Source organism: Humulus lupulus, chromosome 8 (assembly GCF_963169125.1).
Source record: "Humulus lupulus chromosome 8, drHumLupu1.1, whole genome shotgun sequence".
In the NCBI taxonomy this organism is placed as follows: Eukaryota; Viridiplantae; Streptophyta; class Magnoliopsida; order Rosales; family Cannabaceae; genus Humulus; species Humulus lupulus.
Genome location: NC_084800.1, coordinates 57,245,973 through 57,318,061, shown reverse-complemented (window position 1 = coordinate 57,318,061; position 72,089 = coordinate 57,245,973). Strand labels below are relative to the sequence as shown.

General features: G+C 36.3%; 5 protein-coding genes across 5 annotated transcripts; all 5 read right to left on the bottom strand.

The window, feature by feature from the left end:
• Positions 1–31,955: 31,955 nt before the first annotated feature.
• LOC133797359 (E3 ubiquitin-protein ligase RSL1-like) lies at positions 31,956–34,551 on the bottom strand. The gene is made up of 2 exons (XM_062235238.1): positions 33,443–34,551; positions 31,956–32,215 (listed from the first exon to the last, which is right to left on the bottom strand). The coding sequence occupies exons 1-2, from the start codon at positions 34,387–34,389 to the stop codon at positions 32,134–32,136; spliced, it is 1,029 nt and encodes a 342-aa protein (XP_062091222.1). The 5' UTR covers positions 34,390–34,551; the 3' UTR covers positions 31,956–32,133.
• Positions 34,552–34,888: 337 nt separating this feature from the next.
• On the bottom strand, positions 34,889–37,997 carry LOC133797357 (uncharacterized). Its single transcript, XM_062235237.1, has 5 exons — positions 37,836–37,997; positions 36,520–37,431; positions 36,035–36,235; positions 35,655–35,850; positions 34,889–35,420 (listed from the first exon to the last, which is right to left on the bottom strand). The coding sequence occupies exons 2-5, from the start codon at positions 37,381–37,383 to the stop codon at positions 35,236–35,238; spliced, it is 1,446 nt and encodes a 481-aa protein (XP_062091221.1). The 5' UTR covers positions 37,384–37,431; positions 37,836–37,997; the 3' UTR covers positions 34,889–35,235.
• Positions 37,998–43,603: 5,606 nt separating this feature from the next.
• Positions 43,604–44,718, bottom strand: LOC133793812 (uncharacterized). Its single transcript, XM_062231084.1, has one exon. It carries the CDS (start codon positions 44,701–44,703, stop codon positions 43,651–43,653), a length of 1,053 nt encoding a protein of 350 aa, XP_062087068.1. The 5' UTR covers positions 44,704–44,718; the 3' UTR covers positions 43,604–43,650.
• A 370-nt stretch (positions 44,719–45,088) lies between these two features.
• On the bottom strand, positions 45,089–46,333 carry LOC133795437 (glutathione S-transferase T3-like). Its single transcript, XM_062232889.1, has 2 exons — positions 45,475–46,333; positions 45,089–45,099 (listed from the first exon to the last, which is right to left on the bottom strand). Exons 1-2 carry the CDS (start codon positions 46,331–46,333, stop codon positions 45,089–45,091), a joined length of 870 nt encoding a protein of 289 aa, XP_062088873.1.
• A 2,829-nt stretch (positions 46,334–49,162) lies between these two features.
• On the bottom strand, positions 49,163–54,397 carry LOC133797356 (suppressor of mec-8 and unc-52 protein homolog 2). The gene is made up of 11 exons (XM_062235236.1): positions 54,177–54,397; positions 53,783–53,926; positions 53,617–53,666; positions 53,277–53,394; positions 51,869–51,917; positions 51,692–51,781; positions 51,455–51,523; positions 51,247–51,370; positions 50,354–50,721; positions 49,801–50,187; positions 49,163–49,559 (listed from the first exon to the last, which is right to left on the bottom strand). The coding sequence occupies exons 1-11, from the start codon at positions 54,221–54,223 to the stop codon at positions 49,287–49,289; spliced, it is 1,719 nt and encodes a 572-aa protein (XP_062091220.1). The 5' UTR covers positions 54,224–54,397; the 3' UTR covers positions 49,163–49,286.
• Positions 54,398–72,089: the final 17,692 nt, after the last annotated feature.

Here is a 72,089-nt window from a genome sequence, read left to right as displayed (position 1 = left end):
AATGGGGATTTGTGATCGTCTGGGACGATGGTATTGTGGTGTATTCTCTGTGGAAATTTGCTAAGGTCAAGGGACACCTTAGAAGGCAGGAGTGTCCTTGGACGGGCATGGTAATATATGTGCTGTGTGGAAAGAGTTTTGAGTTTCTTTTTGCAAATCAGAATCAATTGACAGGTTGTTATGGCACCTCGGTGACACAGAGAAATGATTGATTACGCAACATGTTGGCTAAAAGGATGTGACTGGAACTAGAGTAGTGTTTTGGTGGGCCAAGTGGCCAGTTCTGTGCTTGAGATTACTATCTCAGAGAAGATCAAAAGGAAAGATGACTAAGTGAACCACAGATAGGAAAAGTTGAGTGGAAGTCTTAGCTGGATTAGCTAAGGGTGTTTCAGTGTCAGATATGAATTTATTGAGATATAAGGATCAGATTTGGGGTCTGATGGACACTGGGATTAAATGGGAGATTCCGGATGAATCTCATGTTACTCTTTTATTTTCTTCGTTCAGGCATCATGTCAGTATACCAATATGTGAAAGCTTTATGGTGATGGCCTGAGATGGAGAGGGGCATAATGGAATGCATGATAAAGTTCTCAATCTGTTAGCAGATCCAGACAAGGTGTCAGGAATCAGTAATGTCATTGCAGCCTTTGACTATGTTGTATAATGTAAATAAGAAAGCATCGCGATGGGTTTTGCGGTGAGGCTACCCAGGAGAATGGGTCAGTGTAACGCCCTGGTTACCCCAGAACAGTTACGGTGAACAGTGAACCGGAAATTTGACTCGCTACCCGAGTCCTTTGGTTGAAAACGTGATCTAAGTGTTATTATTGGGTTAAGGTGAAAAACCAGTAAAAAGGAAAGGGTACATTTCATTAAGTAAATAAACTGCTCATGAGCCTTTTAAAATATTTACAAGCTGTTCACAATACAAAAGGGTCGCTACTGTTTCAAATATACAATCCCCGCCGGCCTACGCGGCAAAAATAGGGTAAACCCCTAGTTCCTCTGAGAACTCCTTGACCGTGGCGGTCAAGCGGCCCAATATGTACACCACATCGCCCAAGCTCTCCACTCAGGGTTGGTTAAGCTTCTCCTTTCCTTTACCTACACCACACAGCACCCATGAGCCAAGGCCCAGCAAGAAAACACAATAAAGCATGACATAATATCAACAATGGTCATAATAACCATTCAAGACCAACAGTCCAACACAAATGGGTGACAATAGCAAAAGTCACAAAGATGGGTACAGCTCCCCCTAGCCATGTGATGATAGGGTCACCAGGGCTTAACTGATAAGTAGCTCTTTCATAAGTGTTTGATCAGGACAGGTGCATGGTGATTGGTCACCAACATAACCTTCCTCCCGACTCTAGAGTCGTAACTGTGGACAACATCCCCTAGCCATGTGACAAACAGTCACCGGGGTCATATACCTTGGCTAAGTACATCTGGTCTTAGACCAGGCAAGCGCTTATAAGTTCTTTGACCTTAGGGTCGGTCCCGCATTGTGATGCCCCAAATTTCCTAATAAGGTTTATGACCTTGATTAGGAGGCCGGGAGGGCCATAATTGATTTATTATGCTATTTAATGATAATATGCATGCTTAGGTGTATTAAATATGCATGTGAACCCATTTGTGATTAATTGGGTGATTTTCATATTTTGGCCATTTCGGGCATTTTTGGTATATATGTGAAATGAGTGTGGTGCTTTGTTATTATCTGGTTATGCCAGGGTTACCCAGCACAAGATGATCCTAGGAGGTAAGCTAGTGGGAAAGTCACAACGGGATTTAAGCTTGACTTGGAGTAAGTCAATGGTATTTAGAGCATTACCGGGTTATTGGGTAATGGGAATTAATATTTGGTGATAAATTGGGAGTTAGTAAGATCAGGGGGAAATTCTGGAAGTTTTGACTATAATGTCCCTGGGGGTGTTTTCGGGACCCCGAGCATTAGGTTTTTATTAGAAGCTACTTAAGCTTGAAGTAACCTTTTAAGAAAATAAAAAGAACGTTCTGTACGTTCTCTCTCCCTAAAGTTCCCTTTTCGTTCCCGATCGCATTTTCGAAGGTATCTTGAGTTCTAGGACTCGGAATCAAGCGAGGATCGAGGCATAGCAATCCTAAGGAGAATTAGAAGCTTATTAGCCGGAGGATTTAGTTGGAAACAACTCAATCGGAGGTAATTCAAGTTTAAGTTTTAAGTTTTTGAAAGTTTTTAAGCTTGAATTGGACTTTGTGAATCGTTGAGATTTTAGTTTGTTTGAACCTCGGGTTTTGGTGGTTTTGGACCATTGAGGGTTTGGGAACTTTGATTTGATGATTTGGGAATGTTTAGACATGTTTTTGGGAGGTTTTAAAAGGTTAAAACGAAGGAAAAATGGCTGCCCCGAAGTTGGGCCGCGACCCTGTTCTTGGGCGCCGCGGCCCTTGCTCGATGAAGCAGGTGCCTTCTCTGTCTTGCTGGGCGCCGCGGCCCTTGGGTTGGGCGCCGCGGCGCTTGCTTTTGGTGGTGCTGGGGGCCGCGGCTCAGGGTGCCAGGGTCGCGGCTCAGGCAAGCTTTTGAGCCCGTTTGGGTGTTTTGACCCCGGGAACATGGTTTTAGGCCTCGGGATCATTCCTACTACCCGGATTAGTGAGGATTGATGTCTTGGAGGCTAAGTTTTAGTTCAAGGGTTGGTTTTAGAACTTGAACTCATTGGATCATCATTTGTGGTTGTGACTAGGTTAACACTAGAGGCTTGGATCAGGATCATGCTTGTGGCTCATTTGTTGGTAACCTGTGCTTGGACCAAAGGTAAGAAAGCTGCACCCCATATGTGACATGCATGGCTATGATTGATGCATGTTGGATGTTGAATTTGAACATTGATAGCATAATGAATGCTTGGCAATCTTGCCCATTTGCATATGATTGTTATTGAGGCATGTTGGATGATTAAGTGTGATGCATGTGATGCACGAGAAACATGTGATTAGGGCATGCCATGAATGATGAATATGAGATTGGTCAGAGCTTGAGTCTCTGTGTTTGTGCATGATTATAATTATGCTAGCAACTGTTTAGTAAGCATGCTGAATGCCCTATTCTTGGATAATTGGTATATGATACACATTGGTAGCATTGCTTACTCATGCATGGCACTGACTAATTAGTCAGATTTGGCAAAGGTGCTAGTACCAACTGTGAAGCCGTGACTCACTAGTCAGGTTCGGCAGTGGTGTTGGGCACTGGTCACGCACTGACTAATTAGTCAGGTTTGGCAAAGGTGTTAGCATCAACTGTGAAGCCGTGACTCACTAGTCAGGTTCGGCAGTGGTGCTGGGCACTGGTCACATTGTGCTAACTCACTAGTCATGACAACCCTAGAGTGTAGTGCAAGCTTTGTCGATTGGACCTAATCGACCCTCTGCATCGAATGACTCAAAGAGCATTAATGTAGGACCGACCTCAAGTTCGATGAATATAAACAAGCATTTATCTAGCCAAGGGCTAGCCATGTAGAGCCATTGCGGGAAATGGGCACTGGGCCCCTAGTGACTTGGTTGTCAGTCACTCAGTATGGTTTACTAGAACCTCAAGTGATATGCACTCATCTGATCAGAGCTATGAGCTCTGCATGATCATTTTGATCATCATATGCATGGCTTGGGAACTGAGGCCCCAGTGACTTGCTTGTTGGTCACTTAGCATGGTTTATCGGAACCTATAGTGTTACGACACTCATCTGATTAGGATTGACTTGATAGTCCTCCAATCAGAAGGCCAGGACTTCTTGTCCTGGATACCCCAGCATCTGTTTGAATACATTTGCATGCTGAGTAGAGCTATGAATGCTAGGCATGCCAGATATGACTTGAAATCATGATATGACTGTTTATGAGCATATGAGTTTTCTTGCTGGGCTTCGACTCACGGGTGCTGTGTGGTGCAGGTAAAGGCAAAAGAAAGCTGGACCATCCTTGAGTTGGAGAGCTTAGGTGATGACGTGTACATATGCAGCTGCTCGACCAATACCTGGGCGAGGTTTGAAAGTGGTACTAGGGCTGAACCCTGTTTTGCCGCTTAGAACGGCCTGTTGTAAACACTTTCTTGTAATAAACTCTAAAATTATATTCTTGGGATCCCAATGTATACAGTAAACGTTCTAGTGAAACGTTATATCTTAACCAAAGTTTTTAACCCCTAAACCGCTAATCACACTTAGTTACACGTTTATGGCCAAACAACTCGATTAGCGAGTTTAGCACTGTTTGCAATGTGCACTGTAGCGGTCCCTAGAGTTGGGGCGTTACACGCATTAATGCCATGGAGCTATTCCATGCGTGATCATCGACTTTAGAGTCGGTCCCTGACTAGTCAGTGCCATAGACAGGTAATCGGCGTTCACTAGCATTTAATATGCAATCCATGTCCATAAATATCAACCAACATGCTTCAATAGCAAACCATGCATGTCATATACCTATACAGGGTGCAACTGTGTTCATACACTGTTTTCTTACCTTTGGTTCGAGTGAAAGTTATTATAAAAACGACCCCTAAGAACGATCAATCTTTTAGCTCCTTAGCGGTTACCTAGTCACAACCAAATATAACCTCCATTAGTGAGAATCCACATAAATAGGGTCTTAACCTAAGCACCACTCTCGGGACCTCGAAACATGCCCACACGGTGAGTAGATTCGATCCCGGGCCTTAAGGATTGAAACCCCAAGTCAAAAACCCTTAAAAACACTCAAAACGGGACTTAGAAGGAACAGGGTAGCGCTACAACGCTCAACCCCTAGCGCCCCAGCGCTATACTCAGAACCACCCAAATGCCAAAAAGCCTCCTGAGGAGCGCTGTAGCGCCCTAAGGTGGGCGCTATAGCTACCTCCAGACCCAAACACCCCTGAACCGACCTTCTTCAACTCCTTTGATTCTAACTCGATTTCCAAGCTTCCAAATCCTATTCTTGATGCCAAATGAACCCAAAAACCATCCTAACACACCCCAAACATATCAAGCATGGGAACCCTAGCCAAAACTCCCAACAAAACCAAGAATTCACCCTAGAAATCTCAGCTGCAAAACAGAACCAGAACAAGGCAAACCAGAGAAATCCATGGTTAGAAGCTTACCCAAAGCTCAGCTTATGACGCTCTTCAATGATGGAACACACTCCCAAACTCCCAAGGCTTGCTTCCTAAGCTTGAATCCTCAAAATTGGTTCAAAAACCACAAAGAAAGGTGAAGAGAAGAAGGTACGGGAGAACTCTTAAGCATACTCTGTTTTTCCACTATCTTCTTCAGCTATCAAAGGATATATCTATCCTAGGGGTGAAATGTCCATTTTACCCCTAGGTCAATTAATAGTTTCTAAAGTCTCCCAAGGGCATATTTGGTACTTCCCTCCTATCTCGTTAATCATAATTAACGCTCTCCAATTCCCGCTATTCTCACCAATCTCAAACACCAATAATTCATAACCCGTTACCCTTTAATACCCGGTAACGCTCTAATCATTAAAATCACCCCGAGACTCAATCCAAGCCCCGACACTTACACCTGTTGTGACTAAACCGCTAATCAATATTCTAAGATCGTCTCATGTCGAATAGCTCGAACAAACCCACATTATAATGTGGTCTCAACACATATCATCGACATGCATACAATTATACAATTATACTCTCAGTGAGCCAAATGTCCACCACACCCCTGTAATTAAAATGCGGCCCACATGCATGCATTTAACATCATATTATAATATAATTCACATATACATGCATAACACATTTAATGGCGTAATTAAGCAGTTATGGCCCTCCCGGCCCACTAATCCAGCCATTAATCCATATTAGGGAATCCGGGGCATTACAGTCAGCGTGATTGATTTGGGCTATTGTGGACCAGTGTTGTGAATAAGTTTATTTTTGTCTGTAAGAATGAGTAACACAGTGGACTAGTATTCAGATCTCTATGTGAAAGAGATAGTGTGCCTTCTTGAGAATTAAAGGTCTATCTTATCAGATGAAGACTTTATTGTTACTTCCAGGTTATGGAAGGGTGAAGGGAAGGCGATGAATATATAGATGGAACTCAGTACAGTTCATTGTTCTCAGGTTGATCATAGTCAGAGGGAGAATTTTCCAGAGTTGAAAAGGTACCTTATGAGATAAGGTATGGTAGAACATGTTCGTCACCCATTCATTGGAATGAGATGGGTGAGATGTTATATCTGGATCATGAGATGGTTCAGGGGACCATTGAGATTATTAGAGGTTGGAGCTTGGATGCTCACTTCTCAGAGTAAATAGAAAATAGCTTCTGAATTGAAAAGTAGGAACGTGGCGTTCCAGGTAAGAAGTTGTGTCTTCCTAAAGAATCACCATGGAAAAGGGTGATGAGTAAAGGCAAGTTGAGCCTAGATTACGATGACAGCTTAAGTCCTGAATAGGACTGGTCAGATTACCTTTTGTTGGGCCATAGTTTTGGCTCTGACGGTTGTACATTGTGTTATGTATCTCCATGCAGTGGACATGGGTTGAAAGAACTCATGAGTTGAGTTATGAGAATCTGGGAACTAAAGTTAAGTTATCCTATAAGGAATAGCCAGTTTGGATTGTAACAGAAAGAATAAGGTTCTGAGGAACAAAGTATACCTTGATATAAGGTATGTTGCAGAAATAGTGAGGTCGAGGGAACGACCTGGGAAACTGGAATCAGTTGTGCGAAATTCGTATTCTGGGCGGTTCAGATAAATTTCGAGGACAAAATTTTTGTAAGGAGGGGATAGTTCAGGACTTTGATTAGGAGGCCGGGAGGGCCATAATTGCTTTATTATGCTATTTAATGATAATATGCATGTTTAGGTGTATTAAATATGCATGTGAACCCATTTGTGATTAATTGGGTGATTTTCATATTTTGGCCATTTCGGGCATTTTTGGCATATATGTGAAATGGGCGTGGTGCTTTGTTATTTTATTTGGTTATGCCAGAGTTACCCAGCACAAGATGATCCTAGGAGGTAAGCTAGTAGAGAGTCACAATGGGATTTAAGCTTGACTTGGAGTAAGTCAATGGTATTTAGAGCATTACCTGGTTATTGGGTAATGGGAATTAATATTTGGTGATAAATTGGGAGTTAGTAAGATCAGGGGGAAATTCTGGAAGTTTTGACTATAATGTCCCCGGGTGTGTTTTCGGGACCTCGAGCATTTGGTTTTATTGGAAGCTACTTAAGCTTGAAGTAACCTTTTAAGAAAATAAAAAGAACGTTCTGTACGTTCTCTCTCCCTAAAAGTTCCCTTTTCATCTCCTGGTCGCGTTTTCAAAGATAGCTTGAGTTCTAGGACTCGGAATCAAGCGAGGATCGAGGCATAGCAATCCTAAGGAGAATTAGAAGCTTATTACCCAGAGGATTTAGTTGGGAACAACTCAATCGGAGGTAATTCAAGTTTAAGTTTTAAGTTTTTAAAAGTTTTTAAGCTTGAATTGGACTTTGTGAATCGTTGAGTTTTTAGTTCGTTTGAGCCTTAGGTTTTGGTGGTTTTGGACCATTGGGGAGTTTGGGAACTTTGATTTGATGATTTGGGAATGTTTAGACATGTTTTTGGGAGGTTTTAAAAGGTTAAAAATGAAGGAAAATGGCTGCCCCGAAGTTGGGTCGCGGCCTTGTTCTTGGGCGCCGCGGCCCTTGCTTGATGAAGCTGGTGCAGGAATTTGTTCCTGCTGGGCACCGCGGCCCTATGCATTGGGCACCGCGGCCCTTGCTTCAGAGTTGGCTGGGGGCCGCAGCTCAGGCAAGCTTTTGAGCCCGTTTGGGTGTTTTGACCCCGGGAACATGGTTTTAGGCCTCGGGATCATTCTTACTACTCGGATTAGTGAGGATTGATGTCTTGGAGGCTAAGTTTTAGTTCAAGGATTGGTTTTAGAACTTGAACTCATTGGATCACCATTTGTGGTTGTGACTAGGTTATCACTAGAGGCTTGGAATCAGGATCGTGCTTGTGGCTCATTTGTTGGTAACCTGTGCTTAGACCCAAGGTAAGAAAACTGCACCCCGTGTGTGACATGCATGGCTATTATTGATGCATGTTGGATGTTTAAATGTAAACATTGATAGCATAATGAATGCTTAGCAATCTTGCTCACTTGCATATGATTATTACTGAGGAATGCTGGATGATTAAGTGTGATGCATGTGAAGCACGAGAAACATGCGATTAGGGCATGCCATGAATGATGGATATAAGATTGGTCAGAGCTTGAGTCTCTGTGTTTGTACATGATCATTATTATGCTCGCAATTGTTAAGTAAGCATGCAGAATGCCTCATCTTTGGAAGTGTGACATATGATATATGTTTGGTAGCAATGCTTACTTGTGCATGGTACTGACTCATTAGTCAGAATTGGCAAAGGTGTTAGTATGGTTTAACAGGACCTCAAAGTGATATTCACTCATCTGATCAGAGCTGTGAGCTCTGTATGATCATTTTGATCATCATATGCATGGCTTTGGGTGCTGAGCCCCCCGTAGTGACTTGCTTGTTGGTCACTCAGCATGGTTTACCAGAACCTCAGGTGTTGAGACACTCATCTGATTAGGATTGACTTGATAGTCATCCAATCGGAAGGGCAGGATTTCTTATCCTGGATACCCCAGCATTGTCTGAATTCATTTGCATGCTTGAATAAAGCTATGTTAGCTAGGCATGCCAGATATGATTTGATATCATGATATGACTGTTTATGAGCATATGAGTTTTCTTGCTGGGCTTCGGCTCACGGGTGCTTTGTGGTGCAGGTAAAGGCAAAAGGAAGCTGGACCATCCTTGAGTTGGAGAGCTTAGGTGATGACGTGTACATATGCAGCTACTCGACCAATACTTGGGCGAGGTTTGAAAGAGAAACTAGGGATAAACCCTGTTTTGCTGCTTAGAACGGCCTGTTGTAAACATTTTCTTGTAATAGACTCTGAAATTATATTTTTGGGATCCCAATGTATATAGTAGACGTTCTAATGAAACGTTATACCTTAACCAAAAAATTTAATCCCTAAACCGCTAATCATACTTAGTTACACGTTTATGGCCAAACGACTCGATTAGCGAGTTTAGCACTATTTGCAATGTGTACTGTAGCGGTCCCTGGAGTTGGGGCGTTACAATCCCAGAGTAGACAAAAAAGTTACTCAAACTTGAAGTGGAGAATTGTGGAGTTTCAAGTAGGTGATTATGTGTTTCTCAGAGTTTCTCCTTTGAGAGAAGTGAAACGATTTGGAGTGGAAGGTAAGTTAAGTCCTAAGTTAGTTGGCCCCTTTGAGATTCTGGAACGTGTTGGAGTGGTGGCTTACAGATTAGCTATGCCACCAGCTTTATCAGGGGTTCACAACATGTTTCATGTGTCTATGCTCCGGAAGTATGTATCAGATCCTACACATGTGTTGAGTTATGAAAACCAGGAATTGGATCAAAATTTGTCTTACGAGGAGAGACCGGTTCAGATCCTAGACCGAAATGACAAAGTCTTACAGAACAAGACGATTGCCTTAGTGAAAATGTTGTGGAGAAAAAACAAAGTAGAGGAAGCAACTTGGGAACTTGAGTCAGATGTGCTGGATCGACATCCTGAACTATTCAGGTAAATTTTAATGATGAAATTTCTGCAAGGAGGGGATAGTAGTTGTTTACCGAGTTTTTCGGCAACTAGAATTATAAAAGATAAGAGAGCTTAAAAAGAAAGGATTTAGAGAATGCAAGCAAGGTTTTTACGTGGTTGGGGCGTTAATGAGCCTTAGTCCACGAGTCAGTTGTATTAGAGCTTAGAGAGCTTTTGACAATGGAGTTTTCTGCAAGTTTTTGCAGAGTAATTGCTTACAAGAGAAAATTTTGATCCCCTTCCCCAGTGCACCACTGTTCATATTTATAGGCAAATGAGTGCACTGGGCTTGGGCCGAACTAATCTGGGCCCAATAAGGGTATAAATAGTATTTTCTCTCTAATGGAGGCTTACTACAAAGGATTGTAATATATAAAATACATTAACCAAGGCCCATTGGGCTAGCCCAAGCGTATCCACACTTTAAGACTCCTGACAGAATGTTGCTCCAGTCTGGGTGTCGTGGGCCTTGAGGGAGATTCGGGGGGACAGGATCTGTCAGAGCAGTGGCAGCACTGTTTCCTAGGAACGGTGTACGTTCCATGCGTAACTTCTTGTTCATAGTTGAGGAGACCAACTTCTGTGTTTCTCGGGGACCAGTCAGCTTCAGGGAAGACCAAACTTTCCCTATCCGGACATCTGGTCCGGGTTCATTTACTAATGTCCCGGTTCATTCTCAACAAGGTTTATTCCCAGATTAGTGAGCTTGCCACCTCTATTGGCATCCTGGAGGATATGGGTAGATCCGAACATGGATGTCTGGTCCAGGTTCATTTACTAATGTCCCGGTTCGTTGACGATTGGGCCATCAGGACTTTCTTCTTCCCTGTTCATTGAGCTTAGAATGGGCCTGGATCTCTTTGAGGAAGCCCATGTACCCATCGGGTCATGCCACGTGTCGCGGGGGAAGATAGGGATAACAGTAGTAATGTCCCAAATTTTCTAATAAGGCTTAGTGTCTTGATTAGCGTGCCGAAAGGACAATAAATGATTTACTTGCATTATTAGGTGAATTAATCATGATATATGTGTATCATAATTTGATTGCTTGAGTTATGTTATGATATGACTAGATATGCATGTTTAGGTGGATTAAATATGCATGTGGGCCCGTTCTGGTTAACAATGGGCATATTTGTAATTTTGTCCCGTTAGGGGCATGGATGTAATTATGTGTGTTACAATTGAGACCACATTATTATGTGGGTATATTTGCAATATTGGGCTTGAGGAATAGTCACAACGGGGTCAAATACCCGGCTCGGGGTGAGCCTAAGGGTATTTTGGGAACTTAACGTGTATTCAGGATTTACTGTGTAACAAGTAGTTATTTAGCGGTTATTTGGGTAAGCCGGGATTAATTGGGGATTTATAGGACTACTCGAGGAATTAGCATGAATGTAGAAAATGACGGGTTTGCCCTTGGAGCCATTAAAGAGATAAGAGTTGACCAAGGGGTATTTTGGTTATTTTGGTGCCAAGGGATGGACTTAGTTGTAGAACCTTGAGGAAACAAACAGAAAAGAAAAAAAAAAGAAGGAACTCAGCTCTCTCCCCCCCTCTCTCTCTCTCTCTCTCTCTCTCTCTCTCTCTCTCTCTCTCTCTCTCTCTCTCTCTCTCTCTCTCTCTCTTGTGAACCATGGGAAGCCTTTGAAATTTTGAGGATTTGGCTTAGGCAATTGAAGGCAGTAAGCTAGGATTATTTGGGATTCATCTCAGAGGTCGAATCACTACTGAGGTAAGCTCCTCAATCTGATTTTGTCTGTAAAATTCTCTGAGTAGTTTAGGTTGGACTGAGTTTTGGATGTTAGCTTAGGTTGTTGAGTTAGGGTAGGATTTGTGGTTAGTTTTTGGGGTTATTGTGATGCTTAGGTTGTGTGGAAGAGAATCCAAGACTCAATTCTGGCTATAGGGCATATTTAAGTCGAATTCTGGAGGGTATAGCTCGGGGAAAACACAGGAAAAGCTGGGGAAAAATTGGGTTCGCAAGTTCGCGCAACGGCGTTGTTCTTGAGCACCGCAGTCCGCATGAACTCGGAAGGTCTAAGGGGGGTTTGCTGAACTGCCTTAGCGTCGTGGCGCTGGGCAGGGCGCATCGTAGCACGTGTCCAGGAAAATGCCTAGGTTGCTCTTTGACTTGTAAAGGGCTGCGACGCCTCTGAGGAGGGCCATGGATCAAATAGAAAATATAGGCCAATTAGGGTTTTTAGGTTCGGGAACTCAAACTTAGGGGCTCGAGAAGGGTCCTACTACCAGATTTAGTAGAATTCGAGGCCCCAGGGATTAGAACTAGGTTCGGGAGTCTTTACTTACCTGAGATTAATGGAGAGCTAATCTGATCGGTTGACAGGGATCGTATCTAGGCCGCTTACCCAGGGCTTACGGAACTCAAGGTAAGAAAATTGTCTGTGCGCGTAGAGCAGAGCATGTCCCGATTATCTGTGATTAGTATTATATGTAAATGTCTGTAATTGTTATGTCATATATGTGTTTGTGACTGAGCGGCAAAGGTCGGGATCGGCAAAGGCCATGATCGACAAAGGTCGGAATCGACAATAAGCATGCTGAATGCAGGCCGCCATGGCATGACCATCTAAGGGTGTTGTACTCACCCACTCGGTTAGGACCGTGAACTTGGTGCCTGGTAATGCACCTTGATCGGCTTAGGCTGCTGTGGTGAATTTTTTGTTGTGTTTGTTTAATTATGCACTTATTGAAATGAATTGTTATATGCTATTCTAGTGAAGTTTTCTTGTTGGTCCTTGGCTCACGGGTGCTCTATGGTGCAGGTAAGGGAAAGGGAAAGGTCGACCAAGCATGAGTTGGAGGGCATGGGGCGGTGCGTACATGTTTAGCCTACATGGCCGCCACAATGTAAATGTCTAGTTTTGTCGCCTATGTTGACTGTATAATGACTTTAAAGTTGTAAATATGTTTTAAAAAATATTTTGGGATCCCAATCTAACTCTTTTATGATTTTAATGAATGTCCAAACATTTTATATTTAAGTTTTATTACCACCAGCACCTTTTCTTTGACTGCTCCTTCACTAAGAACCTCCAGCAAGCAGTCAGTTCTTGGTCTGGTTTCCAGGGTTGGCCTCTTACCTTGGAAGCCTGGAAGAGTTGGTGCTCTCATGTTGGTTCTGATCTGCAGCAGCTGGTTTGGAATGCTATTTTTGCTGCAATGATCTACTCGGTCTGGTGTAACAGGAATAGATGTCTATTTGATCTGTGTGGTAGCTCAGTGTTGGTAGTTAGCTCCACCATTAAAACTGATATCAAAGCTAGAGTTAAGACTATTTCTTGTACCAAGGCTAAGAAAAAAGTCAGAGATGTTATTAGCTTTATAAATTCCCTGTAATTCGTGCTTTTGTTGTGTGTTGTAGCTGATTGCTACTGTTAATCTTGTAATTGGTTTGTGCTAGTTGAATATATAGTCCTTCTTTTCCAAAAAAAAAAGTTTTATTAAATAAATATTTACATTAATATTAATCACACTTTTGCGTCTAACACCTCAATTAGCGAGTCAAATACACATTTTAAAATCACATGGTAACGGCTCTAGGGTAGTAAGGCGTTACAGCAAAAAAAGTACAAACTAAGTTTATTCGACGACAAACTAGGTCTAATAGATATAAGACACAAACAATGAGTCTGTTCAATGACAGAGTAGTGAAAAACTACTTACGCAATAAGACTTTCACTAGAATGATAATCTTGTTCCATAAGACTTTACTCCTTTATCATAATTCCATTAGCTTTTCCTTACGCAATAACTCTGCTGAAATCACAGGGTCCCCTTACCTCATCAGTGGTGATTACTGTACATTTCCCGTCTTGCCATTGGCACCAGTATTACTCATAAACCACCACCCATACAAGGGTAAGGCTAACTTGTAGGCATCCGACCTAAACCTTGGTACGATCTCAGAACCCTTATACCTTATTAAATTGGGAGTCAAGACTCCTCTTTCTTTCCCAAAATATTATATTCTTTCTTGTCTACGATATTCGGAGAAATACAAGCCTTCCTTCCTGGAACTTTGTGTTCCCATACTTGAAACTTGCCAAATCTTATGTCCTTTTAGATAGGCAGACACTTCTGCCCTAATAATCCCAATAATTTTATTGGTTTCTCCAAACCAGTACAGATTCACAATTTTCTTTGTCTATCGTTTCATTACCTGGAACAAGTACCTCATGCTCCCTACCTTACTATATCTTATGCCGAGCCACCCTAGCCACTGACCAACATTCACCGTTATGACGATTCAATCAAGGGACTATACTTATCTCAAAGCCACAAACACTTGAACATTCGCAGTGTATTCTTTTAAAATCTGAGTCACTTCTTCAAATTTCCAGTCTATCCGAAGATAACTAATAATTCTAGGTTCAATTTTATTCCTTTCATTTTCTATCTTCTTTCCAGAACTTGGAAAATAAAGGGTCTCAACCCGACATTATCAGATACCATGTTATGTTACCTGTTCACACGAACCAAAGTGTGTTAACTCAATTTGCTGAGTTGAAACTTTTCATGTTCAACCTTCTTACTTGCCGTATAATGTGGTACACTCTTACGATCCACCACTATACCATTTTACCTTTCAATATATAGATTTTAGACTCCAACATCCATTTAAATTTCCCAGTTACTATATGCATCTAGAGTTTCTTCCTCAACATCAAGTTCCATCGAATCACTCGTCCATTCTTCATATTGTAATTCATTAATACTAAATAGTAGGATTCTTAACCATTCCCACTAAACCTCCTCCCTAAACTTCATTGTCCATAGAGTTACATCTGCCGACTATCAACTGCAGATACCATATCAGTCATGATCGTTACCTTGTCTGATCTTACTGTAATCTATGGCGTCTTATTCAACTGGCACATATCTACCCAGCTTATGGGGGATCAAATTCCATATTAATTTTCCTTTATGCAATCAAGGGTTTCTAATATGAATCACCCATTAATTTCCACTAGGTTCTAGCCTGAAAGTTATTCCTCTACCAATGACCACACGCTCAAATCCTTTACGCTATTGCATTGACCTCTATTTTGTAGGTGCCAGCACTACATCTTAACTGTGGTTATCTAGCATCATCGTCACTTTATATTCCATATAGAACATTAGTGTTCTTATTCTTTAATCTACTGCGGGGCACAAATAACCATCCTTTCAGTTTCATGTCTTAAACAAAGACAATATCCTTCACGTTGCCCTTCCATATCCATCCATTGCACACGGGCTCGAACACCATAGGGTGCTGCCAATCCTTATTATTCCTTCTGAAAATCTAATACAAAACATTACATTCAGTCTAACTTTAGGTTCTTCTGTCCTCCCAATCTCGGGTGTAGTTGTTTTCAAAGATACTTCAAGTAGTAGACAACATGTCCATCGATCTCACTATACTTCTCATACTTCTGGCATTCTTCAATAATTTCTTTGTGACTTCTGATTGAATTCCTTCGTACATGATTCTACCACTTCCTATATCGTGACCTTGAATGTCTTTGGAGAAATCGAAGCTTGCATCTTCTGGAGCCTTACCTGAAACCTGCCTCATTAGTCTTAGTATTATCAATGTAGTAATCATTCACATTCTACTTCTAATTGGGTGCAGACCAACACATTTCTAACTAATCTGGATGTGGCCCTTCCAAGTCATTCCTGTATTCTCTGCTTGTCAGACTTACCTGTGTTTTTGAACCATTGGTCAGTTAAGATCCTTCGCTGATAATCTATTATATCCTACTTGGTACAAGTAATAATTCCTTAAATGTCTATTTCCTTGATCCTCAGCTGGTAATAACTAGATCAAAGATCAATTCCTGAGAACATTGTCCTGTCTTGCAACCGGGCAATCAAACTCTTCATCCATAACAGACGATGTCCATGAGTCCCACGATACGATGCTCCATCCAATCCATCCTTAAGTCAAATACTTCTTCAATTGAATCATTAATTCTTTCCGCTAAGCTAATATCATTCTTCATGATGTCCCTGATACTGAGTCTGTCCATACCCAAAGCCTGTAGCATACCCAACAACTCCTTGCGTGCCCATCTGAAACCCTACTGGCCAACCCAGTTTCCATTCAGTCCAACTAATATACTTCAAGTGATATCTCCTGCAATCCATGGTTGTCCTGTAATGCCCCAAATTTCCTAATAAGGTTTAGGACCTTGATTAGGAGGTCGGGAGGGCCATAATTGCTTTATTATGCTATTTAATGATAATATGCATGTTTAGGTGTATTAAATATGCATGTGAACCCATTTGTGATTAATTGGGTGATTTTCATATTTTGGCCATTTCGGGCATTTTTGGCATATATGTGAAATGGGCGTGGTGCTTTGTTATTATTTGGTTATGCCAGGGTTACCCAGCACAAGACGATCCTAAGAGGAAAGCTAGTGGGAAAGTCACAACGGGATTTAAGCTTGACTTGGAGTAAGTCAAGGGGTATTTAGAGCATTACCGGGTTATTGGGTAATGGGAATTGATATTTGGTGATAAACTGGGAGTTAGTAAGACCAGGGGGAAATTCTGGATGTTTTGACTATAATGTCCCCAGGGGTGTTTTTGGGACCCCGAGCATTAGGTTTTATTGGAAGCTACTTAAGCTTGAAGTAACCTTTTAAGAAATAAAAAGAACGTTCTGTACGTTCTCTCTCCCAAAAGTTCCATTTTCGTCTCCCGATCGCATTTTCGAAGATAACTTGAGTTCTAGGACTTGGAATCAAGCAAGGATCGAGGCATAGCAATCCTAAGGAGAATTAGAAGCTTATTAGCCGAAGGATTTAGTTGGAAACGACTCAATCGGAGGTAATTCAAGTTCAAGTTTTAAGTTTTTGAAAGTTTTTAAGCTTGAATTGGACTTTGTGAATCGTTGGGTTTTTAGTTTGTTTGAACCTCGGGTTTTGGTGGTTTTGGACCATTGGGGAGTTTGGGAACTTTGATTTGATGATTTGGGAATGTTTAGACATGTTTTTGGGAGGTTTTAAAAGGTTAAAACGAAGGAAAAATGGTTGCCCCGAAGTTGGGCAGCGGCCCTGTTCTTGGGCGCCGCGGCCCTTGCTCGAAGAAACAGGTGTCAGGATTTGGCCTTGCTGGGCGCCACGGCCTGGGCTGCAGCCCTAGCCTCAGAAGAACCCTGGGGCCGCAGCCCTTGCCCTGTTTTCACCCCGTTTGCTCGTTTTGACCCCGGAAACATGGTTTTGGGCCTCGGGATCATTCCTACTACCCGGATTAGTGAGGATTGATGTCTTGGAGGCTAAGTTTTAGTTCAAGGGTTGGTTTTAGAACTTGAACTCATTGGGTTACCATTTGTGGTTGTGACTAGGTTAACACTAGAGGCTTGGAATCAGGATCGTTCTTGTGGCTCGTTTGTTGGTAACCTGTGCTTGGACCAAAGGTAAGAAAACTGCACCCCATGTGTGACATGCATGGTTATGATTGATGCATGTTGAATGTTTAAATGTAAACATTGATAGCATAATGAATGCTTGGCAATCTTGCCCATTTGCATATGATTATTTTCGAGGCATGCTGGATGATTAAGTGTGATGCATGTGATGCACGAGAAACATGTGATTAGGGCATGCCATGAATGATGAATATGAGATTGGTCAGAGCTTGAGTCTCTGAGTTTGTGCATGATCATAATTATGCTAGCAACTGTTTAGTAAGCATGCTGAATGCCCTATTCTTGGATAATTGGCATATGAGACACATTGATAGCATTGCTTACTTGTGCATGGTACTGACTAATTAGTCAGAATTGGCAAAGGTGTTAGTATCAACTGTAAGGCTGTGACTCATTAGTCAGGTTCGGCAGTGGTACTGGGCACTAGTCACGTTGCACTGACTCATTAGTCAGAACGGTCTTAGCGTGTATCACGCAAGCCGTCAAAGATGAGATCTAATCGACTATCAGCATTGAATGACCCAAAGAGCATTAATGCCAGACCGACCCCGAGGGTCGATGAAAGAAATAAGCGCTTGGAGGCTGGTGGCTTACCTAGCAGCCACTCTCCCACTTGAAACAGTGACGTGCTTGTCAGTCACTCAGTATGGTTTACCAGAACCTGTTGAAGGTTAGAGGCTTACCCAACAGCCAGCCTTCCACTTGAATTAGTGACCTGCTTGTCAGTCACTCAGTATGGTTTACCAGAACCTATTGAAGGCTAGAGGCTTACCCAACAACCACCCTTCCATTTGAATTAGTGACTCGCTTGTCGGTCACTCAGCATGGTTTATCGGAACCTCAAGTGTTGCGACACTCATTTGATGAATATCATAAGCGCTTGAAGGCTAGTGGCTAACCTAGCAGCCACTCTTCCATTTGGTTAGTGACTTGTTTGGCAGTCACTCATCTTATTAGGATTGACTTGATAGTCCTCCAGTCAGAAGGCCAGGATTTCTTATCCTGGATACCCCAGCATCTGTTTGAATCCATTTGCATGCTGAGTAGAGCTATGAAGGCTAGGCATGCCAGATATGATTTGATATCATGATATGACCGTTTATGAGCATATGAGTTTTCTTGCTGGGCTTCGGCTCACGGGTGCTTTGTGGTGCAGGTAAAGGCAAAAGGAAGTTGGACCATCCTTGAGTTGGAGAGCTTAGGTGATGACGTGTACATATGCAGCTGCTCGACCAATACTTGGGCGAGGTTTGAAAGTGGAACTAGGGCTGAACCCTGTTTTGCCGCTTAGTACGGCTTGTTGTAAATAATCTTTTGTAATAAACTCTGAAATTATATTTTTGGGATCCCAATGTATATATTAAACGTTCTAGTGAAACGTTATATCTTAACCAAAGTTTTTAATCCCTAAACCGCTAATCACGCTTAGTTACACGTTTATGGCCAAATGACTCGATTAGCGAGTTTAGCATTGTTTGCAATGCGCACTGTAGCGGTCCCCTGGGGTTGGGGCGTTACAATTTTGGTATCAGAGCCTGCCATGGTTTATGTGTTCCTGAAGACGAGCTGGGCATGTACACTCATCACTGAAGATAGCTTCACTCAAGGAGTGGTAACTATTTTTGTAGTTATGTGCTTAGCTGCTTAAATAGATTGTGAATGCTTTACCTGCACATTGCATTAGGGAGCATGAGATTCTGACGCACTCCACCCTTAGTATATTGGTGGAGATGTCCCAGCTTAATGAGGTTCTCGATCTCATCCTTGAGCTGGTGGCACTCATTGGTGTGGTTCCCTATGTCGTTGTGGAAACGACAAAATTTTCCAAGGTCTCGCCTTTCCTTGTCTCTCTAGATGGGTTGCAGCTTCCTATAGTGAATGTGTTGTGTCGTGGCCACGAAGATATTTTCTTGGGAGTCTACCAAGTCTGTATACTCGGAGTATTGCGAGACATACTTCTCGCCAGAGGTAGCTCCTTGCTCAGCCTGTGCGGTTCCATTTCCCTTAGGCCTTTGGCCCTTGCCCTTCCCCCTACGTCTACTAATGCCGGGAGCTTGACTGGATTCATTAGGTTGGGATGGAGCAGCAACTCCAGCACTGAATGTAGGCTGAAAAGCGTTGTATCTAGTGGGCGCCACCCCATATCTTGCTGAAGCCATACTGAATCCAGGAGTGGGCATGGCGCTAAAATCGGAAGGCGGAACATTTTAGTTGGGTTAGACTCCCCCCAAGCCTGATTGAACGGGAGCGTAATGGGAATATTGGATTCCCGAAGCCACGGGGCCAGGCGTGGTCGAAGTACGGAAAGTGGCGGGTTATCCGAACGCCCCAATCTGGGCATCCTCCCAGCTGATATATTCTTGTGCTCGACGAATAAATTCGTTGGCATCCCCTCCGTTGGAGATCATCCCAAAGCGGGGACCCCGCGCGGATGCCAGCCTGTAAAGCCATCAATTGCTGGCCATCATCAAATCTCTTGGTTCTCGCCGCTTCCTCCTTAAATCGCTTGATGTATGCTTTGAGAGTCTCAAAGGGCCCTTGTTTTATGTTAGCCAAGGCATTGACCTAAAAGCTCACCTTCCGAACTCCTATGAATTATCTTCGGAAGGCAGAAGACAGTTTATGCCATGATTGAATGGATCCTGGTTGGAGTTTCTTGAACCATTCATCTATTGGTCCCGTCAGGGTGATTAGGAACACATGACATTTAGCGTCATCGGAGATGCGATGCACCAATATTAATCTGTTGAACTTAGACAAGTGGTCTATGGGGTCCTAACCACCATCATAGGCCGGCATGGTCAGCATTTTGAAGCCTTGTGGAAGAGGGGCCTCAACAATGTGAGAAGCGTATAGCACCACTTCTTCGTCTTCCGAGTTAGATTCGTGGCCCTGCCGCCTGGCCATTTGAGCATGATTCGCTTCAAGCTTTCTAACTTCGCGTGAAGCGGGTCACGATCTTTGTTGATGCTCTGAGCCGAGTTATCTCTTCTCCGGATGTTGAGATTGCCCCAGAGATCTGATAGACCTCTCCCGACGAGCTCGTGCCCACCTGCCTTATTGCACCTTCGAGCATTAAGGTTGTTGTGAAAAATAAAAATAAATATGTACATGATAAATATTGATAATCTCGTGATAGTTTAGTTATTAATATTTAAAAAAATATAGGTAAGAATTTTTTTAATGAAAAATTAATTTAATTTGTAAAACTATTAAATATTTTTTAAAATGTCATGATAATAAAAAATATCAATATTATGTTTGGTATTGTAAAAAATTAAGTGGTCCATTTTTTTTAAGTTTAATTCATCTCTTCTTATATTTTATTTATATATTTTCAAAGAAAATGAATAAAAATAACATTTAAGGACCTAAATGATACGATTTGAAAATGTTGGGGACCTAACTGGTACAAAATCAACTTTCGGATCCTAAGTATTACAAAGTGTAAAGAATGAGGACTATAGTTGAAAAAAAAAAACCATATTCAAATCACATCTCAATAATTTGAGAAGAAACTTATTTATTTTTTATAGAAGAAAAATATTATTCTAATTTATTAAGTAGTTACACAACTATACTATTTGTAAACACATGACATATGACACATGACACTTAAATATAATATATTTATAATATTTGTTGTTATTTAATATGAATATACATTTATATAAGTAAGATTAAGTAATAAAAGAATAGCATATAATATTTAAATTTATATTAATATAATTACTAAATATTTATTCTACCAAATTTTTATAAAAATTAGGATAATATATTATATATTATTATTATCATAATAATATTTAAATTTATAATAATGATATTTTTGTCTTCTTATGATAACATTTAAATTAGTGAAGAGTTTATCTCAATTATTTTAATTAAATTTATTGATTTATATTATATGTTTTTTTCTTAAAATTATCTACACATGTATTTATGAATTAATTTATAAATATAATTCAAACATATTATTAATCATTTTTAATATTTTCTCTTTAAAATAACTGGTACGTTCCTAAGTCAGTACCTATTATACCAGTAAAAGGGGCACGTGTCCTCCGTTATAGAATATATTATTTAATTACTGTTCGAAATATATATTATTATTGCTTTTCATAATAAAGAGAATTTATTTATTTGGCATGTTTTTGCAAATGATCGTTTTGGTATTTTTTATTTTCAATAATGCTTATATAGTACCCGTATTTTGAAAATATAGATATTTGATATCCTAATTAATAAAATTTTATCAATATGACCAAACTGTTAGCAGTTATATATAATTTGTAGCTCGTATGATTGAAAGTAATTTGATTAAATTAGTAAAATTTTATTAATTAAATTTGAGTTTAGAGTATCAAATATGTATAATTTTAAAATACAGAGTATCGAATGTATATGATTTTAAAATATAAAGCATCAAATATGTACGATTTTAAGATACAGAGTACCAAATAAATATTATTTATAAACACATAATATCAAAAATGATATTTTACAAAAATACATAATACTAAATAGTTACCTACCTTATTATAAATCGAAAAACATGTAAATATATATTGTAGCCTAAGTCGGTTCGAGAAGTTTAGAGCAAAAATAAGTCAATCCGAAAAGTAAATAAATAAAGAAAACATTATAATTATAATAAAAGTTGTCTATTTAATTTATTAAAGTAATAAGATATATATTAATTTGAAACCTATATTTAAAAGATAAGGATCATCCAAAAAAATCTGAGTCACCTAAATACGTGGCTGTGTGAGGAAAAACTTAAGAAAAGTTATTTATTTATTCAATTGTTTTTTCTTATACTTAGCATATAGAAGCGTGTACATAAATATCTGTACATGAATAAAGAGCAAATGTCACAAAATAAGGAGCTACAAAGTAAATAAGTTAAAAATAATACAAAAAAACATAGATAAAACAAATAAAAAAAAAGTTATCAATCAAATGTCACAAAAAGACTAAAACAAACAAATAAATAATATAAGCAAGTGAAAATAAGATTGTAAAAATTTCACGAGCTTATTCGTTTTTCTATATAATATAAAAAAATTTGTAAACCGTCCAACTAAAATAAATTATTAAAATTAAACTAAAAAAAATGACAAAAAATACAACTCAAATAATACGACAAAAATTTAAACCGTTCAATTATTATATTAGGTAGTTTGTGAATTATATCAATTCGCCCAATATAACTCGAATAAATCGATAGTTTTTATTTATTTATATATATTACGTATATTATTACATATATTATATGTAATATTAAATATTATTTAAAAAATATTAATAATAAATTTAGAATAATGATTTAAAGTTTTAATTTAGAATAGTATGTCTAATTTTTTTTTTAAATTAAGATTGGTTTGGGCGTATTAACCCGACTAAACTGCTTAAAATATTAGACGGGTTAACTTTTTTTTTCTTCTTAATTGGATAGGTTAAAGTTGGATTTTTGCAATCCAATTTTTACATTGGATTAATTAAAATATGTTATAACCTGACCAAACCGACCGATGAACATTTTATTAGTTTCTGATAATCCATTAATTGTAATGTAATATATTTAAAAAATTAATTTTTGGTCTATTTCCATCCATTTATTTTTTATTTTATATGAATAAAAATATAAATATATGTAGTTTTATAATATTTATATATACATATATCTCTTAAAAAGTTCACTTTATCTCTTTTTTTTTTTAAATATTATTTATCCCTTCAAATTTTATTTAAATGCCCATCTAATATTTGTTTCTGGATTTGCTCTTTTTTTTTTTTTGTCAGGTATAGTTGCTCATTTTTTAAATGATACTAAAATATGTATATTTTTTAGTTTCTTATAAATAAATGTGGTAGGTATAATTTTTTTTTCCTTTTTAAAATATGTATAAATAATTTATAAATTTAAAATATTTTTTTTTATCAAAATTGAATATAAGTGGTTTTTTATATTGTTTTATCGATGAGTGTATTTTTATGGGAATGATAAAAAGTATATTGTCTTATTATATATAATAAAAAGTAATTTGACAGTAATACAGCTACAAGCCGAATAACAAATAAATGAAGAGAAGTTTACTAAAATACGAGAAAAACTAGACGAGTTTTTATATTTATGGGAAGAAAAAAAATGCTACAAAATATGGTGTATTTTTAAAAAAACAAAATTTAAAACATAAGAATCTCATAAATATAAAAAAATAAAGAGAAATTTATATAAATATGAGAAAACTAAACATAGTTTATATATTTATCGGCAAAAAATAATTATACAAAATATGGTAAATTTAAAAATATATATATGGTAATTCTATAAAACGTAAAAAATAGAATAACATAATCATATATACACAAAACTCTCTTTCATTCTCTCATTTCTCTCCCTCATGACATCTCTCTCTTTTCTCATTTCTTCCTCTCTCCTCTCCCATTTGGTTCTCTCATCTCATCCATTTGTTGGCGATGCTACTTCTGCCCCCGCCCCCGCCCCCACCCCCGACGACGATGACGCACCTCCGCCCCCACCTCTGATTGCGATGTACCTCTGCCCTTTAGTTCTTCTTCTTCAGATCTAGTTTTATTTTTATTCTCTTTGTTCTTGTCCTTCTTTTTCATATCTAATTTTGTCATTTCAAATATGATTTCGCACTTCATATTTAATTTTTTTTACTTCTAAACCTAATTATAACCGGTTACAATAACGATTTCTGGGTTTTTTTTTCCAAATCTGTTTAAGTAACCGGGTACAATGACGTCTGGTTATTTTTATTCATATATGATTTTTTTTAGATCTAGTTGTAATCAGTTACAATAACGATTAATTTAGATTTGTTTGTTTAGATCTGATTTTGTTTTCACACCTGACTAAGTAACCAGATACTATGGCGATTGATTTTTTTTTTTTTTAGATCTTCATTTGTAACCTGTTACGATAATGACAAGTTTAGTTTTTTTGTTTGTGATCCTATTTGTTTCCAGGCCTGGCTAAGTAATCGATTACCATCGCAACTGATTCTTTTTTCTCATATCTATTTTGTTTTTCAGACCTAGCTGTAACCAGTTACCTTCACAATCAATTTATAACTAAGTAACCAGTAATAATTCAATTGATATTTTGATAATAATACATTACTAAAAAAATCAAAATTATTTGTATAGATATCACTAGTTACTACAACACCACTTAAAAATAAATCTGATTTTTATTATTATAACCAGCTACCACACATTACTAAAAGAAATTGACAGTGGCACAGGATTACTATCACAAAAAAATCAAAATTGTTTTGATAGTTGTAATTAGTTACTGCAGATAAAATGTTGATTGAGGAAGATAAAAAATGGAAGAAAAGAAGAAATGGGAATAAAATATATGGTGATGAAGGTCTCAAATTTTTTTCTTCAAAGAATTATGTAAAAATATATATTTTATAAAATATGAATGATAAAAAACAATACAAATAGATTAATGTTAACCGAGATTTTCGGCAACTCTATTAATGAATAATATTTACTAATAATAATAACGAAAATAGAGGAATGACACAGGGTCTTTACGTGGTTGGGGCGTTAATTAGCCTTAGTCCACGAGTCTATGTTATTAGAGCTTGAAGAAGCTTTTACAATGGAGTTTTCTCTCTATATTTTGACAGAGTTTCTGTCTTTTTCCTGGGATCCAGAGAGAGTTTACAGTGCTCTGTGGCTTATATTTATAAGCTGATGGGAATGCCGAGTCTGGGCCGAACCAAACCCAAGCCCATCGGGGAAACGAACACGAGCGACCTCTGCAGTGGAGGCCCAATACAAAAAGAAACAAAATACACGAAATTCAAACCAGCTAAGGTCCAATAGGTTGAACTATGCCTCGCCTGACAAAACGGCGCTTTGGCTCTGACCACTTCGAGTCACGAGGCTGATTCAAGAGACAAGACCAGTCAGGGTATTTGGCTGCGCAGTCCTGACACATCAGTGTGCAATCCCGAGGTGACCCTTTCTGCAGGCTAAAAGTGGGGACAACGCCCACGCGAAATGAGGCGGCATCATGGTCCTGGACGCTTGGGCCCTTCGACTGGGGATCAGGTGATCCAGGTCCATTTACCGTTGGCCCGCTCCATTTACCATAAGCCCGGACCATACCAGGGTCCGGGACCATGACGCACAGGTCGCGACGATCCGGACGCTCAGGGCATCGCCCGGGCCATCCTCGTTCGAGGGACGAACTTGGAGGCGCATCCCAGACACTCCAATGGGCCCAGTCTCGAGTCCCCGATCCATACCCGACCCCTAGGGCACTCTCCATACCAAGAGACCTTGGGCCGGGCCCATGGGCCGAGCCGACCCTCTGACAGCGGGCCAAGACGAAAGCCTAGAGCCCATGCAGGAAATGGGGATAACAATTAAAATTATAAAAATAATCTCAAAACATCTCAAAACTAACTACTAAAAATGTATAAGAGATAAAATATGGTATACAAATAAAATTTTATAAATATATGGGAAAAAAACTCCCATAAAAATGTAAACAAAAAAAATATGCCATAAAAAACTTAAGGAAAAAAAAAACTGCCATATTTTTCAAAGTTTAAGAATAAATCTCATATATGGTGTAATTTCCTAAAAAATAAATTAACATATTTTTATACAAAACTCTCTCACACATTCTCATCCTCTCATTTCTCTCTCACTTTAATCTTTCTTCATTTTCTCATTTTTCAATCTCTTCTTCCCCACTTGGTTCTTTCTTCTCAGCCCTCTACCGAAGACACCACCTCCGCTAGAGACGCAACCCCCCACCCCCCGACGATGATGCATGTAACATCCCAAAAATGCTAATAAGGTTTAGTGCCTTGATTAGCGTGCTGGGAGGGCATAATTGGATATACGTGTGATTTATTGGTTAAATGCGTGATTATGTGACATGCATGATTTATATAATAATAAGAATATATATTTATATGCATGTTTATAAGTATTAAATATGCATGTGGGCCTGTTCTTGTTTATAAAGGCATATTTGTAATTTTGGTCCGTTGTGGGGATAAATGTGATTATATGCGTTAAATGATTGAGACCACATTATTATGTTGATATATTAGTAGTATGCGGCACGAGGCGATCCTAGTGATCGGATTAGCGGAATAGGTGAGCAGGGTTTAATACCCGGCTCGGGGTAAGCCTAGGGGTATTTTGGGAAACTTAACGTATATTTGAGATTTATCGAGTAATGGGTAAGTATTTGGTAGTTAGTTGGGCATAGTGAGATTAATTGGGAATTTGTAGGACGACTCGAGGAATTAGCGAGAAACGCGGTAAATGACAATTTTGCCCTTATGGGCAACAAAAGGGTTGAGTTAATTTTAGGGGCAGTTTGGTCCTTTTAATTAAGAGATAGGGTAGGATAAGCATCAGGAAAGCTTAGACCAAACTAGAGCCTCCCTCAACACTCTCTCTCTCTCTATCTCTTACATGCTCTCTATCTCTCCCTTTCTTGTGCTTGGAAGTTTAAGGAAGTTGTTGAAGGAAAAGCTTAGGAATTAAGTTGGGAAATTTGGGGAATTAAGCTAAGAATAGTCAAGGGGACAATTATGACAGTTAGAATCCCGTGATCCGTAAGGGGAAAGACCGGGTAAAGCTGTACAATCCCACACCGCATGGGGAAGGTCAAGTGTGATGATTCTAAGACTGTGTAAGTATGAGACTATACAGTTGAAGATGGCTGAAATGGATTGATGGGTACTACCTATATCAACAAGATGCATCTTCTTTTCGATATCCCATCACTTGAGAACTCCAAAGTTAAGCGTGCTTGACTTGGAGTAATCTCAAGATGGGTGACCTCCTGGGAAGTTTTCCCAGGAAGCGTGCGAGTGAGGACAAAGCATGCTGGAAAGACTCATGTTGGTTTGTAGGGCCAGTTGTCATTCCAGGAAGCAGCCATCGTGACGTGGGGCGTCACAAATGGTATCAGAGCCTTCACCCAGCCGGAAGTGTGGTCGACGGGGACGTCGGGCCCGTAAAGGGGGGTGATTGTGACAGTCAGAATCTCGTGATCCGTAAGGGGAAAGACCGGGTAAAGCTGTGCAATCCTACACCGCCTGTGGAAGGTCAAGTGTGATTATTCTAAGACTGTGTAGGTATGAGACTACACAGTTGAAGAGAACTTAAATGGATTGATGGGTACTACCTATATCAACAAGATGCATCTTCTTTTCGGTGTCCCATCACTTGAGAACTTAAAAGTTAAGCGTGCTTGACCTAGAGTAATCTCAAGATGAGTGACCTCCTGGGAGGTTTTCCCAGGAAGTGTGCGAGTGAGGACAAAGCACACTGGAAAGACTCGTGTTGGTTTGTAGGGCCAGTCGTCATTCCAAGAACCAGCCATAGTGACGTGGGGCGTCACAAAAGCTGAGGTTATGAGCATGCTTAGGGATACTTGAGTTGGTGTCTGAATTTATGATTTAAGGAAGTTTGGGCTAGTGTTTTAGGCTATATGTGATGTTTGTAAGGTGATATTGAGAGTTTTGGACCTAGTATTGGTTTAGGTTTATATTTAAGTGGAATTTTGCAGCTTTGGTTTAATGAAAAACGCAGAAGGAACCCAAGGATTTCTGGATTCACGGGGGTGCTTCGCGACCCAGTTCATGGGCACCGCGGCCCGCGTGACCCCAGAAGCCTTGGGGGCTTGCTGTTTCACAGGCGCGTTGCGGCCCTAAGGGGGCCAGTCGTGGCCCGCCTACCTCTGGGACTAGGGGCTGGTGCCTCTAACTTGGGGGCGCACCGCAACCCTTAGGGTCAGGTCGCGGCCCGCCTAGGCAGCCTTGGCCAATTTTGGTTTTTAGGCTTGGGGACTTTAACCTAAGCGCTCGGGACGAATTCTACTACCCAGTTTAGTAGAATTCGAGGTCCCAGATGCTAGTATTGTATTCCAAAGCATTTAATTGGATTAGAATTTAATAGTTATCCATTGTTGCTTGTGACTAGGGTTACCATTAAGGCTCGGGATTAAGGATTGTGCTCGGGATCGCTCCACATCCTCCGCACAAGACTCGAGGTAAGAAAACTGTACCCGAGTTGTGATTGGGGCTGAGATCCCCTGTAAATGAATGTATGTGAGATCATAAATGTGTTGTGGATTGGAAATATCTGGATAGGCAGGTTAGTACGTGTCGCTTTCGATTATGTGCTTCGCAACTTATATGTATGCTATGTTTGATGTGAAAGTCTGGCCTAAGGGAGCCGGAGCTGATGTTATGCGTACTGAACGCAGCTCAGCCTAAGCGAGTCGGAGTTATCTAAATAACTAAAGGGCTTGGCCAAGGGCGCCGACACCTAACCAATTGTATTAAGATTGAATTGTATGTTTGGATGAGTTTGTTTACTGTTGCCTAATTTATTGCTTGTATTCTGCTATTGATTGAATTGGTTGGTCTACGCTTACTATGCACACTATGTTGTTATCTATGCTTGTTGAATTTGGTTTTCTTGCTGAGCCTTGGCTCACGAGTGCTACATGGTACAGGTAAAGGCAAAGGAAAGTTGGACCAGCCATGAGTTGGAGAGCTTTGGGGGTGGTGTGTACATCGACAGCTGCTCGATCGCCACGACCGAGGGATTTACAGGGACTAGAGCCAAAATTTATATTTTGCCATTTAGGCTGGCTGCAGTTATACTTACTTTTGAGGGTTGTAACCTCCTTATAAACATTATTTTTGAGATCCCGTGTAGCAAACTCTAATTTTAATGAAAGTCAACCATTTTATGATCAAAATCTTTTAACCCTAGCCCGTCAGTTGACTTTAGACACACGTTTATGTTCAAATGACTTGATTAACAAGTCTTGCTCTATTTTAACACACATTGTAACGGTCTTGATTGCCTAGGGCGTTACAATGCAGCTCCATCGCCCTTTTCTGGTTTTAATGTTATTCTTTTGGTTGTTCTTGTTTCTCTTATTCTTTTTCACATTTGATTTTGCATTTTAAATCTGATTTTTTTTCTTCCAGTCCTAACTGTAATCAGTTACCATCACGATTTGTTTAGATTTTTTGTTCAAATCTGATTATTTTTCAGACTTGTTTAAGTAACCAAGTACTATGGCAACTAATTCTTTTTATTCATATTTGATTATTTTTTCTTCAAACTTAGCTGTAATTAGTTACAATAATGATCAATTTAGATTTTTGTTATTTTTAGAAGTGATTTTCTTCCCAAATCTAGATAAGTAACTAGTTACCATCGTAATTGTTTTTTTTTTTTTTTTCAGATTTGATTTTTTTTCAAACCTAACTGTAACCAGTTATGATTATGATCATTTTAGATTTTTTGTTTGGATCCTATTTTTTTCAGGTCTGGCTAGGTAACCAGTTACCATCGCAACTAGTTTTTTTTTCCAAACCTAATTGTAATCAGTTACCTTCGTGATCAATTTACTTTATTTTTTTCATAAGTAACCAGTTACAATTCTACCGGTATTTTGATAAAAGTACATTACTAAAAAATCAAAATGATTTTTATAGCTGTAACCACTTACTACAACACCACTTAAAAAATAAAACTGATTTTTATAGATATTACCAGTTACCAGACATCACTAAAAACTTGACAAGCAAATGATCTCTACCACAAAAAAAAAAATCAAAATTGTTCTGATAGTGGTTACCGGCTACAGCGGAAAAAATGTTGATTGAAAAAGATAAAAAAATAGAAGAAAACAAAATGTTTTTCAATTTCTGAACAAAAAATAAATTAAAAATAATACCTACAATTACTGAAATATCTTCAAAAAATTTCAAAATTAGCCAAAATACTCTTATACAATTAAATATGGTAAAACTAATAAATTATTACACAAATATAGGAAAATAAATCACATAAAAAAAGTAAGAAAACATGAAATACCATATAAAATGCACACACAAAAATGTCATATTTATCAAAATTTTCCCATATTTCATATAAATTCATTTTTATAGATATTACCAGTTACCAGACATCACTAAAAAACTTGACAAGCAAATGATCTCTACCACAAAAAAAAAATCAAAATTGTTCTAATAGTGGTTACCGGCTACAACGGAAAAAATGTTGATTGAAAAAGATAAAAAAATAGAAGAAAACAAAACGTTTTTCAATGTCTGAACAAAAAATAAATTAAAAATAATACCTACAATTACTGAAATACCCTCAAAAAATTTCAAAATTAGCCAAAATACTCTTATACAATTAAATATGGTAAAACTAATAAATTATTACACAAATATAGGAAAACAAATCACATAAAAAAGTAAGAAAACATGAAATACCATGCACACAAAAAAATGTAATATTTATCAAAATTTTCCCTATTTCATATAAATTCATCATAAATGAAAGAAATTTTTACACCCTATAACGTTTTTATTAAAATATTTATAAGAATAACGTCAATAATTATATTTACAATTGTACCAATTTTTTAATACCTTATTTGCCCATATATAACATATGGACAATCTTTAATTGACGAATACCCTTTCTCTCTCTCTCTTCATATAAGGTGCCCATTTTTTTTTTAAGTTTCTTTATTTCTCTCTAACTTCAAAAATCTTTTTGGGTCACACTGCTAGTCGATTGAGTTCAAAAATGATATCATCACAACCTACTTTACAAAGTGATCATTTTGATAGGTGGGAAACATATATTTTTTCACCTTCACCAAATAAAAAGACCAGAATAAAAAGCAATATTTTAGTTTTTTTTTTCATATTTTGTTAACTAAAAAATAATTTAACCATAAACTTAAACAGATTGTAAAAAAACAGAAAGGGGTTTCTTAATAATTGTAATAAGTAACTTATGTGTTGTATTTAAAAAGTAACTATGTAGTTGTTTCTTAATTTGAGCAAACAAAATTTAATAATAAAATGCTGAAATGTTTATTTATTATTAGCTTTTAAGTTTTTTTGTTTGATTAATAAATAATATTATTACTTTTATACAAATTACTTTAGTGACTAAAAAGTGAATTAAAACTTTTTATTAAAACAGTTATATAGTATACTAAAAGTAACTTTTAATAATAAGTTATATATTAATTTGTTATATTTTATTGTAACTCATTAATTTTTTTAAAAATAACTAATTGACACCGTAAAAATATCTTAATAATAATAAGACACAATAATATAACCTAAAAATGACCAATCGGCATCTTAAAATAAAAAAAAAATTAATAAATAAGTTTTGGAAGTAACCAAAATGTATATAAAATAATATGTTCTAAAAATTATTTTTTATGAAAAAGTAACTAATTAGTAACTTATTAACATTTTAAGTAACAAAAATGTTACTTTTTAAAACCCCAAAAACGATAAAAACACGACTTCAAGAATGTTTCAAATTCAAGGATATTATTTTTAGAATATGATATTTTTAGATGATGTAGTTGTTAAAATAATTATTAATAGCTTATAAGGCTAGTTTAGTCTTTCTCTTTGTAAAGGTTATTTTAGTCTTTTTCATGTTAAGACTTTAGTATAAATAATTTATTTTTCTATCATTGTATCAACCCTAATTTGCAATAAAGAGCAGCCTCTTCATTTCTCCTCATCTCTTTGTCTTCTCTCTTTTTGTTCTCTCTTTTTGTTGAATATTTAACGGCAAATCATTTTTGTAAATAAAATTTTGTAGTTGATTTTTATAATTATTTCATATTATATGTATATTATTGTAAAGATCCTAAATGAAATACAAATAGTTTATTGACAAAAAAGAAGGTATAATCAACATTCAGCAACTTATCCAAATTTATATATATATTGTACAGATAATAGATATATTGAGGGCTTCTAGAAATGATTTAATATAATCTAAATGTTAGCAAAGAGAAATCACCAATTTCATACGAGAGACGATATAGAAAATGAAACGCATAATCATACTCAAATGATTACTTACATTTTGATCTTCATAAATCATAAAACTTAAATAGTATGTTAGTGGTTAATAGCAACGACAGAGAACATCAGTGCTTACATTTACTACAATAGTGGGTACTCTTATTTGTGAAAATATTTCCGCAGTTGTAGCAGAATGCAGTGCCACACCTGCAATGCAATTAACAAAAACATACAAAATAAAACATTTAAAAGAATAAATTCTGATGAATTTTATTGGCTTCATAAAATTCATCTCCCAAAGTAAAGATTAATTTTCGTAGTCCTTGTGTAAATGGTAAGTTGAGCCCTTAACATGTCAAAATTGAAAGAGTTGTGCCAATTGCAGTAGCAGCCTTCCCTCAAATCCATACATTGTTTGATGAATGTTAGATAAGAAAAGAAACAATTTACATTCGTTGACAAGGTTGTAAAAAATACAATAGAACAAACAAAACAAGAGATGTTACAGGTAAGATTATAAACAAGCAATTAGAACAATTAAATTTCAAGTAACAAAAAGCATATAATTTTCCAAAAAGAACGCCGTATTTAAAAGTTAAGAATAAGTCCATAACATTACATGAATCTTCAGGGTGCTACAATCAAATTCTCAAAAACATCTTCAGTTCACCACAGAAGTATTTTGACAAATCAAAAAACACACAATTAAGGTTCCAACAGAATCATTATTTGACAAACGATATTGTTTTAGTCCAATTGAGAATTCTAATAAGCATATCTTTTCATTAATTTAGAAGAGACCTGCTTCTAGGGTGAGAGGCTGCTTATGGTGGTGAAGGATAACGTGCTCTATTATTAATATTCCCCTTTTTAGCTAGGTAACTCCCATGGTAACAAACACAATAAGTAAAACAAATAATTCAAGCACCACGTGCATCATTTGGCACAAAATGATGAAACATTCCTTAAAAGAAGTAACTACTATTTCAGACAATCAGGCTATTGATCTTTTTGGACTTTGGAGGTCGGACCACCGGAAAACGACTTTAGAGACTTTTGTCCGTTATGTCAATATAGTCTACCTACAACCGGTTTCTGGTCTCTTTCTACATAGCACCTTTTACTTCTCTATTTGTTCGAATAGCTAGCTAGCTAATGCAGTAAGAAGTTTCAATTGTAAGCTAAAGCCATGAATAAGACAAGTCATCTTCTAAGTATATATGGACAAGAACCATGAACATGAAGGAATGAATATTACAAGAGAAAAAGCAGGTAAAGCTCTCACCAGTCCACACCATTATTTAGACAACTGAACAAGCTATATCATTTGTAGTGGTACTTGAAGAAGGGAGTGAATAAGAAGAAATAAAATAGTTAATGACACTAGAAACCATGAAAGATACTTCCAAAGGAAAAAAAATAAAAAAATCTGACCTGCATTGTATGAACAAGCAACCGGATGATCTTTCAACATAGTATTTGCAGGTTGGACACCTTTTCCACTGCTTATTCTGAGCAAGGTTCTTCAACATAATATCTTCCTTCTCTCTCTCGTCCTTATTCAACTTCTGAAACTCCGCACACTCAATCCCTTCGTGCCAAGGAACCTTACACTGCGCGCAAAACATTCTATAGCAACTTGGGCACTCCGAGTTCGTTATCACCTCTTTTCCATCATCGATCAACATCACTGAGCAATCCTTGTACGGACAGTAAAACTTTTCAGTCCCAAGAATCAGAGCCTCACACAACGCCGTGCCCCACCTGTCAAACACCTCCGGGGGAAGTATCGAACGACAGTACTCGGGCTCCAATGACCCGTTACAACCAGAAACAGGGCAATCGATTCTCGTAATGTTATCTTGAAGCTTTGAAGCAACGTACCTGGCCATGCACCCGGAACAGTAAGAATGGCTACAACCTTTGATGCTAAACGACTCACTTCCAGACTTGGGTTCCGCGCATATCTCGCAAACGAAAGATGGGTCGTTGTTGGAATTTGAAGACTGCCCGTTTTCGGTGACGGAAGGACCCGTAAAGGGTTTCTTCCGAGTCTTGGGTGAGTTGAACCAGCGGACTCGGATGTCAGCGTCATCGTCGTTTTGATCGTCCAAAAACTGGAACCTTTCTCGAGAAAGATCAATGAAATTGGGTTTGGTATGAGGAGATTGGAGACGAGAAGCCATAATAGCGAGTTGTAGGTCGCGATTCTCATTGTACTGCTCCACAGAAATGGCGTTGGACTTGTTGGTACCCTTAGCCAAAATCGATTGAGAGCAAAATTCATAATCTTCAACATCAACGACTTCACATACTTCTTCTCTTTCCATTTTGGTCTTCTTTCTTGGTCTTCTTTGACTCGCCTCTACTGTCACACTCATGATCCCGGAATAGAGAGGAATTAAAAGGGTTTCCTCTTCCCTCTTCCTCTTCCCTCTTCCTCTTCTTCCTAATCCCGATTCTTTTTCTTTAAAGTAACAACAAAATTTCTTATTTTTATTAAATATTTTTGGGCTCAGTCCTCCTGATATGATTTACAGATTTTTATGATATGCTTTATGAGTATATTAGTCATATCATTATTTCCGCGTTACTTTACTTTGTTGTGCCTTGGTAAGCACGCTTTAAATGGTTTCCAAAAATATATATAATTATTTATTTACTGTAAAAAAAACATATACTGTATATAAATATCACCATTTGTATATAAAAAAAATCATAGATAGGATCATGTTCAATCATAGAACAATGAGTATCGATACGAGGATAATTTATTGCTGCATTACAGGGCCCACAAACCGCAAAAACCATAAAATAATGAAAAAAGTTTGTGGTTGTAAACCTAGGAGGAGAAGTTGCCTTTTCTTTCTTAGTAGCGCATAACTAAAAGTATATAGTAACATATAAATGAGTAGATATACATGTAACTTTATCCGATCACTTGACTATACCATAAACGAGTGGTACAATTAATATGTACAAACGAAACTTGAGAACTTGACTGAATCTGCGTTCTCTACGCGGAAAAGCAATAACTTAACCAACATCAATGAACCTGTGTTTTTGTACAGTTATAAAATCAAAGATGAGAAACAAACATTTAAAACCCAACGAATGCGACTGAACAGAGGACATGCAGGGGGGAGTACTGAAGAACTTCATATGGACAAGAGAGATGCTATATAGCATTATGTATATATATACAACGAGCAACTCAACGTCCGAAACTAGTGCCTTAGGCTATAATAGAGACCATCAAGAGCAGCATACAAAGGCTCAGCAGCCTTTGGCCTGTCCACTGTCCCAAGCAATATATCAGATGTTGTGAGGTAAGGATCACCGTAGAAACGAAGATTAGTATCCATCCTCGTAGTAACAAGGTTCCCTTCCAATGAAACTCCCACAAAGGCACCTGCACAAGAAGTGATATGGCGTCAATTATTCCATTTTTTCAAGCAACTGCTAGCTTTTACAATGGCGTTAAATCTACAACACATCCGCATGACATAAAAAAAAAACTATAAATGCCGACTGAGCAGGTTTAAATAATGACAAGGCTCCGTCATCTCACAAAATGCATAAATTGTAAGTCTGCAAAGCATTTGAACTACTGAGGCACACAAGAAATATGATTGATTTATGATACCTTTGCTACAGCTATATGTGTAGCACATGCCTGAACCTTTGTCTCCAGCGCGAAGATCAGCCTCCACCACTCTTCCAATAGGTCCTGCAGCAGCACTACAGCCTGCACCAAGAGAGAAATGCATGCGGCTACAAAATGTCTTGACGGCTTCCGAATTATGAAGAACAATAATGAAGTCCATAAGTTCACCACCAATCTGAAATAAAGAATAATCACCTTGAAAAGAAGCAACTAAACTTGAACAATATTAAGAGTTTCTACAATAACTGAATAGAAAGAAACTACAGGCACGACTTTAGATTGAAACACATTCTAGATGTTATTCCTACTTTCTATTTATTTCGTTCAACTTATTAAGCAGTAACCAATTGCAAATGTACCTGAGCACCCCACCCTAAGCCAATAGAAGATATGGCAGATGGGGCAGACCATGATCCATCTGACCTTCTGGCAACGACCAAACCAGTGCCAACTTTGTAAGAAAGAACAACACCAGCTTTAGCAACAGTTAGAATTGCAAGGCCTTTGGCTCCATTAAGAACAGCTAGAGGAATAGACCTTTCAGAATTCAGCCTACTAATCTGCCAAATTGAACAAAACAATATAAAGATGTTAAGTAATAACTAGAAAAGGCGGTTTCCACATCAAAATTTCATTTGTTTAAACACTAATTTCTGATATTTGGTAAGTACATAAAAGAAGACAGTAGCAGATACATAATCGCAAAAAAGAGGATGAGAACCATCCAAGCAGCCTTCTTCAGAAACCAATTTATTATATGATATGAAATAGTGAAATATTAAGCAATAAGTACCTGTCTTACACAAAAATAAAAAATAAAGAGGATTGAGAATCAGAATTGCACCTGGCAGTAACTTCTCAATGTATTGGAAGCTTTGTATATCTCATGTTCCATGGATAAACCAACAGGAAGATTCAACCATCCTCTTGTACATGTCCAATCCATTACATCGTGCTTTGCAATTTGCACAGCATTGCTAACGCTGTTGATAAGAATGCTCTGTAAAGGATCAAGCCTGTCATAACAAGCATCACAAACCCTCTGAGGATTCCTCTCTCTAAACTTGAGAGGTAACAAGCACCTTCCTTTAGAACAATTTCTACAAAAAATTCCCCCACAAAACCGACAATGATGCCGTCCGCGAGTAATTGCTGTAAAAGGAGCAGTGCACTGCATGCAAACTGTAGTAGCACTATCAGGAACCCAATCAGGGGGTTCAGCCTCCAACACTTCTTTGTAAGCACTATAATTGATTCCGGTGGGCTCGAGAAGGGGCGGGGCACTGGGAATGTAAACTGAGGAGTGTAAATAAGTATTTCCATCCTTGCCAGAGCCCAGGAACGAAACATTTGAACTGGGTAATGACTTATTCGCAGGAACATTTAAAGATTTATTACTCCCGGTCAAAATTGCAAATATCCCATTCAGCACATTTTTCAAATTTACCTCTGGTGTCTTATTTGTGAGTGCGGTATTACTGATATCCTCACCTGAATCATATTCGTCACCAATAAAATCTTCTGATCCATCGGGAAATTGATAGTATTCTTGTTTTGACGACTTTGATGATACTGATGGGTAACTAATATTGCCCTCCGGCACAGCCCATCCACTATCATTGAAGTCATCTTCATAATGGGTTTGGCTGTCCTCCTTGTCTAGCTTAGAGAGAGAAGAATATGTAACTCTACCCTCAAGAGATGCCATGAAGTACGTACAAAGTTAACAAATGAAAATCACCAAATGATAATGGCCCTGCAAATTAAATCAATACCTACGAATAAGTATGGACTAAAAACCGGATTACTACCCCAGACAGAGAGAGCGTAAATTAAATAAGGGAACGGAAAACAGATTAGGAACAAAAAAGGCAACACAGAAAACCCCCAAAACCAGAACGTTATTATATTCCTCCGAATCCCAAAAATAAATGCATGTTGGGCCACCATAAAAATCAAGCATAATTCTCCAAACACCAATTCAATACCACAACTCTACAAAATAAATAAATATATTGCAATTACAAAGTCATGGAAGGCCTCGAGCGAATTGCTAATACATGGAACTAGAGAAATTAGGAACATAAAACTTGGATTATTAGGGTTTCCGATAAAACACGAAATTTAAATTCAGGTAAGAAAATGAACCATGGGAAATACCTTATTGGGCGTTTGAGCTGTTGTTTATGGAATCGTATTCTAGAGTTTCGAATTTCGAAATCCAAAGCGAACCAGAGCACGATATCTAATTGTAGAGAAGAAGGAATTGGAGAAGAATGATCAAATTCAAGGTGATAATAATAATAGATGGAAATGGGATATGGATGTTTGGGTTTTCGATTTTCCCACTTTTACAAGAAAAGAGTGAAACGGCGTCGCTACAACGTAGGCTACGCTGTAAGACGTGTAAGTCCATCGTCACAAGAGAGATTCTTAAAACAACAAAACAAACAACAGTGAAAATTACGCCCTAGTACTCAATTTAAGTTAACCTCTTTAATTTTTACCCACTTTTTAAAACTTTTTGATTAATACCCAAATTATTAATGACTTTACCTATTATACAGTAGTCTAGTAGAACTGACAGTGAAATATTATTTAAAGAGAGAAGTAAATGACACGACAGAGGCAAATATTGAGATTTTTACATTAGACTTTTAGTAGTGTTTTAAGGTTAATATGAGAAATGTACTTAAAAAAGTGGGTAATATTCAACTAAATATTATTAGTAGCTATTTTTAGTTAACTAATCCTAAAACGGGGTATTTTTCAAATAATCCCATCTTAACAAAACCGTGGGCCGATTATTTGACCCAGCTCCTAAGATATGGCCCATCATTTATTTAGGCCTCATTCATCTCCTTGTACGTAAAACGACAATATGTTCTGTAACGAAAGTACTCCCTAAGAAAAAAAAACGAAACTGCCAACACAAAAATTGCCTACAACCTCAGTAAATAGTAGAATAAATATTATTTTTGTATAATTTCTATTTTATTTTGTGCCAAGAGGCTAACAAATTGATGATATGACATTTTATTTGTTGATATGACGTTATGTGTAGAATAATTAGCAATTTTACTCCTCTAACTTTGACCACTACCAAATTATGCTTTTTTTTTTTTAAGAAAACCAATTTTTTTTCTTAAAAATATTAATTATATCCTTAAAAATTAAAAAAAAAATCATTTTAAAAGATTAAGAAAATAATCCATACTAAAAATTATTGATAACAAATAACTCTTTTTATTACTTTTTCTTTTTTTTACAATATAAAATAAATATATCTTAAAATAAAAAATATAAATAAATCTTAAAATAAAGTTTGTTCCTTCTCCTCTTAAATTAATTTTTTTTTTATTTAAGTCATTCGTTATTCGTCCTCATCTTTAATTAAATATTTTTTCTTTGTTTTAGTATTTAATTTTAAATTTTTATTATAAAATAGATTTATTTTATATTATAAAAGAAAAGAAAAAATAAAAGTAAAAAAGAGTTATTTGTTATTAATTAAATTTTTAATTTTTAATTTTTAATTTTTTAAGGATTTAATTATTTTTTTTAAATAATTTTTTTATAAAAGGGGTATTATTATTTGTAGCGATCAAAGTTCGATGGCAAAATTGTAAATTAGTCTACATATGAGAGTGTCACATCAATGGATAAAATGTCACATCGACAATCTGTTAGCCACCTAGGACGAGATCTAATATAAGTCTCATATTTTAGTAACGTGCATAGTTTGAGAAGAATTTTTAACATCACGAATCATTTAGGGGGCACGATGATATAGTGATCATAGTTCAATGGGCAAAAATATTATTTATGAGTTTTTTGCTCTTTTTTTATAAATATGAAAATATATTAAGAAAATGTACATATGAAAAAAAAAATTGAGAATATTTCTCTCCCACAATTTATAAAAAGTAAAACAAAAAATAAGTTTATCAAATAATAATAATAATTGAATACCATACTTTTACATAATTGTCCCACATTCTTCAACGTGACCATATACTATTTTAATCACCAAAAAAAAATATTTATATATATCAAATAAAATCTTGCCCAAATAATTATAATTTTTAATTTATCAAATTTATATCAATATTAAAATTATGATACTTTAAATAGTTTCTCATATTTTTCATATAAGAATTAGAAAAATTATTAGTAGATAAATAATTGAAATAATTGATTTATGAGACAATTTTAAGTGGTAATCTATAATACATGTGTGTATGTAGATATATATAATTTAAGGTGAATTATTCAAACATTGGATTAAATAAAATCTATGTATATAATATATATATATATAAGTAGGTAATATGGCATCCAAAAATCTTTGAGAGACCTGTTATCTATTTAATTGGAATTTTTTATGAATATGAGTTTTATTGGGAGAGGTGATGTGTTATTCTATAATTTTTTTTGAGCTATTTTATATATTTTATTAGAATTTAGGTGAATTTGAGTTTTATTTGTATATGTTGAGTAATGATTTTTTTTTAAATTCCTACATGTTTTATAAATTATTGTGGGTGTTATACTTGTAGATTATAAATAAAGTATTACTTCATTCACTTTGATTTGTTGAACAATAATTAATATTTTTTTCTTATATGGGTGATTGATTAATACAAGTAGTTCATCAAATTTATATCAATATTAAAATTAATATTTTTTTTTTCTGATATGGGTAATATATTTATATATTTAATTTTTGTAGTATATATATCATTTAAATTTGTAAATATAATATTATATATTTAAAAATGATATAATATATATATATATATTGTAACAAGATGGCATATATATTGTATCACTTATTTTTTTTAAAGTGACATTCACAAATTTTGAAGAGGCATATATAAAAAATTATATGTTGTTATGATATTGAATTCATTTGAAGAAAAAGAATAGACTATCTAACACTTAATAATTTTAAGATAATAAAGAAAATTAAGACCTTATAATATTAATTTATTTTTGTTAGGTAAGGATTTATCTTTTGTGCTAATTACATAAGATAAAAGAGAAAGAAAAAAAAATGAAATTGTAAACTATGAATAGTGTTGACTGTGTTTTTAGCCAACGACGTGAAAACGTCAAATACGACAAACTTTCAAGAGAATGTAAACGACAACAGACAGTTCAAACAAGAAAAGTAAATAACACAAGAGATTTTATAGTGGTTCAGCCCCAATTGTCGGTAATAGCCTAATCCACTTAGAGTTGTGATTTATAGATCCGTACTCAAGATCAGATGGACTGAGCCAACTGAGTTTCTTCAATACAGATTGTAAAAATACAAGAATTCTCTCAAATGCCAGCACTTTCTCTCTCTAGAATACTCAGACCCAAATTTCTCTCTCTAGAAAAAAAAAAGCAGAAGAAGCCCCTCTCTAATCCCATAAGCCCTCTATTTATAGGCTTAGGGTCATACAACTGATGTCCCTTAGAATCGGGATATTTTATTATATTTATTACATTTAAATTACAAAAAACATTCAAAATGTAACCAAACCCCCCATTTGTGGGAAGAATGAGAGATTCTCGCGTATCTTGTTGAAGTTATTTATGGGAATCTTGACTTAGTCCTCCTCTAGCTAGTTGATCCACCTCTCCTACTGACCACTCATGCAAGTGCTGGTCGGACATGTGCATGGTGGTAGGACAAACATTTGTTGGTCGGACGTGCATGGTGGTAGGACATGCACTTCTCTCCTCTAACATAGCACTCTCCTCTAGCATGCCATGTTTCTCCTCGGACCAAATCCTTGGGGTCTCCTAGGACCACCCTCTTGGGGTCTCCTAGGACCACTCTCTTGAGTTCTCCTTGGATGCACTCTCCTTAGCTCTCCTAGGATGCACTCTCCTTAGCCCTCCTATGATGCATTCTCCTTAGCCTCCTAGAATGCAGTCTCCTTAGCTCTCCTAGGATGCAGTCTCCTTAGCCTCCTAGGATGCACTTTCCTTAGCTCTCCTCGGACCAAGGTGCACTTGGCTTGGTTATGACATCTTTCAAACAGTCCAAATTCTTCGTCAGTCTACCGGGTCACTTTATCACAACTCTGAGGAGTCAATGTATTTATTGACTATTTAATGTGTCTTTTACGGACCATGTACTGCCATTTGTCACCTCTATTGCCACGTCATTAATCTCCAATTTTTGGGTATAACAAATAGTTTCTCATATTTTTCATATAAGAATTAGAAAAAATATTAGCATATTAAAAAATAATTTATTTATGAGACAATTTTAAGTGGTAATCTAATACATGTGAGTTTGTATATAAATATATATATATAATATTTAAGGTGAATTATACAAAAATATCATTAAAGAAAATATATATATATGTTTGTAAGTCTAAGCTTTGAAGAGATGATGTTGTTAGAGGTCTTTTATCTATTTTATTTGAAATTTTTGTGAATATGAGTTCTTTTTATGTATTTATTTGTATATGTTAAGTAATGTTTTTTTGTAAAAATCTGACATGATTTACAAATCATTATTGACATTATACTTGTAGTTTACAAATAATATATTATTTCATTCGCTTTTGATTTGTATAAACATTAATATATTTTTTTCATGATTAATTAATTTAATATTGCCTAATTAGTTATAATTTTTGAGTTCATCAAACTTACATTAATATTTAATATATTATATATTATAATATTTTTTGTAATATATATTTTTAAAGTATTTAAATTTGTAAATTTTATATTATATATTAATAAAAATGATATAATATATAACATAACAATAATGTATATTATCACTTTTTTTTTTTTAAATCCGTCACAATCTTTGAAAGATTGTATAAATAGATGATCTATTATATTAATAAATTTAAGAAAATAAAAAAAATTGAGACTCTATAATATAAATTTATTTTTGTTATATTATCATTTATCTTTTCTGTTAATCTTATAAGACAAAAGAAAAAAAAAATTGTGATACTATATATAATATCTCATATTTTTTATATATAAGAATTAGAAAAATTATTAGCAAATCGAATAAAAAAAATTGATTTTTGAAATAGTTTTAAGTTATGAGTTAATATATATGTGTATGTATATATATAATTTTAGGTGAATTATACAAACATAGCATTAAAAATTTGAGAAATTACAAAATGTATACAAAAATTATAACTTTATATTATTACAAAAAAAATTATAATTTCTTTAATTTGATTATATTCTTTTTCTAAAAAAAATTATAATTAACCAGATAAATATAATTTTTTTTTAAATATGTATGTGGTTTTTTTATTATAAAACCACGCAAAGCTTGGATATATTTCCTAGTATATATATATAAAAGAGAACTTATGATTTACAACTTGAAATTTAAAAACAATAGTGTGAAGTCCGAAAATACATAGATTAGGACAATAGGTTGAAAAAAATAAAATATTATTAAGAGGCACCAGTGGTACCCAACATCACCTGACATGGCATACTGTTATTGGTGTAGTTTAGTATCGAGCTTCATATATTTTAATTTAAAATAAAATAAGTGAGACTCAATAATTAATTGCATCAATCAATTTAAAGTGGTGTTGGGCACCATGAGTACCCAATGCTTGGTTCAATAAGGATACTCATATAAGAGCATCTCCAATGCAAACTACCCCAACATTGCCTAAAATGTCTAAATCAACTAAAAAAAATAATTTTTTATTTTCTCTCTCATCCACATCACTTTTGGCAACATATTTCTTAAAAATACTCCAATGCAAGCTACCCTAAAAATTGCCAACCATGGTCCCCACATATTATTATTTAATATACCATTTTATAATTATAAATATTATTATACTAAATTTTTTTAATTCATATATTAATATAAATAAATAGTACATGATATTTAAATTAGACTAAATTTAAAAAAAAAACTTATAAAATGACATAATCGTAATTAATCAATCTAATATAATTAAAAAAAAAACTAATTAAAATGATTTCCAAATTTTGACCATATGTGTTCCACCAAGTCTGCTTGAAGATTGCGATGAATATTTCTATCACGAATTTCAGCATTTCTTTGCAGCATTGTCGGGAAGTCGGAAATAGGTCCATGCAATACTTCAACTGTTGGGGTGTTTGTAGGGCCGTCATCATAGTTAAAATCAACCAAACTCTCATATGCATCTCTTTCATCCTCGACAATAATATTGTGCAATATGATACATGCATACATAATATCTTTGAGAACATCTCTTTGCAAAAAACGTGCAGGTCCTCGTACAATAGCAAAACGAGATTGAAGTACTCCAAATGCTCGCTCAACATCTTTATGTACCGCTTCTTGGCATTGAGCAAATAATTTTCTTTTCTCTCCTTGAGGTAGTGGGATAGTTTTAACAAATGTACCCCACTCTGGATAGATACCATCTGCTAGATAGTACCCCTTGTTGTATTGTGTGCCATTTATTGCAAACTCAACTCTTGGAGCTTGCCCTTGTAAGATTTCAGTGAATAATGGGGATTGATTTAACACGTTCAGATCATTATTGGATCCCGGAACACCAAAAAATGAATGCCATATCCAGAGATCTTGTGATGCAACTGCTTCGAGCATGATTGTTGGCCTGCCGTGATCACCTCGCATGAATTGTCCTTTCCATGCAACTGGGCAATTTTTCCATTCCCAGTGCATACAATCAATGCTTCCCAACATGCCTGGAAAACCACGCACCTCCCCTATTTGAAGTAAGCGACGAATGTCCCCAGCATTGGGCCGTCTTAAATATTCGGTCCCAAAAATATCATTCACTCCTCGAACGAAATTGACTAGACATTCAATAGCAGTAGTTTCACCAATTCGAACATACTCATCAACATAATCGGCAGGCGCTCCATATGCCAACATTCGCATAGCAGCGGTGCACTTTTGTAATGGCAAAAGCCCCCTTCTACCGACTGCATCAAACCTCGTATGGAAATACTCTGAATGATTTTCTAGAGCTTGCACTATGCGTAGGAATACATATCTACACATTCTAAATCTTCTTCGAAATTGATATTCTGTATACACCGGTTCATCAAAAAAGTAGTCATCGAACAAACGTTGGTGTCCTTCTACATGACCTCTATCAATGTGGGCTCTCTTTCTTCCTTGTCTTGTTAAGCTACCCCCATCCATGAGCGCTTTGAAATATTGATCATCATGATCGTCAGTACACTCTGCAATTATGATATCCTCTAGACTCATATTGTCGTATGGATTCGGAGAATTTGGCGAATCCATTGTTGAACTTAGAGTATATGATATATGGGAATGAAAGATGAATGACAGAGTAAAATGAAGGATTGAATGGAGAGTTGAGTAAAAGGAATATTGAAATTTGGTATTTATAGACATGGTAGCCGTTTAAATATAGCCGTTAAAATATAGCTGTTAAAATATAGCCGTTGAAATGTAGCCGTTAAAATATAGCCGTTGAAATATAGCCGTTAAAATGTAGCCGTTGAAATATAGCCGTTGAAATGTAGTCGTTGAAATATAGCCGTTGAAATATAGCCGTTGAAATATAGCCGTTAAAATGTAGCCGTTAAAATATAGCCGTTGAAATGTAGCCGTTAAAATATAGCCGTTAAAATATAGCCGTTGAAATGTAGCCGTTGAAATATAGCCGTTAAAATATAACCGTTGAAATATAGCCGTTAACATAAATGATAATTTATTTAAATAAAATAAAATACATAATAATGTGATTGATACAAATACATAGCAATTACAACTTCAGGATATTATTCTTAATATAAGTACACAAGTTTTCATGATCTTTCTTTTGTTCATGAGTCATATGCGACGTGTCCATGATGAGATAATCCATGTATTTTGTCATCCTATTATCTTCTGCCTCTTTCTCCTTTATCTCCACCAATTTCTCCAATGCAGATGCTTTCCGTTCACTAATCTCTATAAATCTAGCATGTGTGTCTTTTTTTTCCTTCCCTTTTCTCTTTGCTGCCTTTTGGCCAGTAGGGCGCACTTCACGTACTTCATCATCACTGATGTCTGCATTGGAAGAAGAAGTAAATGCCCCTGTATCTGACACCTTTGTTCTCTTACCACCTTTTGTTTGGTACATTGTATTCCATTTCGGCTCATCCTTTAGCAATCTCCAACAATCCACAAGCAGAAAATTTGAGTTGTTATTTTCATATTTGTACAATTGATGTGCATTCTCAAGAATTTGCTCATCAGACCAACCACTGTGATGTGCTAATTGAACTCGTTTATAACATCCATTGAATCGCGCCACCTTTTGATTCATCTTGTTCCAATGGTCTTTGCATTGCCTTCCAGTCCTTGCTTGCTCACCTTTTTGGTTGGTGTTGAAGTAATCTGCGATTCGAGCCCAGAAATGTGTAGAAGTCTGGTCATTCCCCACAATGGCATCCTTAGATGTATTAAGCCATCCACTTATCAGAAGTATAGTGGCTTCCTTGCTCCATTTGACTTTACATTTATGCCTTGATTCATCTTCATTGTGTAGAACTACATTTTCCAATCCTTCAACACTATGTTCAGGTTGGGTTTCAGAGACAGATGTCGATGATGTTTCACGATTCAAATCAATACTAGATTTTTCCATACTTGGCCTATAATTTCTTGAAACCATTTCGGGTTGGTGTAGGGAAGGCATATGAAATGCATATGGTAGTGAATTTGTTGGTGTGAAGAATGGAGCTTGTTGGGGTGTGTTTAACGCCCAAAATGTGACTACACTAAGCGGTAGTTGTAGTAAGATCGGGCGGTCGATCCACAAGGAGGTAACCTAAAATCAAAAGGTTAGTAGAAAATAGCACAAAAAATTAGTAACAAGAAGTAAATAAAATTGTAAATGGAAAGATGGTTGAGATTTTGGTATTGTATTTTGATAAAGTAATGAAATGAAATAAGTGAAATAAAGGTAAGATGTAATCAAGAGTTTGAGAAAATGAAAGGTTTCAAGAATCATCCAAATGCTTGTTTAGTTACTTGGTTACTTGATTTACAAAAATACACAAGTAAATAGTTCACATCCCAACATTTACTTGGAAAATCTAACATTAAAGTCCATAGTTTTTCTAACAAAAGTTCATTTGAGTTATAAAGTTCTTTACTTTAAAAGCACAATATTAATCTTATGAAAAATCTAAAAATGACAAAATATCCAAAGGGCAATAATGCAATAGAAGATTAGACATAAAATTATGTATCAATATTACTTTTACTAATTAGAAGCACATAGAAAGAGCATGACTAATCCTATATACTATTAGCATAAGTAAATAGAGATAACAAAATAAAGATAGAGATGAAAGAACATAAATAACTCAAATATATTACATTAAGAACATAGTAAATCAAAGTAGCAAAATAACATCACTTGCATATGGAATCATCCCTAACATTCCTAGGAAGATTAGGCCATTATGCTCATGATTCTCACAAAATTCTAAGAAGAAAATATGAGAAGAAAGTGAGTGGAAATTTTGCTATAGTTTCTCTACTCTAAAAATTACATACCAAATGTGAAGAAAGTGTCCCTATTTATAGATGGGAAAAAGGACTAAAAAGAAATTAAACAACAAAAATGGGGTTTACAAAATAAATCTGAAATATTAATAATAAAATATGATTTTTAAAAAAATCAAATCTTATTATTAATATTACCCTAGCTATTTTTGTGTATAGTCAAAATGCTCTTTTTCTAAAATACCACAAAAAGATGAGTTTTAAGCTCAAAATAGGAGGTCCAAGGCCCAAAGAGCACACCAAATGGGCTGGTGGCAGCTGGTCCATTGACCAGCCGCAACCAATCACGGGCGGACACCTGGCGCGGCTAGATGGGCATGTGGACAAAACTGGCAGCTGGTCCCTTGACGACGTGGCGAGGCGTGGTTGGCTGGCAGGCGGCTGACAGGCGGGTGGCAGGCGGCTGACAGGCGCAGATGTCAGGTGGCAGGCGGCTCGGCTCGGCTCGGCTAGGTGGCGGCGTGGCTCGGCTCAGCTGTGGGCTTGGGGTGGGCCTGAAACCGTGGGCCTCCTTTGGGCTTCAAATGAAACAACAAAAAGAAATAAGTTAACTACAATAATGTCATTTTTCAAGTTTAATTCTTTTCTTTTCTTTTTTTATATTTTTTTTCTTTTAATTAGGCTCAAATGCATTATAATTCATGTAAATTAAATTAAAACTAATATTTTCCATTTAAAGAATATATCATAATAAATTCAAGAAAATATTATTCAAAACTTAATTTAATTTGAACTTAAACTTGATAAAATGACATCTTTTGAGCACTAATCAGGGTGTCTCAATAGAGCCAAAATTTTGGTAAGGGTAAGAGGACATGGGATAATTTTGAGAATTTGGAAAACTTTGGTTAAATTGATAATATTGAAAATTTGGATTTTGAGGATTAGTAGAAGGAGTATTTTGAAAATTTTGATTGAAATGAGAATATTGAAAATTTTGATTTTGGGGATTGGTATGTGGAGAAAATGATGAATTTTGAAAATTTAGATTTTGGGAGTTGGTATTTGGAGAATTTGGAAAATTATGAGAATTTTGGGAATCCATTGGTAAAAAAATAAATTTTGTGATATTGATAATTTGGAAGAAAAATGTATGAAATTGTGTGAAAATTGAATGAAATAGATGAGTATTTATAGAAGAATTTTTTTTAATATATTACCGCTTTTTACCAACGGATACATTTCTTTTATAATATATATATGTATAATTAAAAAATAATAATAAAATATAAAGAAGGCACCGTTGCCTCACCGAGGCAACGGCTCCTTCATTATTAATTGGCAACTTATGGCTACAATGTTAAGCCATTTTTTTATATGGTTGCCTGTCAGAAAAAGTCTATATATTAAGCAACGAACCAGCATTGTAGTTGCTCTAAGGGACAATAATAAAGAAATGATGAAAATGAACCCAACATTCCCAATCACCTTTCTTAAAAAAAAAAAAAAAAAAAAAAGAACTATAGCTTCTACGAAACACAATTACTTAAAAATTGAAAAAGCATTATACAACCGATTATATCTCAATGCAATTACTTTGAATTTGAGGCAATAGTTGTGAGACGTGAGCCCTCTTACGTCATCAAAATCCTTCCTTAATTGGAGAAGTATTTCATTCTTTTTCCCCCTTGTCTACCCGTATCCAACCAAGTTCTCTCATTCTTTATTTCTTTATTTTAGTAAACATGTGAATAAAATTATTTGTATGTAAATGAATCACTTTCACACTATCATAAAGCAATAGAGATTTTCTTGTCCTCTGTCCTAATAACCAAATACACTAAAAACTACTACTCCCTGTCTAACATGACTTCTCCATTCTCCCAAATCGAGGCTTGCGCAGAAACTTGAACAAAGATACACTCTGGGTTTAGTAAGTTGTCAACATTTTATTGGTAAGAACAGGAGGGAGTGAAGGACTCGATACCCATTAAAGAAGAACAACATTGAATTAATCTTGTTTGCCTATCAAATTAAGTGCACCGTCAACCAAAAAAGTACAACTGAGAGAAGTCCCCATAAAATTTTACAAAAGTGTCAGGGAGCTTCCAATCTCATACCCTAAGTTTCTTTCCTGGTTGTAAATCATCATCATAGTGACCACCATCATCATTCTCCTTGTCATTCTTTTTTCTGGCAAGTATCTTGTTGATCTTGTGAAGCTCATTAGTGAGTTTCTGGTCCTTATTCTGCTTCCGCGTCTTCCGACCATCTTGCATTTTAACACCAAATTGGAAAGCAGCTTTTGGCATGGCTTCCTTCTGCTCATTGTATGTTGCCCACTCCTCTTCTGTCTCAAAGTCCCACCGATGGAGCCGACCTTTTGCCTGTTGGAAAATGATGATGGTTAGGTCTTCTAAAGCAACCAGTATTGTTTGCTTCACACTCATTGTGCAAGGAACTTAAGCAAAGCATTATGCATACACATCAAGCACAACAGCACACAGCAATAATCTTGCAAGTCAAGCATACCAATTGAAGCCCTAGAAATAAACTACACAGGCAGAATTAAAAGAACATAAGTTCAAGCGTGACTCTGGATAAGCAAAATAAATTATTTAAGTTTACCCGTCCACCCATGTCCATTTTTGATAAGTCATCTTCATCATCACTGTCCACAACCTCACGATTATACTCCTGATAACCAGGGTAACATTCAGAATAACTCTCAGAAATAAAATTAGGATCCTTTTCCCGAGCATCTCTTTCCCTCAATTGTTGAAGTCTCTGATCATCCCGCTTAAACACAGAGCCCAAACCCCGGTCCTTCTCTTCTTGGGTCATAAAACGTGGATCTTGCAGAACATTGTTTTCTTCTGCTTGCAGATCATAAGCCTGCATGTTTGGCTGGATATACTGATCAGGATAAGCTAGTTGTTCAGCGTATTGGTACTCCTGCCAGTCTCCCTGATAGGAACCAGCCAATGCTTGAGTTTGCATTGCATCATACCCAGTCTGAAGTCCAATGACACAAAGTAAAGTCAGAAAACAGACATATTTTACAATATATACCACTTCTTCCCTGATCTCGAAACAATAATTTTTAAAAATTTTAAGCCATTCACAAGTTTATGATTATATAGACTTGATATCTTAAACAAATAAGTACTGATCCACATACTGTTTCTTGCCATTCTTGAGGTAGTGCAGGCGGTTGGACTGGACCATAAACAGGTTCTGTAAAATAGGAAACTTTCTCCTTATTTCGTGGAGACTCTTCCATATCCTCTGACACAGGGCTTTGGCTCCCATCTTTACCGGGAATGTCATACTCCACACCTTCACCGACAAAGATGTCCTCTTCTTCTGCTCTAGCAGTAGCAACAGTTGGGCCTTGGTTCTCTCTGGAATCCACATGATTTTTCCTAGGAGGAAGAGGAGGAGGGGGTGGCAGGATCTCTCGTTCAGTTTGAATCTTTGAAAACCCACTATCAGGCTTTGAGTGCTTATCATCTTCATCATATTCATGAGCCAGAGCAGATATCTTTCCTGTAATTAAAATTTACAAAAAAAACTCTTCAATAAACAAACGTCAAAGCAATGACAAAAGGGTTATGCCATGAAAATTGAAGACAGTTTCTAGAATGGATTAGATATTCCGGTCACTTGATTGAGGACATGTTTCCACCATTGCATATATCAAGTAAATAATGTGAAACAAATTTATATATTTATATATATATATTTAATCAAAACAGATATACATGCTTAATAACTTCAATTTAGCATCAAGATGATATATATCGACAAATAATTCCTCATCCAGATATAATTGTACCTTTTTTCCCTGGAAAGACTTTTAAGTTATACCAAATCTGACTACTGGGACAGTAGATATTTACAGAGCTTCCAGGATAAATTATAATAACGCTTAGAAATTTTGGTGTTCTTATAGATTATATTTTACCTCAAACAAAGAAAATCTCAATACTATTTATAAAATGAAATAAACTTATAATGACATGCTTGGAAATATCCACAAATTTCAAGCTACAAATTGCTTGCAATTATTACCTTTTACATCTCTATCCTTCTTTTTCTTTTTGAGAACCTTCCCAGAAGATCCAAGACGTAAATATGACATGATTTTAGAAATTCGATCAAGCACAGAACCATCTACACTGACAGTAACCATTTCCTGCCCAATGATAATTACATGAAGTTTTGAATAACATGTACATTATCGAAAATAAGATTGCACAAGGGTTAAACAACTTTAAACCTCAGGCTGTGGACAGTCAGCTCTACTCCTATGCACCGTAGTCGGAATGTCATGAGAATATCCATTTTCCTGGTACAAATGGAAAAAGAAAAAGTGTTAGAGCACTAAAAATCTTACAGGAAGATTAAATTATCTGGGACAGGCCTATAGCCAAATTAATTCCCATTGCAGAACTTTGGACATGTTTGGGTGGTAGTAGAAATATAAAAGTCAATGAAAACAACCATTATAATTTACCATGTTAAAAATAAAAGCCATTCTACCGGGAAGGAACATTTCATTTGACTTGATAACAGTTTGGGGCTTCACTATCCATTGATAAACAGACTGAAAACACACATAAGACATATGTTAAGCAATTTATGATCTAAAAGAAATAAAATGGCTCTTTGTTCATTCAGAAAATTAATGAACCTTTGCAGTCGCAGTGCGAAACAACAACTGTTGATCTTCCTTGGATGCCCTGTCATAGAACAACATGAATCTGTCAGTGCAGGTGTTACAATATGGCTACATTACTACCTCACGTGAATTGAGAAAGAAAGAAAAAAAAAATGGAGAAAAAAAGGTCCTCTGTTTTCAAAAGCAGTATCACCCGCTAAAAAACGAAAATACAAAACAAGGAAAAGTAAACAAATATTTGAGAGCAAGAAATCAAAGTTTTTAATCGCATAAATCTCTTCTTATTTTTCCCAAAGCATACTAAGTGAGGTTTCATTAAGTGTTGTTACAGAAATAAGAAATTAATATATGTCAATAATTGTCAAATCATAACAAATGAAATTTCACTTTTCCAATAAACAACCTAGAGTTGGATGTCTTAGACTTCAAGACATACTAGACCTCAGATTTGCAAAATGCATGTGTATCTAGGGCTGTTCATCAAACCGCCCGCACCGCACCACACCGCAAAAAAAATGTGGTTTGAAATTCTTCGCGGTGCGATCGCGGTTTGAATTTTCACTAAACCGCGCGGTGCGGTTTGCGGTTTTGAATTATTAAAATGCGGTTCAAACCGCACCGCACCGCATATTATAAAAATACTATTTTTTTATATTTATTTAAGTCTAATATGTTAAAGCCTAACCCAAAGCCCACTAATTCTATTGCTGAAAGTATTTTAGTTGTATCTTTCATATTGATGTTGGAATTTAATTAGTCTCGAGTTTGTTCTATGTTGTTTTAGGTATGTTGCTGAAACTTTATTAAGATTATTGACTTATAGTTGTTGTTGTAACTTTATTAGTCTCAAGTTTGTTGTATTTTCTTAGGTGTTTTGTTGAGCCATTATTAAGATTATTGTATTGTTGAAAGTTTTCTTATTTTTTATTTTCAAGCTTTAGGTGTTGCTGAAATATTAATATGATTATTTATGATAGTTTAATTATTTGGTGGTAGTCCAAACCACCCAAACCGCACCACACCGCACCATTTTTTTGCGGTGCGGTTTCTGTGATTTTTTAGTTTCGCGGTGCGGGTGCGGGTGCGGTTTGGAAAATTAGAAAAACCGCATGCGCGGGTTGGTTTGAAAAAATGGTCAAAAACCGCACCACCCGCACCGCGTACAGCCCTATGTGTATCATATTCTCTAATACACACATGTGGCTACTAAAACTGCCAGTTAGTTTTCACTTAATTTGATCCGGTCTAAAATGGCATCCTTGTTAAATCAAAAACAAAATTCAGTGCTTTTACCCACATTCATCCTAAAGCCAAAAATAATTATAATAATAAAGTAATTAGCATCTACATAGTCAGAATCCACAAAACATGGCAGACTATAATGGCTCTTGAAGTTGGCAATAAAGAATATGCAAGTTACCTAGGTTGTTTTCCATCACTTTCCTCACCAGAATCTGGCTTCTTGTCGATTTCACTCCGAATTTTATTAAGTAAAGCATAATCCAATCCTTTCACCAGGTGAGTATGCTCCACATCACCTGAGCAAAAGATAGAAGGGTTTTCAGCTATAAAAGCTAAGCATCTCTAAATAATATACTTCATACACAACACCAAATAAGATACCCAAAAAGAAAAAGGACATGATCTTTTTAAATTAAGCAAAACCCATTATGAAACCAAACAAACAAGTAACATATTTATCTCTAAGATTCAAAACCAAACCAAACAAAGAAGTTTCAATGATAAACAATAACACAAACCTCCGAGGTACTTGCTCTTCTCTATGGAAAACTTTTGTGCCTCAGCTGGCCTAGAAATATCGTTAAAATATAGAAAATCAACCAAATAATCAGAACAAGCAAGCAAGCAAAAGAACACCCTCTTAAGGTTCATCAAGAAAAATGGAAACAATGAATAAAATCCAACCCAAGATCGACAGTTCCAGGTGGAGCAACGGCGTGAAATGAGCCCAATTCAGTAGCTTCATAATCTGGGTTTTGATCCTCCCTACGCTCTTTTGCTCGGTCTCTATATTTTGGAAGTTCAGGCTGTTCTGCTGCTTTCTCTTCTCTGCCCAATCCACAGATACAGTAAACTATTAATTGTAATGCATAGAAATGTACTTCAAATTTGTCCCAAGACTCCATTAAAACAGCCTCTTCGTCAAACACAATTGGAACAATAAAATTTCTCACAAAAAAAAAATCCGAAACTCGCTTTAAATAGAAGTAAGCAAAATTCGAAGAGGTAAGTTGCTTAATTATAAATTCAAGGACGATTTTTTTTTTTTTGGTTAAATGTCATAGAAGAGAATACTCACTTGCGACGAACAACTTTTTCCTTGTAATTTTTCTTTGCAGAAGTCATTGTGGCGACTAAATCAGAAATTATCTCAACTGTTTTTTATTTCTTTCTATCAAATAAAACTCTCTACCATCAGAACAGAAAAAGTTGGTGAGGACCGGGGACTGGTCTTCTTCCCCTTATTAGGGCTCAACCTGAACTGGAACGAAAAGCAAATACAGGATAATTGGGGCTTTGATTATTGTTTGGTCCAAATATTCAATATTTGTGTCGTTTAGAACAAAAAAAAAATGAAAGAAGAAAAATTGTCGTTTTATTAAGGATGTATATGGTAATTTTGATATTTAAAAAATTACCCACTAATTTTTTTCTTTCTCTTCTCAATATATTTTATTTATGCCTACAGTATTTGGAGAGAGTAATAAAATCAACTCCAACTATTTAGCTTCGCACTCCAACCAACACCATTAGATTTAGGTATAATAACAATTTGTCATCACGCTAGCCAAATATAACGTAAAATGGTTAGCCAAAATAATGGCATATTATTAAATAAAAAAAATAAAAAATGTTAGGACATAAAGACAAACTAATCAACTTTTGAAATGAATACATGTTGGAAATTAAATTCGTTAAAATTATTAAGGGGTGTTTGGATGAGATTTGGGTTTGTGGAAATAAAGTTAGAGATGATTTAGATTAAGGGAATGTAAAACTCAAGTGTTCAAAATGGTTAAGATTACCCTCAAATCAAGTTAAAAAATAAGACTCACTTGGAAACACAAATCCCTAAGCCATCAAAAATAAATTTATTAAGCATGTGATAGACTTGATATTCGCATTCCCATCAAATCAAACCCCTATACCAAACACTCCCTTAAAATAATCAACTTTAGCCGAAATAGAGAGCATGGTTGGAGGAAATTTAAAAAAGTGACTAGGCATAATAATTTTTTAGCTACAAATTAGCCAGTGTGGTTGGAGATGCTCTAAAACCAAACTTCATTCACCTGTTCAAACTGTCAATGTCTTTCTTCACTAGGTTGATTACTATTATGAAGGTTGGTTAAGAGCTTAATTTCTAAAACCTCGTTTTGGTCTGCAACATGCTTTTTCGAGAAACCTGTTTTGTGGCAAGCTTCTTGTTTTGGCTCTCTTAAGTTGAATGTAGATGTTGCTATCAATGTAAAAGATGACATTGTAATTGGTGTTATTATACGTAATTTTGAGGGTTTTACAAAGTAATTTCCAGGCTACTTATCTCTTAAAGAGGCTGAGGTTTTGGCTTTTTCTTATGCTCTACGATCGTGTTTGGAACTTGGCTTTATTGTTTCTTTTGTAGAAAGTTATTCAGAAGTTGTATCTCAACATGGTCGTCTTCTTATAAACATTAGAATCTCGCTATCTGTCTTTTGATGATATATCGTACTTGTATGTTGCGTGTTTATAATACTGCTACTCATGGCTTAACCATATATGCACTTTAGATAGAAAACGATGTTACTTGGTTAGAGATAAGTGCAATTTTGATCATATATTTTCAATTTTCTTAGACTTAGAAATGGTTAGTTATTAGTTATTTTAATGATTTTATTTTATTTTTGATATTTTATGATTTTTGGGTTGAAAATAATTTTAAGAGTAAAAATACATATTTATCAATTGAGTTTGAATCAATATTTCTATGTATTTAATTTAATATATTTCTTATTTGAAAATATTTAATTTTGATTTGATTTATTTGGTTTTATAAATTAGTGTGATATTTTTATAAAGAAAATAAATGAGTTGGAGCATGAACCTGAATCATAGTTGAAGTTGAAACTACATGGGCTATTTTAACACTGTTGCAGCCATCTTTTGGAAATTATTGCAGAAATAAAGTTATAGATCTTTTTCTTATCTTTCCATATCATATTGAATTGTCCAATTTCGAGTTATATCAAGGGAGATATGACCAAAATATGATTAGTTGTGCTAGAAAAATCAATTTATTGAGGAATACAAAAATAATAGATTTTAACCCCGATTTTGCAACCAACTAGATATTTTAACTCCAAATTCGAAAATTGGAGATATCACATAATACTAAAATCAAATTAATATCTATTAATATAGATTTTAAATTTTATTCTAATTAGTTTTAGTTAGCATGAGACTATTATAAATAGATGTCTTTCTCTATTTGAAAACACTTTTTTTACTCTCTCTTCTAGAGTGACATTATCTTCTACTATTTTTCTTTTAATAAATTTAGTTTTTGTTGTTGTGTTTATTTTTAAAGGTGATTTCAAAGCCCTAAATACGATTTATTGGTTTTAATATTTTTTATTGTTCTTATATTCCCTTATATTAAATTGCTTCTATTATTCTAATTGAATGTTATAAATCTTATGATATCTTGTTAGGTGGCTAACTAATTAGGGTTTTGCATTATTCGACTATCACCTTAGGATTGTTATTCACCTAATAGTCAAGGGTTCTAAGTAGAGTGATAAATTACAATTAAGTATTGTGACGAGTATTTTATTTGTGATGAATAATATAAAGGAGGTTAAATGAATTGTATGTTTAATGAATTTGTTGCCCAGATTAACTCGTTTCCACTGAATGTAATACATTTCCTCAGTTAAATCGGTCGCATGTTTAATGATTTTAAATAAGTAAACTATGATAATTGACTGCTTAAGTGTTATTTGTGGAGTTAATAATTTGATAGGGAATATAGATCAACGTTTTTATTAAAATGTTTGAATGCATATTTAGTGGTGGAGAATGACCTCTTAACTATATAACCATTAACTTTATTTTCAATTATTTTTATTGCTATTTTTTTTATTTTCAAAAATCTATTTTTATTAACTTTTATTTTTTTAGTAATAAATTGAATTGATAGTCATCGTGGGATCGACCCTTACTGCCACTTTACTACTAATTTAGTGTGTAATAAGGAATAAAAATAATTAAATTTGGTATGGTTAACAACATGCATCATACACCGTCTATTATAACATGTGTATAAAAAGTGTGTAGATAACAAATTTGTTTTGTTAACTTTAACGGAATATTACTAATATTTAATGAAATATACTTTTAAAACTTATTAAAAATAAATATTTATTGATTATATTAATATAAATTTAAATATTATAAAATATAATTATTGTAATAATATATAATACAAAAACTAGATATTTAATAACTATATTAATATAAATTAAAATGTTATAAAATATTATTATAATAATATATAATTTTAATTTTAATTTTTATAAAATTGTAGTAAAATAAATATTTAGTAATTGGTAAATACCATTTTGGACCTTGTGTTTTTGCAAAAGTTACTGATTAAACCCTGTGTTTTGTTAAATGACAATTTGGATCATACGTTTTACAAAATGGAACAAATTAATACCATAGACTCAATTTTGGTCAAACTATTGTCAAATATGATTAAAATGCCCTCAACTTTTTAAATTAGTAAACTAATTAAATAATTAGAAATTATTATTTTTTAAATAATTAAAAAACTATTTTAAATAATAAAAAATCAACATAAATATTTTTAGAGTAAATAATCAAATTTAAATTAAAAACAATAAAAACTAAACTAAAAAATCTAAAAATCAACTGAATTAAAAAAAAAATCTAAAATACAATCGATTCATCATTTTTTTTCTTCTTTGACTTCTTCTTCATCTTCTTGTTCTTCATTTTCCAGTTCTTCCTCTTTCACAAAGGTGCTACCCAGTAACCCGAAAACTTAGCCATCTCTATTCTGCAGTTCTTAGCCCTAGAAAATCATCCAAATACCCAATTACATATTCAAAACACTTAAAGATTATACAAAAAAATATATATATATTGAAATTGAAAGTTCTCAACCCTAGAAAATCATCCAACACACCCAACTATAGATTCAAAACACTCAAAGAATAAACAAAAAAAATTCAGAAATTGAAATTCCTCAGCCCTAAAAAATCACCTAAACACCTAAATACAATTCAAAACACTCAAAAATTAAACAAAAAAATTCCTGATTTGAAATCAGCTTCAGATCTAGCTGTCGTGGTGCCCAAAAGGTCGACTCCAGCCTCGCCCAATGTTGGATTTAGTCTCGCCCATCATTCATTGACTCAAATATGCAGAAAGAAAGAAAAAAAAAGTTGAAAAGACATGGTAGGAGGGACTTGGGTCGGTAGTTGCAGAAAGAAAAAAAAGAAGAAGTTGAACAGTTCTCCATAATCGTTCCTATCGCCGACCCAAATTGTAACGCCCTACTATCTTAGAGCCGTTACTAAGTGAGTTTACAATGTGCAATTAACTTGCTAAACGAGGTTTTTAGAACAAAAGTGTGATTAAACAAAAAGACAAAGTTGTAATCTTTGAAAGTACTCTATTTCATTTAAAATTCCAAGTGTCTAACATTTAGGATCGCAAAAGAAGGTTTATAAAATATTTACAACTCAAAATAGGTTTACAGATAACTAACTATCAAAATCACGGTTTAATACAGCCATTTCTCAAAATGCCCCCAACCAAAGCAGTCGGGCAGGCCAAACATGTACGCGTCGCTTCATGCTCTCCGTACTCATGGCTGGTTGACTTTCTCTTTGCCCTTACCTGCAACACAAAGCACCCGTGAGCCGAAGCCCAGCAAGAAAACTCATATAGCACATAACATATGCATATTATATAAACAACACATCAGATAATCCACAGATTAACAGATAGTCCATCAGACTTAACAAATACGGCCATGCCGTCCCAGAAGTGTTACCAAAGCCTGGGGTCTCGGTTCTCACCGTAAAGATATCCCATGTATCCATTGGGGTCTCACCCTAAAAATAAGAACTCCATGTGCTAAGTATTATTCCCGGCCCCACTGCCGTTCTCGGCCCTTCGCCGTTCTAGGTTCTTTGTCGTTCCCGACTCCTTTGCCGTTCGTTCTACTATAACCACATTCAGCATAACTCAAACAACATTCAAGCATATAATAATTCAATCAAGGCTACACCCTAACATGTAATACAATCTAGGGTCGTGCCCTGCAACAACACTATGGGCCCATGCCCTACTCTACGGGTACTACAGTTTTCTTACCTGTATCCCGAGCTTAGCAATGCACCAAAGTCACGAGCACGGTCCTCTACCCCGAGCTTCTCCAAAAACCTAGTCACAACACATATAAAACACCCTTTAATACTAACCAATCCAAAACCACTTCCCGGGACCAATCCCGTACTCTCGGGACCTCCAATTTCCCAAAACAATGCAACAGAAACATCCCCCGAGCCCCCGGGACAAATGCCCAAAAATGCAAAATTTCCCTGTCCTGAAAATAGCCTAGCGGCGTGGCGCTACCACTGAGGGCCGCGGCGCCCAACAAGTCAGAAAGTCCCCCAGCTCCTGATACAACCTCGCGCCGCGGCGCCCCTTCGCGAACCCATAATTTTTGGGTTTTCCCCTGCATTTTCCCCGAGCCAAAACACCTCCAATCCAACCCAAACACATACCTAAACCCCAAAACCAACTTAAAACCACAAATGAACTATCTAACAACCTATAAACACCAACAACAAGCTCAATCACACAATCACACCCAAAATCCTCACTTTGGTTTCAAATTTCAGAAACTTAAACCATAGCTTTTAAAACTTAAACCAAGGCTTGAAAATTGTAAACCATGCTTCCAAATTCTTAAACCACATCAGATACGAAAATTCAAAGATGTTTAAAACGCTTACCTCAATCAAGAATTCAACTTGGAGCTGCTGTCCCAATCAAATTCCAAGCTCAATCACAAACTCAAGCTGAACCTAACCTCAATTCATCCCAATAATTCACCAAACAAAATACACAACTCAATTCTCAATTCCATGATATTCTTAACTAAATTCCACAACATATACACAGAATTTCCTTACCTCAATATGTTGAATAATCCCCTAAGTTTCTCAGCTTTAATCCCTTTCTTGATCCCAAGAGACTTGCCCTTAGTTTTCCCTTTTCTCCTCTAGGTTTTCTTCCAATTTCAGCAAAATCAGAATATGACTAAGTATAAAACGTAAAGGACCCCTTTTCCCTCAGCTGAAGGTTTCTATATCCTGCCAAAAGACCATTTTACCCCTCCATGTAATTCCTTTCCTAACTAAACCTCAAGGGTATTCTTGTCATTCACCTTTCTTACAAATGTACCATCTTTCTCATCTAAAATCTGTTACTCTTAATGGTCACCAATGGTCACTCAAGTTACTCAATTACCATTAACCTTTAACTCACAAACTCAAAGTACAAAATTCCCAAAATACCCCTAGGCTCCTCCCGAGCCGGGTATTTAATCCCGTTGTGACTTTTAAACTAATTAGCTCCCTAGGACTGTCTCGGCACGTGCATCACAATATTCATTTAAATTCATATATTAACATGTCAATACACTTTTTGCCCTTCAGGCACGCTAATCAAGGTCCTAAACTTTATTAGCAAATTAGGGATGTTACACAAATGTTGCGTCGCCCGAACCTGGGAGTCTCAGCAGCTGCCCAATCCCACCATATTCATCCTCCTTCGTGTCTTGCCCCAACACCCTCAAGCTCCAGTTCGCTAAATGATGTTGCAGCATCGACCTCCTCCAACAGTTCGATGTCGATATCCTTTACTAGTTCACCCTCAAGCTCCAAATCAGTGCCAATATCCTCCACCAATGCAGTCTGACCACTTGCAAGGAAGAAGAGGAATAAGCAGAAGAAGAAAATGATGTTAGATCTAGGGTTTAGATTTTTAGATAATATGTTTTACTTTTTAAAAAAATAAATTGAATTGAAAATATTTATGTTTTTTAGTTAAGTTATATGTAATTTAATTTTTTATATTTAATTTAAAACTAATTTAATTTATTTTATATTTTAAAATATATTTAATTTTTTTTAATTAACTCATTAATCAAAAAAGTTGAGGGCATTTTGGTCATGTTTGCAAATAGTTTGACCAAAATTGAGTCTAGGGTATTAATTTGTTCAATTTTCTAAAACACAGTATCCAAATTGTCATTTAACAAAACACGGGGTATGATCGGTAATTTTTGCAAAACACAGGGTCCAACATTGTAACGTCTCAAATTTGTTAATAAGGCTTAGTGCCTTGATTAGTATGCCGGAAGGGCATAATTGAATTTATATGTGAATTTAATTGAATATATGTGTGATTACGTGGAATATATGAGTTATATTACAATATAATTGTTTATGCATGTTTAAGGGTATTAAATATGCTTGTCGGCCCGTTTCTTATTAAAATGATGATAACTCTACAAAATAGAGTTATTTGACTACTTTTTATGTGTTAATTGTTGCTTAGTTCTTGAGTTCTTAATTGATTTATTAAGTTTTTAGGTAATTTTGAATTTATTAGGTTTATTTTAATTTTATAGATTTTTGTGTATTTTTATTGTTATATTATTGTAAAATGTTATAGCTTAATTATTTAAAATTAATAATGTTAAGTTAGGAGTAAAAAGATGCAATTTTGAGCTTAAGTATTTAAGTAAATTAAATTTTAATTAATATTTTCATTGAACTTTTGTTGTATATTTCATTATTGAAAATATTTAGTTTTAATTTAATTTATGTTTGTTTTATAGGGAATTTTTTGTATGTTATTTGCTCTTGAAAAGCAAGAAGAATGGTGAAAAAATTGCATTTCTGTAAAGGAAAAGCAAGGAAAGTGACATTTTTCTACAGCCCAGAAGCTTCAGGCCCAAGCCTCTGCCGTGGCCCACTTGCACTTCTCACCAGCCATCAATGCCACCAATCCTCCATGCAGCCCGGCCCATTCGGCCCAGTTGCCTCTTGATGCACCACCTGAAGCTCCTAGCCACCAGCCGAGAGTCAACCCAGCAGGCATCTCACGCCTCTTCCCTGCCTGATGCTCCATGCCAGCTGTCCCTCCCTTCAGCAAGCAATCCACGCCAAGCAGCAATCCACACCAAGCATCAATTTTGCCCTCTTCTCTGCTGCCACCGAAGCCCAGCCCGAAGGCCCATCAGCCCGAAGGCCCAATCGCCTGATACACCCCATGCCCAGAAGCCACCCAAGCCAGGCCCACGGTTCCAATTCCTTTAACAATTCTCTCCAACCGAACCACCTCAAGGAAAAGCCTCACAGGCCCAACCTGCCACCTCCAAGCTACCACAGCCACAAAAATAAGACCAAAAAAGTCACATTTTTCTTCCCAATATTTTTTTCCTTTCACTCAAATATCAATTCACTCTTCCCTATATTTCTTACCTAAATAAACATTCCTAATTTATTTTTTTAGCCTAGCTTTTCACTAATCTTTTACCCAACCAAACATTTTATCTTTCTAATACTCTTACACTTACTCTATTTATCCTACCACTTCCCAACACAATTAAATTAATCAATTTATTTATTTTAATTTGATCAATTTAATCTCCATATTTTGCCTATAAATAGAGTCTTGTAAGACCATTTGAGGAGCTCTTCTGCTTCATCTTTTTTCAACCTCTTCTACACTTCATATTTCTCTCTTCTTTTCATTATTTTCTCTCTACCATTTTCATCTTTTGAAGAGCATGTCAAGTATGTTATTTTGTAATTTTTATTTCAATCTAGTTATGAGCTTCTAATATTTTTCAAAGGTTATTAAGATGATGATGAAGCAAAATTTAACTAGATAGTATCTTTTGTTGTATGTTGATTCCCCATTTGTACAGCATTGTTTATGGATTTTTCTATCAAAGATATGCATTTTTCATCTAGTGTTGATTGTTAAAGCATATTACACTTAGTTCTTCATTATGCAAAAATATGATATTCTTTTATTAAATGTTTTTCATTAAATTGTTCACATCTAATTCTTAGAGCATAAGTATCATATTTTTCCTAAACATAATCTCTTTGATTTTTTGTAGTTTCATTAGGTTGTAACACAACTAATGCTTAGAAATTATATCTTATATAAGTGAAGAAAAATCCTACATTTTTGAAAGAGTAACTTGTGCTTGAATAGAAAATATGTTTTGAAAAAATATATAGTGTGATTTATTTCTACTATATCAAAACTTGGGAATCAATATACTTATAAATACTATTGAACTTGCATTTTGTGGATTCGAAAATCTTAATAATCTTATTTTACATATCTCATTTGAAAATCATTTTTATCATTAATATTTTTATTACTTGTCTTTTATTTTTCTAAAACAAAATCTCATCAAATATTTGGAACTAGGTTAGAATATTCTTGCTTTGTTTGAAATAGTTTCTTTTGATGTTAGTCAACTCCCATGGGTTCGACCTCGTACTTACATGAACATTATATTCTGAAATGATTCATGCACTTGCGAGTTTAAATATTAAAACACCCTCTTTTGGGATCAACAAATGACATTTTCGTAATTTTGACCTACTGATGGTATATTTGTAATTATATATGCTTTATGATTGAGACCACATTATGTGGATATATTTGAGTTATTCAGCACAAGGCGATCCTAGCGAGCAATTTAGCGGAAAAGTCACAACGAGGTTAGATACCCGGCTCGGGGTGAGCTTAGGGGTATTTTGGTAATTTGGCACATTACCAGGATTTATTGGGTAATGAGAATTAAGTTGGTGATTATTTGGGTTAAGTGAAATTAATTGGAAATTATTGGTGTAATTAGAGGTTAATGGGAAGTTGGGGAAAAATGACCATTTTGCCTTTGGGCTCGATTTTGGAGATAAGTTTATGGTAATAGCATTATGGTCTTTTGACCACATAACTGGAGAAAGGTGATTTAGGCTGAGGGTTTGGGTCATATACGTTTAGACTCTCTCTCTATCTCTTGGATATACTCTTGGAGATACGAAAGACACACCTAGCTTCACCTTGATCTAAGCCTTGATATTGGGGTTTTTGGGAAGGGAATTGACTCTAGAAAGGTGTTGGCAGCAGCTAAGGGACATCTGCTACCCCTTTTATTTTTGAATTACTGGCAGAAAGGTATGGATTTTCTGAGTTTTCTTTGTATTCTTGGTGTTCTTATTTTTGGTGAGTTTTGGATTCCAATTCCATATTTGATGCTTGCTGTAGAGTTTAGAGGTTGGTTTGAGGTTGTGAATTAGTTTATAAACAAATTTAGTGGCTTGTGGTGGTTTGAGTTATGATTTAGAATCTTTGATCTCTGAATTTGGCAAGAAATTAACTTTGAAGCTCAAATGTGAATTTTGGGGTTTTAATGTGTTTTTGGTTAAACTTTTGGTGTTTCTATGTTGCTTGAGGGGTGTTGAAACGTTTTGGGGCTCAGTTTTAGCTATGGGTTCAGTTTGGGTGGAAGGTTCTGAGCTCAGAGAAAATCGTAGAAAAACTCAGATTATCTGGGTTCACGTTGGGGCGCTTCGACGTTGGTGCGGTTTGGGGCGAGGGTGCCCTCTCTGCTCGTCGCGGCACCAGGCCTTTTTCAGGGCCTCAAATTTTTTTTTCTTCAAATTTTAGGGCTTTGGTCCGGGGGCTCGAGGGACGATTCCACTATCCCGTTTAGTTGAATTAGAGGTCCCAAGAGCATGGGATGGGTCCCGGAGTCTGTTTTTTTGGAGTTGAAACTTATTGGGAATATCATTTATGGTTCTGACCAGGGTTAGCATGAGGCTCGAGGGAAGGATCGTGCCCAGGGTCGTTTATACTTCTTTAGCACAAGACCATAAGTAAGAAAACTGCACCCTAGATGTGATTAGGGCTCGGGCCCCTGTTAATGTGCATGGTTATAATTATGCCAGTGAATTCCTGATTAAGCATTCATAAATGTGTTGTATATGATTATGTGATAAATGAATTATATTTTATATGTGTGATTACTCCTAATCGGAAAGCTCGACTTATGAGCTGTTGTAACGTGATGGACCCAAAATGGGTATGTTTTAAATATTTATAACTTGCAAGCGCACAAATCGTATTTATAGAATATTATTCGTGTAAGCACGAGGTCGAACCTAAAGGAGTTGTCTAAAATTGAAAAGAAAACTATTTTAAACCAAAATTAATAAATTCTAACCTAGTTTCAAAGATTGATGAGAATTTTTGTATAATAAAAATAAAATAAAAGATAATAATAAAGAAATTAAAGACAATATATGAACATAAATTAAAAGTAGAAATCAAGATAGTAAGATAAGATTATTAAGGATTAGAATCCACAAAATATAAGTTCAATAATATTTATAAGTACATTGATTCCCAAGTTTTAGTGATAGTTAAAATAAATCAAACTATCATTTTCTAAATAGATTTATAATTTTAAGCACAAATTTCTTCCAAAAAGATAAGATTTTTCTTCACTTTTCAAAATTATAATTTCAAAGCATTTAGTGTAAATCAATCTAATGAAATAACAAATAAATCAATGAACATTATTTATAAGGCAAAACATAATATTTTTGTTCTAAGCATGGATGTGTACAATTTAATGACACATCTTACACAAAGAATATTATGTTTTTGCACTAATGAAGAACAAAGTGTAAATATGTGCTAACAATCCAAAATACATGATATTTAACATGAAAGAAGATATTTGAAGAAGAAAATTCCATAAACTTTGTTGCACAAAATGGGAAATCAACATACAAAATAAATACTATCTAGTTACATAATGTTTCATCATCACCTTAATAATCTTAAAAAGATTAAAAACTCATAACTAAAATAGCAAATAAAAACTAAAAATTACAAACATAAATTGGAAAATTTGGAGGAGAAACCCTCAAATTTTTCCTCTAAAAATACATAGAAAATAACCAAAAAGAAGAAGATGAAGAGAATGGAGAGGTTTTGAAATGTGTAGAAATTATGGTATAGTAACCTCCCTCTCAAAATGGACACACCAGATCCCTTATTTATAGCCAAAAAATGATGATTAAAATAATCAAATTAAATTAATTAAATTGATTAAATTAATTTAATTAATTATAATATGGGAAATAGAAGTAAAATATAGGGTGTAATAATGATGTTTTGGGGTAAAATGTGTAGAAAGTGGGGTAAAAATGTGGTATTTTTGGACAAGGGGACAAAGGGTACACTTATATAATTGTTGGGCTCAAAATGGGGAAAATGCAATTATGTGGCTACTGGTGGCAGGCGTTGGCCTTGGCAGTGGGACTTTGGTGGAGGCAAACGGCTGGGCTCGAATTGGTGCTGTGGGCCTCGTTTCTGGGCTGGTGAGGAAGGCAGGTGGTGGTCTTGTGATGCCAGGCGTGGGAAGCAGGCAGGCTGGAAGAAAGCTTGCTGCTGGGTCATGTGGAAAGGAGCTGGAGATTGAAGAAGGCCCAAACGTGGGCTGATGCAGGCTGAAGTGAGAGGGAAATGGTCATGGTATGTTGGGGAGAAGGAGGCAAGTGCTGAAGGAGAAATGGACTTGGGCCATGGGGCCTGAATGGAGAAGGCAAAAATGCCATAATTTTTTCTTGTCTTGATTTCTTGAAAATGCCATATTGTCCTTCATTTTTCTTTCTTTTTTTAAGAGCATAAATTTCCTACAAAATAAATATAAAATAAATCATAATACAATATTTTCAACTATAAAATAAATCAATTTAATTCTTTGAAAATATTAATTATAACTTAATTTATATTTTACATTTAAGTTCAATAATACAACATTTTTTACCACTAACTTAACAATAATAATCCAAATAATTAACTATAACATTTTACAACAAAATAATTATAAAAACACACAAAAGTATATAAAATCATGATAAGACTACTAAATTCAAAATTACTTAAAAACTTAATAAATCAATTAAAAACTCAAGAATTAAGCAACAATTAGCACATAAAAAGTGGTAAAATAACTCTATTTTGTAGAGTTATCATAACGCCCTGGATAACCAAGACCGTTACACTATGTATTTAAAATAGTGCAAGACTTGCTAACCAAGTCATTTAAGTAAAATGTGAATCTAAAGACAAAAACAGATTATGTTTAAAAGATTTTGGTTATAAACAAATAATTTCCATTAAAATAAATGTTTGGTACATGGGATCCCAAAACAGGGTTTAAACGACATATTTACAAGGTTTTCAAATGTTATAAATAATCAAAGCCACTCTAATGGAAAAATACACATTTTAGGTTTCCGTCCCTGTACAATCCCTCGACCGTGGCGGCCGAGCAGCTGAAAATGTACATCTCGCCCCCAGAGCTCTCCAACCCATGGTCGATTCATCTTACCCTTGCCTTTACCTGTACCACGTAGCACCCGTGAGCCAAGACCCAACAAGAAAACTTTAACATCATAGCACAATCAATATTGATAACCAAATAGTTCACAAAGTATAACCAAGTGATTTACAAGATATTTATCAATTATCCAGCAAGCCATAACATTCACTTAATCAAGGATAGTAGTCAATAAGCCAATGACCTGACATCTAGATATTCATCATATCATATACATCAAGTTAACAATAGTACACACGTCATACAATAATTAGGGTCGACACCCTTAGGCCGCACCCTCTGTTTAATCCACTGTCTTTGGCTCACTTAGGCCAAGCCCAGTGTTCAACCCACTGACTCCGGTCCGCTTAAACCGAGCTCAGTGATTATTAAGCTGTCCTCAGCTACCAGTGGCCGAGCCGCGTCCTGTGCGCAAATATTGATTCCGGCACTCTTAGGCCGTTTATCACATGTCCCCATGGCATAATACCATCTATGACATTATATACAAGTAAAGGGAACTCTTAGTCCTAACATAATCACATAACTGGGTGCAGTTTCTTACCTTTAATTCTGATTTCTTTGACTAAGAAAGACGACCCTCGAGCACAATCCTGCCCCGAGCTCTAGCATACACCTAGTCACAACCATGATAAAGGATTTCATCAATAATAAGTGAATAAGGATTTCTGGACGAAGCTCTAGCCTTCGGGACATCAAATTCCACCAAGCACGGTAGTGGAATCGATCCCGAGCACCCTAGGTTCAGTCCCCGCACCTCAAGCCTCCTTGAGACCAAAATTCCCTTAAGAGTCGCAGCTCAAGACTCTCCATGCTGCGGCCCGCCCCCTACCAGAGGCCCAACCTCCCCAGACAACACACACGGGCCGCGGCCCGCCCTCCTTCCTGGCATACCTCTGCTCTAGAGGACCGCAGCACACCAAGAATTGAGCCACAGCCCGACTCCCTTCAAACCCAAAAATCCATTTTCATCCACCAAATCTCAATCAAACTAACCCAAAATCATCCCAATAACATATTCTACTCATCACAGCAGTTCAAATATGCTTCCAGCAGCAAAACCCATAGGAAAACTAGCCTAAATACCCATCAAAATCACACTTCAATCCTTGAAACCCAAAAGCTCATAAACCTCCTAAAACATCCAACAATTCAGAGAATACAAGGGCTAAACCATATTTAAAAGCTTACCTTTTTTGAAGAGCAACTCCACATAGTAGTTGTAGAGCTAATCCCCAAGTTCCTAGCAATAAAATCTAACAAGAATTTAGCTCAAATCTTCACCCAAGGCTTCAATTAAATCCTCAACATCAAAGACCCAAAAATCCTTAAAACTCATAACTTAAATGTTAAAATCTGAATCCAAATCTTACCTCAAACTCTGCTTGAATCCACCAGCAAATACTGAACTAATCTTCAATTCTAAAGCTCCAATTCTTGTGAACCCATCCCAAAAATCCCTTGGTTCCAATGGCTAGCTTGAGAAACTCCTTGAGAGGAAAGAGAGAGAGAGTCAGTTTCAGACAGGCTTCTAAATATTTCGTACCTTTGTCTTATCCCACTTAATCCTCTTAAGTTAATCCCAAGGCCCGGGGTACCAAAAACGTCCCCGAGGGCAAAATGGTAATTTTCCCCAGTATTCCCTCCTAAGCTTCCTAACCTCAAATGTATCTCCAATTATTTATTTTCATAACTTAATAACCCAGATAAATATCTATTACCCAAAATACCCCTTGACTCGCCCCGAGTCGGGTACCGGGTCCCGTTGTGACTTTCCCGCTAACTTGCCCCCTAGGATTGCCTCGTGTTGTATGCTGCAGATATATCCACATAATAATGTGGTCTCAACAGTTTATCACAAATAATCACATTTATGCCCTAATGAGCTAAAATTACAATTATGCCCTTACAAGCTAAACAAGGCCCGCATGCTTATCTCATACTCATAAACATGCATTCCACATATCCATATAATCATAGTATCATGCATATCACATAATCATGCATTTTCACCAGTAATTCACATAACTTCCAATTATGCCCTCCTCGCACACTAATCAAGGCCCTTAAGCCTTATTAGTAATTTTGGGTCGTTACAACTATCCCCTCCTTATAACAATTTCGTCCTCGAAATTTACTCGAACACATCAAATAGTAGATCCGTACCTCTGACTATAACTCCAAGGTCTGACGCCTTTACTTCTTTACTCTTCGTTAACCCTCTTCCGAGAGTAAAAATCTTGTTCCACAAGATCTTGTCTGATAACTATAATTTCGTTAACCTGCGCTTGCACATCAAATCCGCTGAAACTCCAGGGTCTGCTTATTTGATCAGCGTTCGCTTTATTGTCTTAACATTCATACCATAAATACTTATGAGTCATCACCCCTACCAGGTGAGATCAACTTATAGGCCCCCGGCCTAACCCTTAGTACAACCTCAGAATTCATGTCGAATCGGAAGTCAGAACTCCCCTTTCTTTCCTAGAATATCATACTCTTCTTTGCCTTCACTACTTGGAGAAATACAAATCTCTCATTCTGGAACTTTATATTCCAAAATTAACAATGTGCAAGCTCTTTTGTCCTTCCAAATAGGCAGATACTTATTGTACGCCCTGATTTTCCCACGGGCTGATTAGCGAGCTGAGGTACGGCCTGATCATGATTACCAGGCAGACATTCCCAGGTCCGGAGTTGTTGACGTAAGGTCCTACCCCCTTAGCTCAGGGTAACCTAAAGGTTCGCCAAGATTACCTAAGGACTGAGTCTGGACTCTGAGGACCGCAGGTCGAGGGAGGCACCCAGCTTGAGGCGCGAGCTGGAGTTGGAGGCTGAGACCCCTTATAAAGTCAACCACGCAAGGTAAACGTGCATATATCAGACATCACGTGTTTGATATATCCCTGACTTCTCGGACACGCAGCAGAAACGTGCGTATTCAGACACCCACGACTGGGTTGGGTCGTGCGGCCCATTATCTCCTTACCTATTGATTTGACCACACTTATGTGTCAGGTTTAGGAATTAATCATGAATGTCACAGAGTTGACATGATAGGTAAGAAGGTCACGGGATGACCTTCTTACCAACTCCCAGGTGCCTTCTCCTATAAATATGGAAACCTTGGGAGTTAATAGGGGTTTGATGCTCAATTGTAAGAAAGACCCTGTAATCAAATATCCAGTATATAGAAATAATACTGACTAGTGGAGTAGAAGGATTTTAACCTTTGAACCACTCAAAAAAACGTATCCGGAGTCACCATTTCATTTCTAAGATCATTCATCTATTTCGGTTCAACCTAGGCACTAATCCCTTTCTCTTTTTTCTTAATTACCTGTTGGCGAAGAACCGCGTCAACAGTTTGGTGCTTTCATTAAGAGCAAGTTCGATTAATGCTGTCACAAACATCCAACTATGGTGACCACTCGATCCAGGCACGGCAACGAGACGGAACAGCATGATGGGAAGGAGGCTCATCATACTACCATCCCTGGTGAACAAATTTCTGAAGTCCAACAACGGCCCGGTAAGCAGCCGGCGGGCCAAGACGACACTGGAAGTTCGGCACCCCGGCCACCTAATCCGAACCCAAGTTATTACACGGCGGTGGAGATGGAAAATGCTCAGCTAAGGAGCCAGCTAGCAATAGCTAGCCAGCAGATCAAGGATGTGCTGGCCCGACTACCCCCTCTCACAATCGACGCTAACGTCGGAGAGAGGCAAGGCGAGGCTCCTAAGTCTCGCCGGGGTAATTGGTCCAGGCATAGCCGCTCGGGCAGACTTCCGGCAGCCAACTCCACTCCTTCATCACACCATCGAGAGGAAAACTTCAGAGGAATGCCTAGAACCGAACAACAGCAGTACAGTCGTTCGGTCAGAACTTTGACTCCTAGCTCCCAACCAGCCTCGAGTGCGCCCAGGGCAGCTCGAAGAAATTCTAGAAGGAGGTCCGGGGAGGGCTCCCAGCGTCAGCCCGTCCCCAATAGCCATCCTGCGCCTCAACTAGATCGCCAGGCGCGGGACCAGGAGGTTAGCAAGGCCGAAAGGCCCCCACCGAACTTGATCTGACCTGACGGAACCAGGATCGGCTCTCCGGTCAGGCATCCTCTGTCTCCAATCAGATATCCATCTCCTCCTCGGCTCGTCCGAGATATCACGGCCTATGGAAGTAGTAGGCGAAACCTGCCATCAGCTGGACCGTCCCGACGTAGCAGGGCGCCAAGGGAAACTCCAGATCCTCAGCACCAAAGGCAAGCTCCGAGCCTCTCCAGCAGGAGCTACTGGACCGGTAGTCGTCGGAGTGATCTTTTTGGCCGGGACCTACGTCAGCGTTTGAGTTCGGCACAAAGTCCACAAGCCACCCAGGGGGGCGACCTGTGAGATCGCCTTAACTCTAACAGAGGGGAGCCAGCAGGAGGAAACAACCATGCTCGCTCAGGGGGGGCCCTATCTGAAGTACGTAACGGTGGGAATGCCCCAAATAACCTATCTCAAGATAGGAGGGGCAATAACCCACCAAATATGTACAATGGATCCGGAGCTGTTGAACAGCCCCGGAATAACCAAGGACATCAGGACCAAACCCTCGAGCGCCTGGCCCAGATGGAGGAGCTGATGAGGAAGATCCTGTCAGAAAAAGAAAAAGATGAATATGATTCAGGGGATGAGATGGAGCTCTTC

What these genes read in the sequence shown, in the direction of transcription:
- LOC133795437 (XM_062232889.1), bottom strand. Translation starts at nt 46,333, where the DNA reads ATGGTTTCAAGAAATTATAGGCCAAGTATGGAAAAATCTAGTATTGAT.
- LOC133797356 (XM_062235236.1), bottom strand. Translation starts at nt 54,223, where the DNA reads ATGACTTCTGCAAAGAAAAATTACAAGGAAAAAGTTGTTCGTCGCAA. An exon ending in CCTGGAACTGTCGATCTTGG is followed by an intron (nt 53,667 to 53,782) that starts GTTGGATTTTAT and finishes CGATATTTCTAG; the next exon opens with GCCAGCTGAGGCACAAAAGT. An exon ending in TGGCTTTTATTTTTAACATG is followed by an intron (nt 51,524 to 51,691) that starts GTAAATTATAAT and finishes CATTTGTACCAG; the next exon opens with GAAAATGGATATTCTCATGA.
- LOC133797357 (XM_062235237.1), bottom strand. Translation starts at nt 37,383, where the DNA reads ATGGCATCTCTTGAGGGTAGAGTTACATATTCTTCTCTCTCTAAGCTA. An exon ending in GCTTAGGGTGGGGTGCTCAG is followed by an intron (nt 35,851 to 36,034) that starts GTACATTTGCAA and finishes TCTTTATTTCAG; the next exon opens with ATTGGTGGTGAACTTATGGA. An exon ending in CACATATAGCTGTAGCAAAG is followed by an intron (nt 35,421 to 35,654) that starts GTATCATAAATC and finishes CTTCTTGTGCAG; the next exon opens with GTGCCTTTGTGGGAGTTTCA.
- LOC133797359 (XM_062235238.1), bottom strand. Translation starts at nt 34,389, where the DNA reads ATGAGTGTGACAGTAGAGGCGAGTCAAAGAAGACCAAGAAAGAAGACC. An exon ending in TGCTTGTTCATACAATGCAG is followed by an intron (nt 32,216 to 33,442) that starts GTCAGATTTTTT and finishes ATTGCATTGCAG; the next exon opens with GTGTGGCACTGCATTCTGCT.
- LOC133793812 (XM_062231084.1), bottom strand. Translation starts at nt 44,703, where the DNA reads ATGTGTAGATATGTATTCCTACGCATAGTGCAAGCTCTAGAAAATCAT.